Here is a 72089-nt window from a genome sequence, read left to right on the forward strand (position 1 = left end):
CACACAAGCTGGCACGGACACCCTCGGTTTAAAAAAAAAAAAATGTTGGTGGTGTAGTATTTAGCGATCCTTCAGTGATTAGTACATTGAACAATTCAGATAGAGGCATAAGTTGGAGCAACTTTCTTTTGTCTCACTTATGGACGTGGAGGTCCTTTGGTTGGAAAGATCCCTTGAGGAAACCTGGGTTTTGAAGGTGGTGAAAACTGTAACTAGTGATAAGGCACTAGGTCTGGATGCTTACTCCTTGGATTTATTTTTTTCAAGTATATTGTGATGGGGTGAAAGAAGCTATCAAGAGTATTTTCCACGAGTTTCATACGAAGGCAAATTTGTAAGAAGCCTTATTGCATTTGTTGCCCTTATTCTTAAGAAGCCAAGGTGGTGGTGGTTGACATCAAGGACTTTCAATCTATTAGCCTTGTGGGTGGTGTTCATATGATCATTGCGAAAGTCCTCACAATTCATTAAATTTGGTTTTCGAAATAATGTTTTAAATTATGTTCCATTCTGGTTGGAATTTGCAGTATTGGCATAGTAACCGGTACACTTTACCTCCACATTATTTTGCTTTAAATTTCAGTCCATTGCAGTCATTCCAGTATGTTCTGGTCATTTTGGATGGAATTCGTGTTCCTGCCTGAAATGTGATGAAATTTGATTGAATTCTGGTGACTGGTAATTTTGCTTCACCGCTATTACTAATATTAAAAAAAAAATGCTTCAGGGCTCTTTATTATGTTATTTGTGATCTTGTGTTTGTTTTGTAATTTCAATTCAAACCTTTTCAGATTTTATTTTACTGCCCCCATTGATCTTTCATCTCAAATATGCTACTTTACTCCGTTAGCCTCTTCCTTTCAAATATAAGAAAATGTTTCTTTATTTTGAATTGCCTTTCTTTTGTTTTCAATGCATGTTAGGTCTGTTTTGAGTCTCTAATACTTTTTTTTTTTTGGTAAGTCTCTGGTATACTTGAACTCTGACAATTTTTAATTTCTTCTCCAATCTTGGATCATTTTTTAATTTCTTTCTTTCTTAACCCCTAGGGGTTGGCTCAACGAGTGGTAAAGGCCTTAGGCTTGGGGGTATGCTCCCCCTAGGTCAAAGTTTAAAATCCCCTTGGGTGCAAAAAATCTCTAGGGGCCATCGGACTGTGGAATTTTTTCCTTGAATTACCCGAGGTGCACTTGCGGGAAACTCCTTGCCGAGGGCCTGTGTACCCCCTGGATTAGTCGAGATGTTGTTCCTGACACCCGGTGCCAATCAGAAATTTTTTTTTTATTTCTTTCTTCTTATTGATTTATATAGTTATATGCTTGAATCCCAAAATTGGAAGGGCCATTTTTTGTCAATCTCTCTCTTGTTGCGTAAGAATTATGTGCATATCCTGCTTTAAAAAATATCACAAGGGGTAATCGGTCTACTTTCAAGAGTCTTTGAGATCGCATTTAGTTGTACAAGAGAAGAATTGATTCATCTCTCAAGTATTTTTAACAAGAATTTTCCTTTGTTCCTTAGTTGCTGAAGGTCTCCCTGTCTGCTTGGGTTGTGGCTTTGTGCTTATCAATAAAGAGTTCTTACTTTTAAAAAAAAAAAAAAAATTGCTGAAGCAGTTACGTTTGGATGTTGAGGTGATCTCAAATTATCTATGAATAGTAGTGAAAAAGTAATGAATAGTAGTAAAAAAGTAGTGAATAGTAGGGAGGTAGTCTCACTAACCAAACAGAGATTGATTTTTACTTACATGGCAGGAAGTAAATTCACTACCAGTTATATTTCAATTCATTGGACAATTTGATAACATAACACTAGTATATATGATTCATGGTACTTAAATTGTCTTTTTTCTATTGTGGTTTTTGTGTGCTTTCAGACAACGTTGATCTGGGAACTGCTTGTGGAAAGTATTTTCGTGTGTCGTGCCTTAGCATTGTTGATCCAGGTATCTCAGATTTGTGTTCTCAATTGTTCGAATGTATAATAGTCGTCGTCGTGACTGATTTCGAGCAACTTCCTTACAACTCTTGTACCCTTTCGCTACTCTCCTCAGGTGATTCAGATATTATCAAGTCGCTACCTGGAGATCACTGAGAGATGTTTTCAACTCGTTTACCCTTTTGGTAGAGTTCCCAACGTTTGCTGTTATTAAAATTCACCATTGCAACTTCTATTATTCAAAGCTGTTGTTGTGTTAACGAGCCTGCGGAGTTCCTCATATTTTTGTTGAGATTTACATTCTAGATTCTGTTCACGTTTAATTAATTATATTTCTCCTTCAGATTTTTTTTTTTCCCAAGAGGACTACGAGAATTAGAATCTACAACCTCACCTTTTATTAAAAAAGAAAAAAAGAAAAATGATAGTTGCAGTTTTGAGTACGTAAATGCAACGTAATTAATTTTAAAAAAAATGAATAAAAAGGGGATTCATGTAAAAAATAATAGTTTTTTAATAGTAGATTTTATTCTTTTTTAAAGCGATTACATGACGATTACGTACTCTATGATATTTGTATATAGTATTACTCGTATCATTTTTGAATAATTGACAGATTAGAAACGCTAGGCCTATAAATTTACTAAAATAAGCTTATAAATTGATGTCATTATGCTCTTTTTAATTTGAATAGAATTATTAAATAATTAGATCTAACCTATGACATTAAATTTTGTAAACATGATTTTGATTTAAAAATCTTTTCATTATTTATTATTTTATTATCAACCACATCAGAAACTTATATAGCTAATTAATTGTTAAAATGGCAATAATCATTTTCAAAATCTTTAAGTGAATACCATATCATCTCATGATCTTATCCGTAATGTTGAATGATAAGATTGTTGCAAGTAATTAAGGCTTAGAATGCTGTATACGGTTCAATTACTCCAGATTTAAAGGAGTAATTTTAGAAATGGATAAAACTTAATAATTTGTGTCGTTTAAATTAATATTCACCCTATTCCTCAAAACTCCGCCAGATATAACTTATAAGTAATATTGCGTGATACAAAAACGAGACAGCGAAGAAGCTCGAAAACGACGACATTTTTGATTTTACACCCCTACGTACGACAATCTATCTACCTGTCAAAAAAGTAAAGAGAGAGGCGCTCTCTCTCTCTCTCTCTCTCTCTCGCTCGCTTAAATTTCGAGTTGTCCTCTTCTGTGTGTGTATATATATATATATATATCTTCCACTCACCCTCTCTTATAGTAACCAATGCACCAGATGACCAGAGACAGAGAAAGAACTAAGAAGCCCCCGGTAGAAGAGGATGATGATGATGATGATCCCATGCTTGTAAGTTTATCAATCTCTCCCTTATATATCTCTTCTTTTTGACTGATAAACATACATACGTTACCCGATTCCCACTTTGCGAGGATACTGAAAACCGAGATATATATATATCTATATATATATATATATATGTATCAGTGATCGTTTCAGATCGTTACTTTCGTATAGTGCTCGATGATCTACATTCTTTTTTTTCTTTTTTTTTTTCATGCATCTTAATTGAAACTAAAGGTGTTATTGTAGCTTTCATTGTTTTTGGTCATGGTATCTGTCTGTCTTTTCGTTCTGGGTTCCTTTCTCTTTTATAAAATCATCATCAGCTCGTAAATTATAATCAAACTTGTTAATGGAATTCATTGATCTTAATTTGTCTGTTTTGCGTTTCTGGATTCAGTTGATCATCGTGATCAGTATATATCGCTAGATCAGATTAAGAAGGAATGACTTTTTCAAGTTTCCATATATATATATATATATAATGACTTAATTTGTTGAAAAAAGAAAAGATGATGTTGTCTGTTATGTGTATTTCTGGCTTCCAGGTTTGCATGCCAGATCTACACTCTTCACTGCCAAGCGTTTTAGACGTGCACACGCCTCCTTTTTCCTATTTTTCTCTGTACTTTGTTAATATAGCTCTTAATATTATTCTTTCCGTCTAAATGCATGTTATACAAAAATACCGTAAATATATATATATTTATATATATAGTAACATAAGAAATTAATTATAAAAAAAAAAAAACTGAAGAAAATGTAGCGTTTTATTTGTATATATGGTGAATTAATTGTATTAAGAAATAAAACCTATAATATTTAAGTTATTACTAACCGGCCTGCATGCAGGACGTCCTTAAATATTGTGGACGTACGTAGAAGAATATACTACAGCAATTATATTTCCTTATTTACTTCCATGAAAATGATCATTAATTATTATATATCTTATATCATATCAGTGCTCATAATTAGAATTATATCATCATTAATCGGATAGTACGTAGACTTCATTATTTTTTAAAGGTAATATTTATACATAAAATTAATTATATATAACATTATTTTTAATTATATATGTAGGCATTATTCCTAACCATATGGTCTGCAATTTGTAACTGTTTAGGATTCATTGTATTGAATATTACCAACACGTGGTGCCATATATCAGCCCACGTGTACGGTTCCCAGACAACCAAAAACTGAACGTGCAAATTAACTTTACACTAAAGATTTGTAATACAACTATTCTCAAATTATTTTGTTATTATTTATAAACTATTCAATTATTTTACTGTTATTCTCAATACCATTTACAAATCATTCGAGATGCTATCCGAACATAGTATAAATATTATCACTGTAATAACTAAATGCTTGGTTTGGTGTGTGATCACTAATAAGACATGAAAATAGATTTTTTGTTTGGATTGTGCTACACATCAATCACGATTTATCACCACACTCTATATTTGATATTTTTTTTTTCATAAGATGAAGGTGTGAGATAGTAAATAGTAGTTGATGAGAAAAATTATTTTTTTAATTTTTATACACGGGATGCAAGACAATGATTGATGTGATATATTAAACTGATTTTTAATTAGAAAAATGTATTTACAAGCTTATTTATTATGGCATCAAATATACTTGAAAACTTATCATATCAACAAGATACTGTAATGGATTCTACAATAAGTAGCCGATTTGTAAATTGTAACTACGAAAACTCTATCATTCAAGTGGTTAACCTATAGTTACTTAAAACGTCTTTTGTTTATATGACTAAATTAATGATAAAATCAAAGATAAAGAATATATAGCGTTATTCAGCTAAAATAACTTAAGATTTCATAAAATTAATTAATAAGCTCATGATTTTAGTTATTTATTTATAACCATATACATGTAATTTTTATTTTTCTTGTGAATTTTACAGGTTAGTGTCAGAGAATAAATTCAGATTATTGATTGCACATAAACCCAATCTTGACAGTCCCAGTGATTAGCTGTCTCTGCTCTTATCTTTTCCTACCTTCAATGCGACCAACCCTCTCTCTCACTCTCTCTGGCTTTGATTTTGAAAGCTGAAACACCGTAATTACAGCCAGCCAGATAGACAGACTGCCAACACTGTTTCCACCCATGAACTTCTAGATATACACAAAAAACCATATATATCTTCCATCCATATATATAATATGCAGTCCCCCCAAGCATCCCTCACCCACAATTTGGAACTAGAAGTGGGTCGTCTCGACTACCTGAAACTCTCCCCTGAAGAACACCAACTCAGATATAGCCCTACTGCCTTTAACATGGTCGACCCTACAGAGGCGGCGTCCTCTGTAATTGGGGACTACATTGGCACCGAGAGCTGCCTTGATCTCGAACATAACGTCGATATGTTAATTGCGTTGAACAGTACAGGGGGTGAGTCGGAGAACAAGACTGCGTCTAACCATGATCGTCGGGACGCTAATAGAAAGTACAGCCGTGGCAACCGAGATTGGAGGCTGGCGAGGGAGAAGAAAGAGTTCCCACCGCCGATACCATTGCTGGCTCGTACGGGGAATCTGCATTCTCACATGCCGTGGGTGCTGAGGAGACACTACACCAGTGACGGACGGTTGATTCTCACCGAAGAGAAGGTGAGGCACCACGAGTACTTCCGGGCACACAGGGCTAATGGGCGTCTCACGTTGCAGCTTGTGCCCTTGGACGACGACGACGCTTGGCTTAATGATATTCATCCGTCTGCTGATGATGATCAGGAAGATCAGCCACAGAGCGATATTTCTGATCATGAGGAAGAAGAAAAGGCCATTCTTGATATTGACAACAACATTAACAATTATGGTGATATTGGTGGCGACGTGAGCCTTGGGGAGGCCGGGAATCATGAGTTTCATGAGAAGGAGATTGTTCTTCATCATCACGAGGATTGGAGGAGTAGTAGTGCTGTGATTAACAATGAACCGACGACGACAAATGGGAGTACTGGAATGGGTAGTAGTGTTAACGGGGTAGCAAAGTGCTTGAACTACAACATTAATATTGTGGGATCTGCAGGGACGTCGTCGTCGCCGTCATCGTCGTCATGTATATTCGGGGTGCCAGTGACTGCAATCAGTACGGTTCAGAGCTAGCGTCCATGCATATATATGCATGCACCAGTACTCTTTTTTTTTTTTTTTTTTTAAATCTTTACTAATTATGCGGCAGTAGGTGTGTCGATCTGTGTCTTTTTGTACGTAGCGAGTTTTAGGTAATTTTTGCTTTTTGCTTAATCTCATTGTCAAATCGTCGTTAATTTAGAGAGAGAGAGAGATCAGACTCATCAGAGAGAAAGAGAGAGAGTGTGCGTGTTCAAGGCTAGCTAGCATTAATGGATTTCAGTTGGCTTATATATGCTTTCTTAGGGATGACTAGTCCTACTAAGTTTCATTGATTTTGTTTGGAGCTATCTTTTCATTTTTTTAAGAAAAAGAAAGAAAAATTGGCTTATTACAAACTTTAAATTATACATGGTTTATCGTGGAAGCAAACGATGTTGAATGTTTGGTGTTGATCAATGGCACATTTTTTCAATGAAATAGAAACAATTATTTTTATAATTCTTACACCTTTTTTCAATGAAATATTTTTCCTTGTTGAATTTATTTAAATTTGATGGATTTGAATTCTAAAAATAACAATCAAGAGTCGTGTACGTAAAAGTTGTCAAATATTAATTATATAGCGGAATTATTGATATCCGTATATATATAGAATATATCCTACAATTGCGACACATAAGTAGTGACGGAGATAGAGTTGGATACTAATATCATAATAAATAATCGTAGTTATTATATATATATCTCTAAATGACATTCGTTTTTATTATTGATATAAAAATGATATTATTAACGCAATATCTAATACAAAAATACTAGCTGTTAACATATTTTTCAATTTAAGTATATTCTCTATAGTAAATTTTGTCATCCTTAATCACATTTACTAATATGTTTAGAAGAAAAGTTACTCGTTATCGATTGATTAGTAAAATGTGACAAATTACTTTTTAAAATAAATAATATATTTATAATGTGACAAAATGATTAATTCTGTAATGAAGAAGAAATAATTTTTTAATTATTGTTAAAATATTGTTAAAATATATTTTTTTAATATTATTTTTATTTTAGAATTTGAAAAAATTGAATTGTTTATTTTATTTTATATAAAAATTTTAAAAAATTATAATAATTAAATAAATTGAAATAAATTGAATTTTTTTTTAAAAACAAACGAGTAATCAATTTATTAATTCTCTCTCTCTTTAACTACATCAAATGATCAGCACTCTTGGCTTCTCTTAAAGGTTGGAAAATGCAGCCTGTCCATGATATATATATATATATATAAATGATTTATATGCAATAATTTTCACAATAATTTAAAAAATTATATATATTTTAAACGATAGATATTTTCATTAAATATTTTATAAAAATGTCCTCTGGTAAAATATATTTTAAAAATACGCGTTGTTACCACCATCAATATTGAAAGAGATCAACTCAATCAAGTCAACAGATCAATAATATTTAAATTAACTACTTCTCGGATGATCACCAATGTTCATGATTATGTCTCATCTATATCCAGGTGAAAAGAAAGCAGAGATATTTCCATGGTGGTGGGTGGAGGGTTGCATGCATGTACTGTGTGCATGGAGTACTACTCCAAAACCCTGAAGTTAACTTATCAGGAATGATGGATCGATGGATCCAGCATGTCTGCAGAAATTGCTCAGACAGGATTCCGACTGGACTGAAAATGGTTTTTCCATCGCGCGTTTAGCTAGGGAGAGTTCTGTCATCATCTTTGGCACTGCCGAAGTAAAACTACTATTATATATATATATATATATGAGGGACAATTTCCGAGGTGGTTTCTGGATTTGAACTTTGTTGTTGTTGTTGTTGGGAAGATCGAAGAGATGATGACGATCATGTAATGTACTGTATTACAGCTACCTCCCAATATCGACCAATTTTGTCAGATACTCATGATTGGGCTGCCTCTACTTTTAACCACTTCTCATGCACTTGTACCTACGTAATTCAATTCTTTTTTCCTCTCTACCCGACGGAGCAACACGTGTACCAACGCCCACCCCCGCTCTGCTCCCCTCCTCTCTCTTTTTGATTTTTTTTTCTGTAAAATGATATTTATAATAATGTGTAAAAAAAATTTTTAATAATAAATTTTACTTTTATTTTTAAATAATTATACAATTCTTCACATGATATGCACCCCACTTTTTTCAAATAAACAATGTAGAAAGTCTTATTCTAGAATCTAAAATTGCATGCACAAATAATTTTTCAAAGCGAAGTAACTTTTCAAATGTTTTTATTGCGTTAGGAGTTTAAATAAGTTGAGTTAAATTGAGAGTTAAAAGTTAAATAAAATATTATTTTTTAATATTATTATTATTTTAAGATTTAAAAAAGTTAAATTATTTATTATATTTTATATAAAAATTTAAAAAAATTATAATGATAAGTTGAGATGAATTTGAGATCCAAACTTACCTAATTATTTATACTCCACTCCGACTCAAAAATAATAATTTGCAATATTGCTGATCAATGTATTCTGTCCACTCCAAATATCCAAACAAATTAATAAAGCATGCATGCTTTCAAGATATTGTGTATTTTAGTGATGAAATTATCTATAGGGGATCGGAGCCATTAATTTAGTTCAATTTGGAGAAGTACAATGACATGAGTGTTACTGAAGTTTGTATTTTGTGTTAATCGGCCTGTGTATAACTAATTATGGCCGGCTTTATATATCTAAGTTATGCCTGATTTGGTTAGTGGAAAGATTTGTATATATTTGCTAAGGTTTTTTTTTTTGTTAAGAAATACTTGTTTTCTCTTCTTAATTATTTCATATGACTTAAGAGCGTGTTAAATTTGAAGATTTAAATGTGGGCATTCTGGCCACATGACGCGTGTAAGAGTGATCATGATCATGAAAATTTCTGAAATTTTATTTAACATGAGCTGCATGCATGCCTCCATGTAAGGCTTCTTCCATGATATTAATGATGCATGTGGTTCTCTCTCTCTCTCTCTCTCTCTCTCAATTATTATTGTTTCTATAGCTTTTGCATTGATGAAAGGGAAAGCATATATACTGGCATTAGTACTTGGCCGTACTTGGACTAAACTCAAAGTCGGGAGTTTATTCTTTCAAGTTTCTTAATTATGGGGCAATTTTTGGGTTTGGCTAGCTGGTCCAAGAAGTGTAGGGCGCGCGAGTGACAGCTCCATCATCAACGCCTATCACAATAAGACTTGCAAGAGGCAAGGAATGTCACTGAGCTTTAATGAGGAGAGCACGGGCGGGGCAGATTCCAGGCCTTTGATCTGATGATGAGTTGTCAATGCGCGCAGATTATTGCTAGACTTCCCTGGAATTTCCTATTTCAATGTGCGGTTGGTATATATCACAGTGGTCGATAGCAACTATCAAGGGCCCCAATCTTGAAGAGTAAAAAGTACTCTCGAGGCATGCTTTAGTTGATCTTTTGTCAAGAAAAAGGCGAAGGCTGCCTATGATTGATTCATGTTAAGATATAAATTAAATAATAAAATTTATATCTTCATCTTCTTATCAATTTAAGTTCATGGGATAAGTGATTTCACAAATATCAAAACAGAGGTCATAAATTCGAACGCGGTCAATGATGCCCAATGTTATATATGGAGATGAATCTAGGAAGCGTTTCTCTAGATATGAATGTGGTAAATATATGGCTGGTCAAAGTATTAGCATATGCTAAAGTTATATGGGTGCAGGAATCGTTGAATCAAATGCCATTTTGTGGTTGTGCTATTGGAGCTGTTGATGGATGACTCTATGAGGTTGGTGGATTCTCTAGATCTTTGACCTTGATATGTGTTTGGATCAGATACGATCCAATTCAAAATGGGTGGAGGGAAGTCACTTCCATGTCTAATGGTAGAGCTAGCTAATTAATATTGTAAGACTAGTCGATGGTGAATTAATAATTGAGTGTTGTGGTAGATGGTGAATTGTACGCATTTGATCCTTGATCTAGTTCCTTGGATTGTGGTAAAATCAAGGTATATGATCAAAGAGAAGATACTTGGAAAGTTGTCTTTGGAAAAGTCCCCATTTATGATTTTGCAGATTCAGACAAGGTTTGGTTAATGAGTTGAGAGTTGAGACAAAAGCCTTTCAACTCATCTCGTAAGGTGAAGGCATTCCATGCACTATCCAAATGCACAAAACACAATTTGATTAATCTCATCTGACTGAACTCAACCCATCTCAAGTAATAGTATTGTGCATAAAGCAAACGTTTGGTACACTAACAAAAGCAACATGGCCTGAAAGCAAGCCTCGTCCTGACATGAGCAGAACCCCAGGCCACTTTTTCATCTGCCACCCTCCTGAGGCTCCACCTCTCTTCATCCCATTGAATATATTTAAATATATTTATAAATAATACTCAATCGTCATTATAAATGCTATGCAATAATTAGTAGAACCCACAACTATCAAATCCCTCAAAAAGTTAAAACTATCTCATCTCACTTCTAAATCCAAACACACAAATTTTTAAAAACCAACTCATCTTATTTCAATCAGCAATCTCACTACTATTGATAATTTATCTCAACTTATTTCATCTCAACTCACTATCCAAACCTATCCCTCAGAGTCTCCACATGTACTTGCTGTTTTTCATAGAAAGCTCCATGCAGTCACCACAAAATTAGATGCTAATTGTCACATTGCAGTTCTGCAGGCTGATACGTGTTCATCTCCATCAAGCTTCACTTCACTTTTTTTTTTTTTTATTTGGCTGCTTGAATGAACATGCATTCTGCGTCAATGGCAGAATCTGAGGCTGTTATTTGGAAGGCCATTGCTACAAGAGATTTTGGGTCTGCTGATCAGCTAGTGGTCAGTTGTCATGTATTTAGAATTTAGCATAATATTAAGCTTTATGAGTGGTCTGGATGGTTAATTATGAAGTTAGTTAGGTACCACGACATTGACAAATTAAGTACTGTTCTATATATAATTAACATATATGTTCATCATTTGTAAGTCATGTATATATATATATATATATATATACACGATTTATATGAACTATCTGATAAGGCAGCTTGCAATATTGTTTTGCATCATTTAGGCCAAACATGCAGCGAACGAGTAATCAGACCTTCTACGTACCTCTTCAATTTGAGTGAAGTTAATTGAAATTTGTTAGATATATACTCTCAGCGTACAATAAGCTGATCAAGCCTATATATCATCATTGCTACGTACGTGCCAATTAAATATATATATATATATATATATAGCGGTCAAGTCATGTGTAAAAACTAGTTATTAATTATATCTGAACCCCATGCTCAACCTCAGCCAACAAGAAAATAGATCAAGGCAAAAAAAGACTGGGGGAGGGTGACATGATCATGATCTTATGATCAATCTTCTCAAGAGATCACAAATAGAATTATTATGTCTGTCAAAACTTTGATTTGCACTACATGAGCTGAACGAATTGCACCAATGAGGTGGAGAGATCAATAAATAAATTAATGCCAAGATGTAACAGAGATTTATATTTTTTTATGTCGGTATATATATATATATATATATAAAAAGTGACATGACATCCCGTACCAAGCTTGAAAATAGTACTTAGCATTGGTCATGTATAAGTTTCCCAACCCCTAATTTTTATATACACGATTCTTCTGTAAGAGTAGGTAGAAAAATCTTTGACCCGTTTTTAACTCTACTGGATTAGGATTTACTTGTATCTTGCATTATATCCTTATATCTTCGCCGTACTCTTTTTATATTAATCATCTGAAATAAAAGTTTTCGTAACTCGGTGCATATATAGACACATTGTCGAATTATATAAATCTTTGTATCGTATGCAAACAATATAATTCTGCTTTTCAATTTTCTCTTATCGATCCTAACATCATCATTGGTTTTTGTCTCTCTTCTTCAACCTCAACAAATTCAAGGCTTAGTTGATACTAGTATTACGATTGGAAATCTTATCCTAACTGAATCATCCATATCACTAGTTATTCAAATTTTCCCTTATTTATCTTGTAAATTGTTTTAGTTTTGAATTAATGTTTATCCATTCTGTTATATTATGTGTATATATTTCATATTTTTGTACACAAAATCAATATAGAAAATATTCTTCCATTTACAATTAAATGATTATTTAATTATTTTTCATATTGCTAACTTCTATTTTTTTATGATTTTATAGAGCAAATTATGAACTCTAACATAAATACCGATGATTGAGAGTCTGAGACAGACGCCCTTTTGAGAGTTGGGATGGAGTTGAGAGACTATGGACTATAGAGAACCCCTTTTCTTGATGAAAATCAAATTTTACTTTTATCGTGTTCAATTTTTTATTATCAATTTCTTTCTTTTATTAATTGCAACTTTCTATCTTCAATTCAGGTATGACCAATGGACCATTGAGATTTAAGTGAAATTCGTGTTTAATATTTATGTAGTTATCTTTAAAGACTAAGTCAATATTGTAATAAATGAGACTGTTATAACTTATGGTTACATGTAATTTAGTTTTTAAACTATTGTATTTAAGTTTTTTTTTCAGTAATTTTTTTAAAGGTTTGAAATTGGGTTTTGTTGAGCCCAAAAGTTGAAAAAGGGCATTCATTTAGCCCAATAAACAGTCAAAGCTCCGACCTCCGATCGAAGTTCGGAGTTCTGACTTACAATCGGAGTCGAAGTAAAAATTTTCCTCCAACTAGTCGGAGGTCGAAAACGTCAACTCCGACTTCATCGGAGTCGGAGCTCAGTCCTAATGTCCTTTACATACCTTATTTTTCTTTTAATCTCATCTCTGCCAGTAAACTTGGTTCCTTATTTAATTGTTGTCACATTTTTCTATTCAAATTCTACTTTATACAAGACCTTCTGACATGGAAGACGATTGGTTTGGGTGAACGGCAACAAGGTCTTTACCATCTCCTTCCATCTTCCATATCCTTGGTTGCTACTGTCTCTAGTACATCTGACACACTATAGCACCAACGTTTGGGTCACCTTTCATTTTCACGTTTATCTTCTTTAAATAAAGATATACTGAATGCTTCTAGTTTTACACAAACACATTGTAATGTATGCCCATTAGCAAAACAACATCGATTGCCAGTCTCTCTTAGTAAAATTTCATCATCTTCTCTATTTGAACTTATCCATTGTGACATATGGGGTCCTATGGCCACATCTTTAACTATTGGTCCAAAATATTTTCTTACTATTGTTGATGACTATACACGATACACATGGCTATACCTCATGCCTACCAAATTGCAAACTCGCCCACTTTTACAATCATTATTGAAACTCATTAACACTCAATTTAACACAAGTGTTAAGAAAATCTGCAGTGACAATGAGCCTGAATTTGACATGCCTGCATTATTTGTTGAAACAAGCATCATCTAACAACGTAGTTATGTTGCCACACCTCAACAAAATGGTGTCGTTGAACGTAAATACCAGCATCTTCTCAATGTAGCCCGTGCACTTCATTTCCAAGCACACTTACCTCTCTCCTTTTGGGGTGATTGTGTTCTCACAGCCACATGTATTATTAATCGTATTCCCACCCCTCGCCTTTCAGGAGTACATTCACTGTATGAAGTCCTTTTCAATGTCAAACCTTCATACTCACACATTTGAGTATTTGGTTGCCTATGCTATGCCTCCACCCTTGTATCTCAACGCCACAAATTTGATCCTCGTTCAAGAAAATGTGTCTTTCTCGGCTATCCCTTTGCCACAAAAGGTTACAAGCTCCTAGACCTACAAACTAATCAAACCTTCATCTCTCGGGACGTTGTTTTTTAGGAACAAATTTTTCCCTTTTCTCCTACAACCACATCCAACCTTCCACCGGCAACTCAATCCTAAGTTCTACCCCAACCTACCTTCACAGATGACATCAACCATACCACAACATCTCTTCCTCCTTCTTCTCCTGTGCCCATTAGCAAGTCCTCTCGCTCTTGACGTGCACCTCAGTCCCTTCAGAATTATCACAGCCGACTGACCAGTTGCCTTCATTCACTATTTTCTTCCATGTAGTCTGGATCCACACCTTCAGGTACCTCTCATGCACTTTCCTCTTATTTATGTTATGAAAACTTATCACCTCATCATCGTGCATTCTCTATTTCTTTTTCATCGCACCATGAACCCACATCATTTCGTGAGGCTATGAAATGCCAACATTGGCATGATGCCATGGCTGCTGAGGTACAAGCTTTGGAAGATAACCATATATGGACTATCACTTATCTTCCTCCCGATAAACGTGTTATTGGCTGCAAATGGATATATCACATTAAACATAAATCTGATGGTTCAATCGAACGTTACAAAGCACAATTGGTAGCAAAAGGGTACACCCAACAAGTTGGTTTGGATTATCATGAAACTTTCTCATCTGTTGCTAAACTTGTTACTGTCAGATGTTTACTTGTCATTGTAGCTGCACACAACTGACACCTCCGTCAATTGGGTGTCAACAACGCCTTTTTTCATGGCAATCTACATGAAGAAGTGTATATGACTCTTCCTCTTGGCTTCACTCGACAGGGGGAGCACACTGTTTGCCGCCTTAACAAATCACTATATGGCTTGAAACAAGCATCTCACCAATGGTTTGCAAAATTCTCCTCAGCATTACTTGCTTATGACTTTCACCCATCTCAAGCATATCATTCTCTCTTCACTATGCATACAAGTTCCTCTTTTATTGCATTACTCGTCTATGTTGACGAAATTGTTATAGCCAGTAAAAATTCTGCAACCATTGATAGATTAACCACTCACTTGAACACTATCTTCAAGCTCAAGGATCTCGGCAACTTAAAGTACTTTTTGGGTATTAAAGTTGCCCACTCCAAACGAGGTATCTCATTATGTCAACGTAAATACGCACTGGACATACTTCAAGATGCAGGATTTCTTGGCTCCCGTCCTCTAATTTTCTCATGGAGCAAAACCTTAAATTAAACAGCTCTGATGGAGATGCTCTTATCGATCCTACTATGTATCAACATCTCATTGGTCAATTGGTCTCTTTAACCCGTACAAGACCTAACCTTGCCTACTCGGACCTTAAGCCAGTTCATGGCAGTTCCTTGACAGCCTCATTTGGATGCAGCCCACCGTGTACTTCACTACATCAAACAGACACTTGGCCAAGGCATACTTTTTCCAACTGATAATTCCATGCACCTTCAAGCATTTTGTGACTCATATTGGGCCAGTTGCATGGACAATCGACAATCCGTAACTAGATATTGTATCTTCTTGGAAAATTCTCCTATCTCCTGGAAATCTAAGAAACAAAACATGGTCTCTAAATCATCATCAGAAGTCGGGTATCGCACAATGGCAACCACAGTATGTTAGATCAAATGGCTGATTTTTGTTTTAAGTGATCTAACTATTTCACACACTCAACCAGCAACACTTTACTGTGCTAACAAAGCTACACTCAATATAGATGCAAACCTATATTTAATGAACGTACAAAACACATCGACACTGACTGCCATATCGTTCGAGAACATCTTCAATCTAGTCTCATCAACACTTCTTAAGTACCATCATCCAACAATATCGAAGACCTATTCACCAAAGCACTCAACATCACACATCTGCAGAACTTACTTTCCAAGCTGGGTGTCTTGAACATCTATCACCCACTTGAGGGGGAAGTATTACAATAGGAAATCTTATCCTAACTGAATCATCTGCAACATATCACTTATTCAAAATTTCCCTTCATTTATCTTGTAGATTGTTTTAGTTTTGAATTAATATTTATTCATTCTGTTATTTTATGTGTATATATTTCACGTTTCTATACACAAAATCAATATAGAAAATATTCTTCCATTTACAATTTGTCAGATAGTATGATCGGTCATGCATGTCCTTTAGTTCAGTCTCCACAACCGCATACCTTCCCATTAGTTTCAACATGTCTCTTATTAGCCCATTGGTATCTTGAAAGATTTGGATAGTTTGGGGTTTACTGTTATAGTTATTGATCCAAATAAGAGTAAACGTTTATCAAAATATTGTCGTTGCAAGCGTTTGGCTCCTTTAATTCTCATCAATAAAACCATTATATTGTGTTTTCTCTCCCTTGTTTTATGGATGGCTAATGATTTTTCTTCACGACACTAAAGGCAATTGCAAATTTATATTAATGAAACTAGAAGATAACCTGAGTAGCCCCATTATATAGTGTTTTTTTTCCCTTGTTTTATGGATGACTAATGTTTTTTCTTCCCAACACTAAAGACATCTACAAAGTTTATATTAATGAAACTAGAAGATAACCTGAGTAGTACGACACAAAGAAAAATAAGAACAATATATAGGAGATAAACCAAGAGGGGATCGGAGCCACCTAAATCGGTGGTTTGAACTCAATTTGATATGTAAATTGTGAGACCACGGCTATAGGCCGTGAATGGTTGGGTGGTGTTATACTTCATTGTTTTCATTGTTCTCAACTTGTTCCTGAAGAGGTCCGCTTCCCTTTCCTCCTAATTTTTGGAAAAGGAGGCCAATGCTTAAAACCATAGATATAATTAGGAGTTTAGATCCATTGCATGTTTAGATCCATCGCATAAGGCTTCGGTCCAAAACATCCACTCCAATTCTTTAAGTGGTTTTGTTAGGTGTAATGAGATTGTAGGAGGGTGTCGAAAATTAGGATTTGATTGTGATAAATATCTAGTGTGTCTTTATTTCTATTGTTTAGGGTTATTTTCGTCCTTTATATTCAAGTAGTGGGCTGGGTTGCAGTTTAAATTAGATTGAGTCAAAGTAAGGAGTTATCAGAGTCTCGTGGGTCATGTTGGGCCACAATGGTTGTGCTAGGTGGAATCCATCCTTGTTGTTTCGTTGTTATTCCACTTGTATTTATTTCTTCCAGTATTTTCAATGCAATTCAATTTAGAAGTTCATACAATCTGAGTGTGTGGAGGGTCTGGCTCCTCAAATTGTCAGGATATTACATAATATGAATTTTAGTTACATTCCTATACATAATAGTGGTTTTAGAGCCGAGTCCCTGCGACATGGCTGAAGGGACACACTTTGCTCAGTTGGCAGAGGCTATTTCGACTTTGAAAGGAGCATATGTCCAGTTGAAGGATGAGCAGGGGAGATAGAAGTAAATGTTGGAGGCAATCATGCAGCAACTTAACAATCTGGCAGCCAATTACGATCAGTTGGTGGTCACAACTGGAAATAAGAACATGACCGAAAATTAATGGGGGAATTCAAGAGAGAACTCTTCGATTGGAATTTCCTAGGTTTGACGTATCTGAACTAGTAGAATGGATTCTTAACAATAGTTCTTTGCTTATTGCAACACTCCATATGACCAAAAATTACTAATTGCTTTTTTTCATACATAGAGTAAGATCCTTTCATGCTATAGTTGGTTAATGGATTCTAGTCCAGTTAAATCTTGGGAGGAATTATAGTAGCCTTAAAAATTCATTTTGGGCCATCAAGCTATGATGAGCCAGATGGAGTTTTTACAAAACTCTAATAAATGAGTACGGTGGAGGAGTATCAATCTCAGTTTGAGATTTTATCTAATTGAATCAATGGCCTAACAGAAGAATTTCGTATCAGCACCTTTATTAGTGGCATTAGAGAATACCTTAGAATCACTATATCTATGCTTAAACCTAATACTTTATTTGCTGCCTTTGGGTTGTCCAGGTTATAAGAAGAAGTGATGAGAATGAGTCAGGGACTAGGACCTCAAGATTTTTCACCTAACCAACCTTCACAGCACCAAATCAACAAATTACCAGCACCCACGCCCATCGGGCTACGTTTAGGTAGTGAGAATACCTGAGAAGTGTTGAGAATGTTTATGAATAGTTATGAGTAGAGATTGAAGTGAGTTTGTGGGTCCCATTGAGAGTATTTTGAGTTGTTTAGATGTATGAAGTATGTTGAGTTATTGACTTTTGGATAGATAATTAAAAAATATGTGGGTCCCATCAATGATTGATTTTTTTTTAATGGTGATTTTATTTATATATAATAGTGATAAATATTATAGTGATTTTATTTTTTATTTATATATAATAGTAATAAATATTGTAGAATGTTTATGAATAGTTATGAGTAGAGATTGAAGTGGATTTGTGGGTCCCATTGATAGTATTTTGAGTTGTTTGGATGTATGAAGTATGTTGATTTGTTGACTTTTGGATAGATAATTGAAAAAGGTGTGGGTCTCATCAATGATTGATTTTTTTAGTGATGATTTTATTTATATATAATAGTGATAAATATTACAGTGGAAAGACTTTGGAGAGACCTTGGTACGAAGATGGTTCATTGTGTTTGGCATGTGGAGTATTTTTATCGGTACGAAAATACTTGAAAAGTGTTGAGATATCTTCGCTACCCAAACGTAGCCGTACTTCCACCTCCAACCAAAAAACCTGACTAAAGACCCCAAACAATAACCCCAGATTTCCAAATGTAAACCGAAAATCAACCTTACTCATTAGGAGAATTTTCCCTACACAGATGCAAGAAAGAAGAGAACATGGATTATGTTATTATTGTGATGAAAAATTTCATCCAAGCCATAGGTGTAACCAACCCAAACTATTTTTTATTGGAGTGAATGTGGGAGGAAGAAGAGAGAGACGAGGATATTGGAGGAACATTGGCAATTATACAACTAGTAGAAGAGTAGAATGAGGAAGAGGAAGTGGCTGAGTTGATAGGTATTTCTTTACATGTTATGATAGGTTCAGTGGCACCTAAAACAATGAGGTTAAAATGGGTCTTTAATCACCATTATGTGTTAGTACTCATAGACATGAGAAGTACACATAGTTTTATTGATCCAAATGTGGCAAGGAAAGCAAGACTGCCAGTGGAAGAAAGCTACCAACTGTCAGTCAAGGTGGCTAATGGGGCTAGCCTTCCTTGTCTTGGTTTATGTAGGGCTGCCCCACTCTAGTTGCAAATTTTACACACTAAACCTGACATCTACTTGTTGGTTCTTGAGGGTTGTGATGTAGTTTTGGGGATGGATTGGTTAAAGGGACTCAAATCTGTTTTATGAAATTTTACAGATTTAACTATGAAATTTAGTTCTGATGGTGTTGCTATTACATTAAAGGGAATATAACTGCCAATCCAAGTAATATAATAGGTAGATTATGTATAGAGATTAAAGAAGAATTTGACAAAGTGGATTTGGTTGCAGATTTTGGAGGAAGCTGAAATATCTTCCAAAGGTTCGGTTCCAACTGATGTCTAGTGAGTACTGGAGGAGTTTAAAGGTATCTTTGATGAACCAAGTGGTTTGCCTTCACCTTGGAGTCATGACCATAAAATACAGTTACAACTAGGTTCTAAACCTACTTGTGTGAGGCCTTACAGGTATCCATCCATACTATAAAAAAAAAAAAAAAAAGATTGAAAGGCTAGTGGCAGAAATGCTTAAAAGTGATATCGTAAGAGGTAGTCAAAGCCCATATTCATATCTAATCCTACTGGTGAGAAAAGCTTATGGAGGATGGCGCATGTGTGTGGATTATCGTGCTCTTAATAAGGACACGGTGAAGGATAAGTACCTCATACCCAATATTGACGAATTACTTGATGAACTCTATCGGGCTCTAATTTTCTCTTAGCTAGATTTGTGTTCAGGGTACCATCAAATAAGGATGAACCACAAGGATATTCTGAAGATTACTTTTAGGATTCATGAGGGTTGCTATGAGTTTTTGGTAATGCCATTCGGCTTACCAATGCTCCATCAACCTTTCAAGGGTTGATGAATGAGGTGTTTCATCCCTATCTAAGGAGGTTCGTGTTGGTTTTCTTTGATTTACAGCAAGTCTTTGTAGACATTTACAGCACTTATGCACTGTTTTAGAGATTTTGCAATCTCATAAACTCTTTGTGAAGGCCTCAAATTGCATTTTTGGCAGCAATGAAGTGGAGTATTTACGACATCTCATATCAAAGAAGGGAGTTAAAGTTGACCCACAAAAAATCACTGTAATGCAAAATTGGACAGTGCCTAAGGATCTTAAAGCCCTAAGGGGATTCTTGGGACTCATTGGCTACTATCGGAAGTTTGTACAAGACTATGGGAACATTGCATCACCACTCACAGCCTTAGTAAAAAAGGATTCTTTTTGCTGGACAGAGAAGGCACAGCAGGCTTTTACTAAGCTTAAGGAGGCCATTAGTTGTCAATATGAAAAGTTTTTCAATCTATACCAACATCTCACTCTTACCCCACTATAACTAAGTGGCATTATCCTTTAACCTTTGAATTTCTTTTGTTAAAACTATAAGAGATATTGATCAAAATGTGATGGAAACTATCACGTTTATAAGATGAGATAAAATTATTATAATAATATGGTATGTAACATTACTCTTTTAATATTATGTACTATATTTGGTGCAATCATGAATATGGATTTCAAAGTGATAAAAGATAAAATACATACAATTGAATTTGAAAGCAATGCTTGAGATTTGATAAAATCTAACTGGTAGATTACTCTAAAAACTCTCAATCCAAGATTTTATCATCTTAGCAATGATAATTCTAAAATATGTTAAAATTGTAAGTATTTTAATTACAAATTCTGGTTTGGTAGAAGTAATTACGTTGATTTAAAAAAATATATTTTTATTTGAAAAAAATGACCGTTATGAAGTAAGAATTTATCTATATGGTAAAACATATTTGAGGGTACTTGTAGAGTTCCTTGTACATTAAGCATAGAAAATCATGTAAAAACGTGTTATCTCTTTATAAAGAAAACTATCAAAAAAGGATTCAATTGTCATTAATTATAAGCATTAATTTAAAAGTGACAACTTAAAACTTATAAAACTAATCATTTAAAAAGAATTGAAGTCTTTCAAGGGACATATAAGAGATAGAGCTAGCTAGCTTGTGTCAAAGGGGGCAACTTTTCCTCATTAATTGATTGAGAAAAGCAGAAGCATCAAACATGTTTGAAATTCTTAATGTAAAGAACGTTTCAATGATACAAACATAGCACTTATCCCCAAGAAAAAAAAATCTATGTGCAAGTGTCAAATTTCAAAATTATAAGTCTGTGTAATGTATTTTATAACATTATTGCAAAAGTAAAGTGCTAACAGGCCTAAGCTTATTCTCCTTGAGATTATTTTTCCAATCCAACCAAACTGCTTTTGTCCTTGGTAGATTGATCTCGAACAACATCATTATCACCTATGAAACTAACCACACAATGCACAACAGAATGAGGAGGAATAAATTTGGATTTATGGCTTTAAAACTCAATATGAGCAGGACTTATGACGTAATGGAATGATATTCTTTTAAAGCAGTGATGCAAAAGCTAGGTCTTGATGGAAAATGCATTGATCTTATTATGAGATGTATCTGCATATTGGTACACCCCAATAACTATTCAAATCTCTAAGAGGAATTAGACAAGGTGATCCTTTATCACCTATGTCTTTATTATCTCCTCAGAAGCCCTTAGCTCCATGCTTAACAATGTAGAATCTCAAAGCCACGTTATGGGAATTCCATATTAATCTTTTTTTTTTTTTTTATGCAAATGATAGTTTACTATTTTGCAAGGTAAATTCTTTGGAGTGGAACATACTAATGAGATTCTTGGATATCTAAGAGAAAGCTTCAATCCAAAAGCTCAACAAGGAAAAAACCTCCATATTCTTCAACATTAATAAAAAGCAAGAAGTCAAAGATATTATCCTTGAACTAGCTAGCATACGATCCTCACTATCCTATGAAAATTATCTGGGCTTGCATACTATTGTTGGTAAGTCTAGATCAAATAATTTCAAGAGCATTCTGGTTAATGTTAGAAAAAAGATTAGCAATTGGAAAGTGAAATTCCTCTATCAAATTTGTCATACAAGCTCTTGCAACTTACAACATGGGTCTTTTCAAGCTTGCAAAGAACCTACTGAGGGAGATTAACATAATACTGTAGTAATTTTGGAGAGGCCAAAGAGAGGAGAAACACAAGATACATTGGTTAAATTGAAGGCAAATGGGGAAGGCAAAGAATGTAGGTGGTCTTGGATTCAGAGATCTAAAAAACTTCAACCTTGCTATGTTAGCAAAGCAAGGATGGAGTCTACTACCCCAATGGAAAACTTCAACCTTGCTATGATTGTAAATGTACTGTAGAATCTACAGTCATTGGTAGCCAAGATGTTTAAAATAAAATACTACCCCAATGGAAATTTTCTTGTAGAAAAAATGGGGTGTAATCCTTATTTTATATGGCGAAGTTTTCTAGCAGCAAAACCCTTTATTGAAGAATTTTTGTTTTGGAGAATTAGAAATGGAGAATCAGTACAAATATGGAAAGATAAGTGAATTACTCGACTAGTATCTTTCAAAATCCAATCCTTTGTAAGGGTACTTCATGAAGATGCAAAAGTTAATACCTTGATAGATAGTGACACAAAACATGAATGTTCCTTTGGTGAACTCAATTCTCAACCTCTGAGTTTGAGAAAAGTTTCAAAATTTCAATCAATACTTGTAATAGTCCTGATAAACTATTGTGAAGATGTACTAGTGTGAAGATGTACTGCAAATGGGAAATCCTCAATAAGAAGTGTGTATCATTCACAGGGAGAACTATCAGACATAGTTAAGGGACAATCATCAAGTAGTCTCAATAAGAATTTGATTTGGTCAAAGATTTGGAAACACATGATTGCAAATGCAGGAGAAATTTTTCTGAGGAGAGCTTGTTTTGAAGCTATTCCAACATAGGTGGATCTATAGAAGAAGAAGGTAGTTGACAACCCAACTATTCTATTTGTGTTAATAGTTCAAAATCTGTTCAAACATGCTCTATGGAGTTGTAGCTCTGCTCAAGATGTCTAGAGACAATGTTCTAGGAGAAGACAAAAGATCAGAATTGAAAAGAGTTCTTTTATGGAGGTGCTAGACAGTTTTTTCAATTGCATGACAGTAAAGGAAGCTAAAGTGGTTGCAGTGGTAGCTTAATTGGAAGCTTTGGCAAAGAAGGAATGCCTATATTTTTTGTGAAGATCTCTTGCATCATAGCACTCTAGTGATTCAATCAAGAAAGACACTAGATGATTTCAAAGATTTGCTTCACAAGAGCCCAACCCCAGCAGCCAAGACAACAAATCCCAACCAGAACAGGATTGCACCTCTAAAGGATACTAAAATTAAACTGGAATGCAGCTGAAACAAACTCGCCGCGAATTTGGCATTAGAGTTGTGGTTCGTGATTGGAAGGGACATGTGTTAACAACTTCAACAGATAATCAAAACTGAGAAAATAAGAGATTTGTCCAAAACACAGATAAAATTCTGAATAATATTGATTAATAGTAAGATTTAAAAATGATTTTATGAATCCCACAAGTTAGACTTAAAAAGCTGTAAAATTTAACAATATAATAATTTTTTCAAAAATGAAAAAATCTAAATTATTGTATGAAAATTAAATTTATAAATAAACAAGAATCTTGCAAGAAATTTGGCTAAAATCGAAATCAGAATTACTTCAAAAGCTTGAAACTAAATATTTACTAATAAGACAAGAATGAACATAAATATATAATTTGGGAGAAAATAACTGATATTATTCTAAAGTGATTTGGGGGAAAATAACTGATACCCGATATCAATTTGGGTTTGCACCAACATTTTCCAAGGGAACCAACCACAAAAGCCCATGAATTAGCAAATAAGATATTACTGATTTTGATGATTATCTAGTTTGTATTCATTCCCTTTTAAGGGTAGTGCTTTCTAATAAAATTTTTTATTTCTATTTGAAAAAATAAAAATAAAAAACCCTTATAAGTAATCTCATTAACAAAAAAGAAAAAAATACAATTAAAAAAATCTGTTTTTTAAGAAAAATGAGATTAAAATAAAAAAAATTATTATCATTGTTTAAATAATAAATAATCTTAAAAACAAATATAGACCAAAAAGGGTCTTCAAGAGCTAGCCGGACCGCCCTGGCATGATTTGGGTCACCCTTATTTGGGTCACTTCCTGGTGGCCGCACTGCATTTTTTCTTGTCATGCCGGGAAACTCTTGGAGCAAAGTGCCAATATTTTTGTTTTCTCTTTAATGGGTTTTCCAAATTTCCAAGCATCATTATAGCACAAAACTAGGGGTCCCTATGAACTAAAATATAACTCAATACCACAAACTGTCAACTCGTTGTCACATATCTTCTAGAAGTTACAACTCTTAGTGATCAGGATTGCTTAATTTGTGAAGCTTTTGGTACTTCTCATTACTCAAGCAAATTAAAGTTAAATGAAGATATAAATATATATATATATATATATATATATATATATACACTTCTAATCAAATCACTACTTAATTAAAACTATAGGCGTTTAAATTTTCTCAGGAAATTTATTTTTCTCAACATATACATGCTTTTATAATTAATTAGTAGCCAATTGTTGATAATTGTAATTAAGAGTAATACAACACATTTCACAACATATTTCACAACATATTTTATAAAATAACTTTTCTAAAAACAAATGAGTATAAGGGGATCGATAAAACTTTTTCCTGAAGACATCATGAACTATATTAACTGTAGAAATTGTAATTAATATAATTAGTTAACATTAGAGGAGTTAGTAGCTAGTTAGTTATTTTTTGTATTTCTTACTTTCCCGCCTCTATTCAAAGTGTGTATAAAAACAGAGTCTCGTGTATTAAGTTTAGCATAACAATACATACATAAAGCTTTTTCCTCCATGTTCTTGAGTTTTTCTTTTATCATGGTATCAGATTAACCTTTAAATGGCAGATTCTTTCTCTCATTTCACCACTACTTCTCCTGCCCCCGCTCTCCACACAGAGGACATTTCCAGTCCTTATTTTCTTCACCACGGTGATAATCTCGGTTCCATCCTCGTTACGCAACCTCTTACAGGAGAAAATTATCATATCTGGAGTCGCTCAATGATGATGGTGTTAACAGCTAAGAACAAGGTTGTATTTGTCAATGGTACTATTTCTCCACCCTCTGATTCTGTTGATCCTTTATTCACTGCTTGAAATCGTTGCAATAGCATGATTCTTTCTTGGATCTTGAACTCCATCTCCAAAGAAACTGCTTCTAGTGTAATCTATGCCAGTTCTGCGTTTGAGATGTGGCATGACTTGAAAGAACGTTTCAGTAAATGTAATGGCCCACGGATTTTTCATCTACAACATGCTATTTATTCCCTATGTCAAGATAGCTTGTCTGTGAGTGTTTATTACACTCGTCTAAAGGCACTTTGGGATGAACTCCAAAATTATTGTCCATTTCCTAATTGTACTTGTGTTGCTTTAAGCACTTTGATTTCATATCAACTGCAGCAATGTGTCCTTCAATTCTTGATGGGATTAAATGATAGTTTCTCACATGTCAGTGGCCAAATTCTGTTAATTGATCCACTACCACCTATCAACAAAGTTTTTTCTCTTGTGCTGCAAGAAGAAAGTCAAAGAACAATAGGATCTTCAAATTTCTCTTCTGCTGGACCCACGACTCTCCTAGCAAATGTTGATCCACCTCGTTTTACTAAGCCATATGTAAAGAAGGACAGGCCTCTTTGTTCTCACTGTGGAATTCTTGGCCATGTCGTTGGCAGATGCTATAAACTCCATGGCTATCCTCCTAGTTTTCGCACCAAACAGAAAGTTGTAGTTGTCAACCATGTCTTATCTTCCAATGTTGATCTAGCACCATATGAACCAATGCCTCAGTTGCCATTTACATCAGAACAATGTACTCAGCTCCTTGCTCTTCTTAACTCAAAATCAAATTCTAATTCACTTACTTCTACATCTCAAACACCTCAAGTTGCTACTGTAATTTCTAATTCTTCTTCTTCTCAACATATGTCAGGTAACATTATAATATTCTATCTGTTTCAATTCTGCCTTTCAATTCTAGTTCCTGGATTCTTGATACTGGGGCTACAGATCATATTGTTTCATCCACTTCATATTTTACTTCCATGGTTTCAGTCACCAACACTTATATTCATTTGCCAAATGGCATGAATGTTTTGGTTTCACACAAGGGCACTATAAATCTCACTCAATCCCTTGTTCTTCATGATATCCTTTGTGTCCCAAATTTCAACTTCAATCTTATTTTCGTGAGCAAGCTCACTTCCACACTTTCTTGTATATTTATTTTTTCATCTAATTTCTACTATATCCAGGACCCCATTTGCTGGAAGACGATTGGCACAGCTAAGAAACAAGATGGCCTCTATATCTTACAATAAGTCATTGCAAGACCAGAATATTTTCATAGAACATATGCTACAGCTTTTCCTGTAATAAATTCATCTCTTCATTTTCCTGTTATCAATAATAATGTTGAATTGTGCCATTTTCGTTTAGGCCATCCTGCTTTCCAGAATTTAACTTTCTTACAGAATGTTCAAGTTGTACCAACTATCACTTCTACATGTAATACAAATCATCCTTGTATAGTATGTCCTCTTGCCAAGCAAAAACGTTTACCATTTCCACACAGTTCCAATGTTTCAGAATTTCCCTTTCAAATGGTTCATTCAGACATTTGGAGACCTTTTTCATCTCCAACTATTGAAGGTTATAGATATTTTCTGACCTTTGTTGATGACTTCTCACAGGCTTGTTGGATATTTCTTATGAAATCTAAATCCCACACTCGTCTCTTAATTCAGTCTTTTTTTAATATGGTAGAAACTCAATTCAGTACAAAAATTAAAATATTCCGTACTAATAATGGTCTTGAGTTTGCCATGACTGAGTTTTATGCATCAAAGGGTGTTATTCATCAAACCAGTTGTGTCGAAATACCCCAACAAAATTCTGTTGTGGAACGTAAACATCAACACTTGCTTAATATTGCTTGTGCTCTCAAATTTTTGTCCAATCTACCTTTATCTTATTGGGGAGACTATGTTTTAACAGCTACCTATCTCATTAACAAGTTACCTTCCCCTGTATTGAATCATAAAACCCCTCATGAACTTCTCTTCAACCAAACACCTTCTTACAATCATTTACGTGTATTTGGTTGTCATTGTTTTGCATCCACATTGGCTTCTCATCGTTCAAAGTTTGATCTTCGAGCTAGACGTTGTGTGTTCATTGGTTATCCTTTCAGTATTAAAGGCTATAAACTTCTTGACTTAATACACATTTGACCTCTTTATATCCTGTGATGTTCATTTTTCATGAACACATTTTTCCTTTTCATTCATTTTCAGATCATAAATCTTCTTACTCTAATCAATCTCCCAATGTTGTCTTACCTCACAATATTTCTGATCATAATTGTCATGATTCATCTTTTGTCGAACCCTTTAATCCTTAAACACAAACCTCTTCTGTTGATATTCCACCATCCAATAATTTGCAGCCTTCCATTGATCATTTACCTACTTTCAAAAAATCATCTCGACCCAGAAAAATTCCTGGATACTTGCATAACTATCATTGTCATATGGTCTGTTCTTCCATGCATATGCCTAATTAGTCTTCTCATAGCAAAGGTTCAGGTAAGCCATATGATATCTCTCATCATCTCTCTTATTCTAAACTGTCAGCATCCCATAAAAGTTTTGTTTTATCCATTTCTACTCATTCTGAACCCAAATTCTTCCACCAAGCCATTAAAATTCCTCAATGGCGTGAGGCTATGGATGCTGAAATATTAGCATTGGAGAAAAATAATACTTGGGTGTTAACTTATCTGCTGCTGGTAAGACTGTCATAGGATGTAAGTGGGTTTATTGTATCAAATTTAAATCTGATGAGACTATTGAAAGATACAAAGCTAGACTAGTTGCAAAAAGGTATACACAACAAGAAGACAGGTACGTTTGGGTAGTGAGAAGTGTTGAGAAGTGTTGAGAATGTTTGTGAATAGTAGTGAAAAAGTAATGAAAAAGTAATAATAAAATATTGAATAGTAGTAAAAAGTAGGTAAAAAGTAATGAATAGTAGAAAAGTAGGTAAAAAGTAATAATAAAGTAAAGAATAGTAGTGAGAGTACCTCAAGTACTCTCACTTGCCAAACACACCAGACTACTTAGAAACGTCCTCACCAGTTATTAAAATGGTAATTGTTAGATGCTTACTTTCATTGGCTGCTATGAATGGTTGGTGTCTAATTCAATTGGATGTTAATAACGTTTTTTTACGTGGAGAACTCAATGAAGAAGTATACATGTCTTTACCACCTGGATTTGGCTCTAGGGGGAGTCTCGGGTATGCAAATTGCAAAAGTCCCTCTATGGCTTGAAACAAGTCTCTCGACAATTGTTTTCTAAATTTTCTTCTTGTCTTCTCAAACATGGTTTTGTTTAGTCAAAATTTGACTATTCTCTCTTTACAAGACTACAAGGAGATTCTTTCATTGCATTATTAGTGTATGTCGATAACATATTAATTGCCAGCAACAATGAAGAATCTGTTTCTGGTTTCAAAACATTGCTGCACAATGAGTTTTAGCTCAAAGATCTTGGACATTTAAAATTTTTTCTTGGATTAGAGGTGACTCGTTCAGCCAAGGAAATTTCCTTATGACAAAGGAAATATGCATTGGATATTTTGGAAGATACTGGTTTCTTGGATGCTAAGTCTGTTTCTTCACCTATGGAACAACACCTAAAACTTAGTAAATCTGAAGGTTCTTTGCTTCCTGATCCATCTGTATATAGAAGATTAATTGGAAGACTGTTGTATTTGACACTCACACGTCCAGATATCACATTTTTTGTGCATGCTCTTACTTAGTATTTGGCAGCTCCTCGTGAACCTCATCTTCATGCAGCTTATCGAGTCCTTCAGTATATCAAAGCCTCTCCTGGACAGGGTTTGTTCTTTCCTGCAACATCTACTCCTCATCTCAAGGCTTTTGCTGATGCCGATTGGGCTTCGTGTCCTAATACTAGAAGATCCATTACTGAATTTTGTGTTTTCTTGGAGAATCTCTTATCTACTGGAAGTCCAAGAAACAATAAACCATATCAATATCTTCTACAGAAGCCGAGTATTGTTCCATGGCTGCTACTGTTTGTGAGTTAACATGGATTAAAAACTTGCTTCAAGATCTTTGTACTCCACATTCAAAACGTGCATTGCTCTTCTGTGACAATAAAGTTACAGTCTATATTACAGCAAATCCTATGTTTTATGAACATATAAAGCATATTGAACTAGATTGCCACATTTTTCTTGATCAACTACAAGATGTGCTCATTCGCACTCTACATGTTCCATCTACTCATCAACTTGCATATTTGCTCACTAAGCCTTTAGCTTTTAGTTCATTTTCAGTTCTGTTGTCCAAGATGGGTATCATTGATATTCACTCTCCATCCTGAGGAGGAATATTAACTGTAGAAATTATAATTAATATAATTAGTTAATAGTAGAGGAGTTAGTTAGCTAGTTAGTTATTTTTTGTATTTCTTATTTTCCTGCCTCTGTTCAAAGTGTGTATAAAAACAGAATCTCATGTATTAAGTTTAGCATAACAATACCTACAGAAAGCTTTTTTTTTCATGTTCTTGAGTTTTTCTTTTATCAAACTACGTACAAGAAGAAGTTTACTACTATTAAAAAATAAAATTACAAGAAGTTTAGAAATTAAAAAATTAAGCTCGATCGTAATTAATACATGATGATCTGCGACCCTTGATCTTGATCACAAAATGCTGGATAATGCTAATTTAGACAATACAAGTACCCTCATGCAGCTATCAACCTTTACTATCCCAAGTCTCCATGGCTTCTTTCTCAGCAAAAGCCACTGCCCGAGAATTGCTGGGATGGACTTTCTTATACACCCAGAAGAAACATCCGCTGGATTTTTCCCCCTTGATCATGACCTGATCATTTGCATCCTGCATTTTTGCTGATATTTCTTCCCCAGCTTGGATCGTCTTCATTTTCTCCTTGTGCAGATTTCTCAACACGTGGATTTCAGCGAGACAGTATCCCGCTGCCATTGTTGCCAAGCTTGTGGTATTTCGATGCGTAGCTCTGGCCTCGAGAGAGGGTGATTTATACAGGGGGATTGGGGTGGGGAGCAAGCAAGCAGTACTCATCCATGAATAATGCACGAGTGAAAGGCCTTGCGCGTTGGAATCTTTCTTCTATTATAATATATAATTAGTTGAATGTTTCATGGCGGATTGGATGTTCTGCAGACGAAGACAGAATTGGTGGGGTCCATGCAAGGAATTGCTTGGGCAGCTTTTGGATGGAACTTGGCGACCAAGGCATCAACCGGGTCTACAAACTACAAACTACAAACACGTTGACGGTCAAGTAGCGTACCACGTGTGAGATTTAGAGAAAATTATTATTTTTTATCTCAAAAGATTCTCACTTCTCCCTTTATTATTACCGTTAATATACACTATATTTTAAGTAATTATCTATTTAAAAGATAAAAATCATATAAGAAAGTCTTACACCACGTGTTTTTATTTAATCAACATATAAGTTATCATTTTTATCATTTTATTTAAATATACATATATTTAAATATTAAAATTGAATAATAAAAATAACAAATTATATATTGATTTGGTATAAAAGTATATGATGTAAGACTTTTATATAGAATTTCACTTTAAGGCTTCGTTTGGTTGATTAAGGCTGCGTTTGGTTGATTAAACTAATCTCAACTCATCATTACAACTTTTTTAAATTCCAATACAAAATATAATAAACAATTTAATTTTTTCAAATCTCAAAATAATAATAATATTAAAAAATAATATTCTAACAATATTTTATCATCTCAACTCAACTCAACTCAACTCACTTCAACATCCAAACATAACCTAAAAGATTGAAATATATATGAAGCCATTTAACATATTTTTTAAAAGAGAATGATGGTAATGTAGATAGTAGTGCTAAGAAAAATTCTCGGAGCAATCCATATTCACGCATCATTCAAAACACACCTTATATGTCAAAGTAAATTGACAAATTTATCCCTAAACAAATTCACAAAATCCCACGAAGTCTCCCCCCCCAAGCGGGGAATTTGAAAAGTTAAAACACACCTTACATGTTAAAGTAAATTGATAAATTTATCCCTAAACAAATTCACAAAGTCCCACGAAGTTCCCACCCTCCCAAATTCGAAAAGTTGAAAACACTACATTGCTACTGGGGGCTGATCTAAGCTACGATGGAGAGGGAGGAGGGAGTTGTTGTGATTGGGGTTCGACGGTGGGGTTGCTGCGAGGTCGTGAGGCTTAGTGGTGGTGGCTGGGCTGGTGTACGGTGGCGGCGAGAGAGGGGGAGACTCATTTCAGGTTATAGGCTGATCTAAGCTGCGATGGGGGGTTGCCGTGACTTGGGTTTGGCAGTGGGGGTTGCTGGAAGGTCGTGCGGCTCGGTGGTGGTGGCTGGGTTGGCCTACGGCTGCAGGCGGCGACATTTCGGGACTAAATTAGTGTGAGACCCATTTTGAGAGTGGAGAGGACGCTGCGCGTGGAGGCTTGAAGGTGGCTGGAGGGTTGCCGGTGATGAGGTGGTTGGTAGCGTTGCTGGGTGGCAGACAGCGATGAAGAGAGGCCGAACGCGATTTGGTTGCTTAGCGAGGAAGGCGTACGCGGCGCGGCGAATGAAGAGTACATGAGCATCAGCGGTACTGACAATGGGGTTGGAGGCTGACGATGGTGGTGGCCGGTAACTGCAGGTGGAGCACTACGGGGTTGGGTGGGCTGAGAGAGGGAATCGGGTGGGGGTAAGGATTGGGTGGGGTGAGAGAGGGTCGGTTTTGGATTTTTTTTTTTTTTTTAAAAAAAACGTCAACTCTTAGTGATAAATAGAAAGAAGACCTTAACGATACATTAAAAAAAGAGAAATCATATGTTTAGGCAGTTGAAAAAGAGATTATTAAAAAAAAAAAAAAACTTTCCCCATATCCCATTACACCATAATTGACTAAACTGTTAGCTAATACATTATCTTTCCTATAAACATGACAATTGATACGAATGTATGACATTGATAAGATGCAGGACGGACAGTATTACTAGTATACCGATTACATCATTTTATCACTAATTTTTATAATTGTGCTAAATAGAAAGTAATTATATAAATTTTAAATTTTAAAATAACATTTTTAAGGAAATAATTATGTCAGGTTGATTAATTTATTGTTTTGCATCAATATAATTATATCAATATTCAAATCAAATGAAAACAATTTGGAAACGATATGTCAGCAATGAGGTGATCAGATCTTATTTTGTTGCCACGTACATGGGTATTTTATTTTATATTTGATTTGATGAGTGGATGGCTGTGTGTACTAGATCAATACAAATTAAGAACCAAACAAAAGAGCTTGAGCTAATTCATGTATAAATTGTACCTGCACTAATTAAGAGCCTTGGTTATCACACCGACTTAAAAAGCATGTTTCGATTCTTAGAAAATCTCATAATTTTGTAAATAATAATAAAATAATTTCAATAATAATATTTTATTAAGTTTTAAAAAATAAGAAAAAAAATTATTATAAAATTAAAATTTATAGGTCAAGTTTGGGAATTAAATTATGAAATTTTTTAAAATTCTGAAAATTCTTGTAGTGTTCAAATATACCCTAAAAGTAGTTATATATGTTAGTTAGTCACATGAAGTTTTTTGTATTCGAAGCAGGCTATAGCCCGTTGGGTTCATAAGGATGAATTCAAACCCTTCAAGTTCTCGATGCTTGAGGATGTGACTTTTACACTAATTACAAAAAAATTAAAAATTAATTTATTTTTTCAATATGATGAATTAATAATGTAGCGGGTGTGTCTTCCATGTCGAATTGTAACTAGAATCTTTGTAAATAATAATAATAAAAAACAAACAAACAAATAAACAAACAAACAAAAACAAAACAAAACAAACAACAGCTTAGAAATAAAGCATGAAAAGAAATGTATAGATGACAGACAAGGGAAACCAAACCATTTCCATTAAAATCTCAGGCGATGTGTCTTTATAAAATGCTTCCAGAGTATTTGTGTGCTACAACATCGATACCACTTCCAGAGTATTTCCATTAAAATCTTAGCTTGCTAGGTTTGGATATAAAAATGGTTTTAACTCATCTTAATTTATCTCGTCTAATTATTATAATTATTATAAACAATTTAACTTTTTTCAAATTTCAAAATAATAATAATATTGAAAAATAATTTTTTAACAATATTTCATTTAATTTTTAACTTTCATCTTGACTCATCTCATCTCAACTCACTATCTATAAATCACCTTAAAAAAAAAAGACCGGACTAAGAGCACTGGCATTGGACTAGCCAAATGTTAGCCAAGTCCAAATTTTATTAGCGAGTTACTGTTTACTAATAAAAAGAATATTTTATTAAAAAATATTCACACTTTTTTCACTCACTCCCATGTCTCCTTTCTCCCTTCCTTCACTTTCTCTTCCTTTCTTTTTCCTTTGCTTGGATAGTGAAAATTAAGTTATCGTGTTAAATAATTTGTTTAGACAATAAAAATTAAATTATTAACTAATATATAAAATATATTTGTAAAATATATAAAAACAATTATTAAAATATATAATATTATATTTTCATTTTAATTTTAAAATAACTAATCCAATATAAATTAACATCTTCAAATATTTAGCCAAAACCTCAAGTTTTAATCAGGACTTGGTAACTAGGCCAATGGCAATGCTCTTATAGTATTGGCATTAGATTCATTAAATGAGTTCAATTTTTAAAATTTGATGAATTTATATTTAAAATTACTGCATTGGATTCATCAAATACTAAAATATAAAACTTTGAGTTACAGTATATTTCAATTCATATTTGAATTTGAAGACTCGTTATTCACACTTTATAACCATTATTTTATTTACTTAAATTATTATTTCTCAATTTTAAGTCACAATATATTTAAGTTGGGAAACAATAATTTAAGTATTAAATTAAATTATTAATTAACATATAGTTAGTGTAATTATAAAATATAAAAAAAATTAAAAATATTATTATTAAAAAATATTATTATATTATTATTTTGATGAATCCAATAATTAATTTAATGTGAGATTATAGATAGTGAGACTTTAAATTTATCAAAAATATGTATTTTTTATTAAATTTTAAAAATAAAAATGATGAATGAGTAATGCTAGAGAGAAATCATTATAGCAGTGCACACTTTGTACTCACTACATGACTACTTCTAGTTAATTGTTTCTAACACTCACTTAAAAAGATATATGATTTAGATAATGTCATATTATATGTATAAAATGGATACTTTAAATAATGACTTCTATCTATATTTATAATGTCGGTAAGAAGGGAGAAATAAGCTCATGTTGTTTACCATAAGCCTTTCCTCATCTTACTACTTCCTCCGAACAAGTTGAATCCCTCTCTCTCTCAAAACCCTAACCCTTTGTACCTTACAGATTCAGTGGCTATTCGATCAGGTCAGAGTCTACTCTCTCGATTTATACATATACGAGTGTTGATTGATTGTATGCTTGAATTCTCTCATTTTCAATTAGCGCTCAGCTGAATTTTCTACTCTCTCCTGCTGTGAAATTTGAAATTGTATCTCGTAAATGTGTGCGTATGTGAAGATATTGCGTGTATAATTTCACTTCAATGGAGAGAATAAGATTTAGGATGATTAATTTTGTTCTCATGTTATGGATTTCTTGATGTTTGTAAAGTTTTTAATGGTTGCTGAGGTCTGAGAGGCCTTGCTGGAAAAAATTAGATAACTGTTCTGAATTTTACCTTCTTTCTTTTTTGAGAAAAAAATTCGAACTTTGTATTTTTCGTCCAGGTGAAGAAATGGAAACCTGCACTTCATTGAAATAAAACATTGTGAATTCAGATATTCGTAATCTCGGTTTTGACAAGGAACAACTCTGGGAAACTTATTCATTTTAGCAAAAAAATAAATAAAATAAAAAGCTATCTCGTATTCACATGGTTGGAAATTGACAAAATAATAAAATACTTCCTCAACTATGAATAACCTTGCAATCCTCACAGCAGCTTGGGTAATGATGTTTTAAGAGTGTAGCATGTGGGGTTTCAGTATTGAAGAATGAAGCCTTTTTTGACAACTGTGTGGTCCTTGATTACTTCACTACTAAATCATGTGATGGGCTTACTTTGAAATGAGTGATCGTACTTGGGGATGGCTAAGGTGCTAATCACTGTTTGCCTTCCCCTCATATTTTTTGCAATGCTGCTCACTTAAGAATAGGAATGTTATGGTTTTTAAGTCCTATAATGATTTTTCTGCTTTTCCCCAGTTTTGCCAGACATCTACTTTTGCATTTAATTTATGCAACAGGATTCAAATACTGTTTTGTTGAAGATACAGTTATTCCATATTTACTTAAAATGCCTCTATTGTCTGTTTTCTAGGTCCCTGAAACTTCATCTCTTCAAATTTGTGACATGAATGTCACTTATTATCCTTGGTCTTTGGCAGGGTCATTTCTGATTGCATTAAGATTTTCTATTTCATGCTTTATAAGAATTTAAGCGTGATTAGATGCTTTTATCGATCCCGGGAGGCCATTAGTGTACTCATTTCTGTTCATAGGCTCCCTCATTCAGGAATCTTCAGCACTATGAGAGACATTGATATAAAAGGTGCTTCTAGTTTGTGTAGCGTTGTATCTGATGGAAAATCTGAAATCCCACAAATTGTATCTGTTGGTCAGAATACTGGAAAGTCACCCTTAAATGTACAGTCCACCCCTGAAATCGAAAAGAGGTTTGTGCATCATGTGTATGATGCTATTGCTCCCCATTTCAGTTCAACCCGGTTTGCGAAGTGGCCAAAAGTGGCCTCCTTTTTATCATCTTTGCCTTCAGGATCCCTTGTTCTCGATGCAGGATGTGGTAATGGTAAATACTTGGGTCTGAATCCTGATTGCTTTTTCATAGGAAATGATATAAGTGCTCCCCTTATCAAAATTTGTGCGGATAGAGGGCATGAGGTTCTGGTTGCAGATGCAGTAAATCTTCCATACAGAACTAATTTTGGTGATGCAGCAATCTCTATTGCTGTATTACATCATCTAAGTACAGAGACTAGGAGAAAAAAAGCAATTGAAGAATTAGTTAGAGTTGTCAAAAAGGGAGGCCTGGTTCTGATAACTGTTTGGGCTGCAGAACAAGAGGATAGATCATTGGTTGCCAAATGGACTCCACTTACAGAAAAGTATGCTGAAGAGTGGATAGGACCAGGTAGTCCTCATGCTCGTAGCCCTTCGTCCTTACTGTTACAAAGCATCCCTGAAAGTGAGGAGAATGGTTCAGGAGAGAATGTGAAAGATTCCAAGGACAGTTCAATGGAGAAGATGCATGAAATCATTCATCTTACATCTCAAAGTAACAATGATTCAGTTACCTTTAAACATGAAAAGAATACCAACAGTCAACAGGAGTATTTTGTTCCTTGGCACCTACCCTATCATCGTGCTGAAGTAAGTGGTGTTTCTGCTTCTGCTCTTGCAAATGGTCTGGCTAAGAAAGATGATAAGAAGGGTGCTGTAGTCTACAACAGATATTATCATGTTTTCAGTGAAGGCGAGCTTGAAAGGTGGGCTTATTACTTTCTTTTATCTGTTTTCATTTGGACTTGAACCTTTTTTTTTTTTTTTAACATTAGTCATTTTTCGTATAAATACTTGTTATGTGTGATTTTCTATCAATTGATTCTGAATCACTTAAAAAGGGATTTCTGGCCTATTGTCTCTCCTCTTGCTCGAATTGTCTCATATGTTGCCAGGTGGTATAGAATATGTGCCCGCTGGGACTTGATTTTGATGTATAATATAGATCCCTGATCACAATGTATTGTCTGCTCCATACTTACTGATTTAACATATCGCAAGAATATATTGGGATAACATCGACCTGCTTATGGAGAGTGAAGCACGCAAGATATGGGGAGCAACGTAAGAGGACATGTATAAAAGAGATTTTAGTGATGAATTCAGTTTTACTATGCTTAGTTAGTAATCATCAGCCGATTTTATGAACTGGTCTTTGCGTGTGGGAGATTAAGATGCATTTTATATGATTAGGAATGTGTGGCTGAAAGTCAGATTTCCCTTCCACGATCACATAACATGAATGCTTATGTCTATGCAACTTTGTTCCATTAAGACTATTTACTGCATAGGGAGGGGGCCAATTGTGCTAACTGAAAGTCCTAACATGAGAAGAGTCCCATTGATATCAGTGTTGAAGAAACTTTAAACAAATCCTAGGAAGTTCCAGTTAACATTTGGTGTTCTTAACTATTTTGAAGTGTGCAACTGGCCATAATTCTCCATTGTTTTCCCCGGCTTTTTTAGTGCTATTCTGAGATTTATGGATAGAATGTATTAACTATTTTGCTTTTATATGATTTTATAACCTCATTTTACTCTTCCCTCTGTTCATCGTTGCCTTGACATGCTTTTGTTTGCATGATTGATGATGTTTTCTTCCTTCTTGTTTGATGTTCCTTTCTGCAGGTTAGTAACTGGTATGGACTATGTAGTCATTGTTGATCGGTTTTATGACAAATCAAACTGGTGTATCATTCTTGAGAAAATTCTATGACAAATCAAACTTGATATCTTGCTGAGACAAATGGAATTATATATATGAGAGATGGTTGATCTTTTATGCAAAGGGATGGGCTGCAAGTGGTGAAGGCTTGGTCCCATTTTGGAGTTGGGGGAAACACTAAAGTCTTGCATATGTGATTTGTAGTTGAGGGTTTGTTTTTGTTTGTTGTTTCTATTTTTTCTTTTTGTTTTTGACAGAGGGAGCACCCTGGACTGGAGGTTTTTAAGCATTGGTATCCAAAGGGATGTATTTAACCATTACATGGGGAGTTTGGGTAATTCAATGTATTTTAACCATGCATTGTTTAAACTAGGGATGTTTTTAAAGGTGCTGCTATGAGGCCTAAAAAGAAAGAAAGAAATAGTAATAAGATGCTGCTATGTATGCATATGTAGTAGAAATCAACCACTGGATCAAATTTATCTTCTTCTGTCGAGACATCATCCATCGAATATCAATATGCTATTTCTTTTTTAGAAAAGATATTTGCAGCTATGAATTGTACAACTGTCGCGTAATCGTTTTGAAAAAAATGAATAAAACATGAGATTTACGGAAAAAAAATTAATTTTTTAATAGTAAATTTTTTTTTTTTTTTTAAACGATTATATGGGGTTTACTCCTCAAAATACCTCATTGCCCAACGGAACCAAACTCAACTGCTAAACCAACGTTGATGCTCTAAAGTTTGGTTGAGAGATTGGAATAATATTGAGGTTTTTAAAAGTGTATTTAAAAAAAAAAAAATGGAATTTTTAAGTTGTGAATGAAACTATGGACGAATCTCGACTTACAGCTTATTTGGGGATTCTTCGTTCATTGCATTCTAATTTCTCATACTGCGAATGATCTTCTTTTGTATTAATAATAACCAATTGATATGCCGAGGGAAAAAAAAAATAATAATAATAATTTTACATTCAATCGTGAAGTGCACAATGAGGTATTTTGAGATATTCTGTAAATAGTTATGAAATAGTAATAAAAAATAATGATAGAATATTGAATAGTAGTGAAAAGTAGGTACAAAATAATAATAAAATAATGAATAGTAATGAGATATTCTCAGAATACTTAAGAATAACTAAGTACCTTGGTTGATGTGTCATTTTTTTAGCTTTTAACTACCAATTTAAAACTTGAGTCCCACGTTAAATCGGTTATCTAAATCATTATAATAATAATATATTTACTTTTTTTTAATGCATATTATTTATATTTATTTTTTAAATACTTTCTTATTTTTAGCTTTATGATTTCCAACAACATATACACTAAGATACATAAAACACGTCCATCAACCTAAATTAACTTCATTTCCAAACACAACGCATCAAAATTAAGTATAAAATCAACTTCAAGCTTGGTGCAAAAGTATAAAGGCAACAATCAACTACTTCCAACCAAGCAAGAAACATGTTTTGTAAGACTTGTGCTGCTATTTTATCTTGAAGAAAAAAAGTTACAGCATATAAGGAAACTTCAAAACATGCAATTATAATAGGCCAACATTTTGTGCAATACCAATATCAACGCTGAAAACATCAAGTAAAAGATACGTTTATAAACTTGAAACGTGTACAATAATGTAGCTGTTTTCCTACAGAATTTCAGTTGGAAGTTGCAAATTACAAACTCAACTGTCTGTAGTTAGGCGAGGCAACATGAACAAGGACTCGTACGAACAATATGGTCTATGACATGTCTTTATCGTCGTAATTTAGCACTAGCAATTATGGAACAATCCAACTTCCAACCCATTACCCATCTCAAGTAATAACTACTCCATTATTTGCCGGTAAGCTCTAGAGTTTGGATGTGTCATGATGCTCTATCTAAGAATTCTGTTAGATATAATCATTTTTACATACTTTTTATAAATTTTACTGATGTGATCGATTAAAGTAGTTATTTTATATTAAAAAAAGTAATGCAATCAATCACATCAGTGAAATGCATAAAAAGTACGTAAAAGTAACTGCACATAAAATTTTTATTTGTAGAATTCATAGACCAAGATTCTATAAGTAGGGCTTAGTACATGTGGCGGAAAATATTGGAACACGTATTAGTAGATCTACTTTCTTAGAGTGATGGCAATGGTCTAGTCAAAGGCAACGAAAAAATTTGTCTAAAACCATATGATTCGTCTTTTACCTTTTGTCATTCAAAATATAACCTCACATTAGATTATTTATCTATTAGCTAAAGTAATAATAAAATAATAATTTTTTTAATAACAATAATATATTTTTATAAGTTTTTTTGTTCATATTTTGTAATTATACTAACTAGTTAATTAATAATTTAATTTTTATTAATAATTTATTGGGACTCGGGAGCAGATTTATGAGGGAAACGAAATTGGAGAAGACGAGCAATTGGTGGAATAAAATCATTATTTTTCTATGAACAGTGTAATGTCAAATATAACTTTCCCTTTGGATTTACTGTAACTCAATTGTTCAACGTCTTCCATTTAACTAGTCCAATGCATCAGTTTTAAGGGAAAATGAGGCATATTTTTGGATTGACTGGTATTTGGCTAAGTCAATGCTAGTGCTCTTAAAGTGGTAACTAATGTCGAGTGACGTGGAGTTTAGTCTAATTTTTGGCAGAGTAATAACACATATAAATCTCAAATGCAGAAATTTAACGACAATTTTTTTTAAAAAAAAAAAAATTAATCTTATCATAGAAAGTGTGATTTTTTTTTTTACTCAATAAAATTCATATTTTTACATCAATAAGGTGGTAACTCAGATAGTAAGAGTTACTATTTCATGATTTCGAGGTCAAGAGTTGAAGAGAATATAAGTTAAAACTATTTGTAGTAGTAAAGCCTGATTTTTGGGCCATGAGATAAGCTTTGGACCAGCTGGATACTTTAGGGGTACTGTGGTGACGGGCTCACCCTTGAGGCAGTAGCTATAACTCAAACTAGATATTTCATAGCAGAAAGAGACTCCTATAATCACACCTAAAAAAAACTATTACGTTGATCGCCCTCACCTTCCCCTTGAGCCTTGCAAAAATAAATCATAGTTTTACAAGAAATTTGTACATTTAAACCTTAAACCTACCATTTATTTGTTTCTTACGATTATTTAGTTAGAAAATGATAGGATTATTATCATTCCACTATCGATTTATTACTTTTTTTTATATATTTTTTAATTTCTTATTTTACTTAATTGTTATGGAATTGACTATTAATAAAATTTATATATTTTTTTAATTTTTTTTATTAATTAAGGATGTTAAAAAAATATTTATAAAAAAATTTTAAATTTTAAATATAGTATAAATAGTAAAGGTGTAGGAAACCGGTCGCAAGGTATCATTAACCTATTTAGTTTGTATGGTTGAGTGTGGGCGATGTTGATCATTTGACTGTGAAAAGGCCTTTTTGTCAGGAAGCTAGATGATGAATCTTAACCACGTGTGGTGGTGTGAAATTCAACTATGACAGACAATATATGATTTGGTCCGTGAAGTGTTTGATTTTATTTTATCTCGTTATAATAATTTTTTAAAATTTTTATATAAAATATAATAAAAGAATTCAAATTTTCATATTTTAAAATAAAAATAATATTTTATTCAATTTTTAACTTTCATTTCAACTTATCTCATTTCAACTCAACTCACTATCTAAATTGCAGCTTAAGCAATGATTGGATTACAAGATCACTTTATTCTATTTCAAATTAGCCCTTGCTTGATTATACAAATTATATGAGATGAGATAAAATAAAAATTTAAAATTGAATAAAATATTATTAGAATATAATTTTTAATATAATTTTTATTTTAAGATTTGAAAAAATTAAATTTTTTATTATATTTTGTGTATGAGTTTAGAAAAGTTATAATGATTATATGAGATGAGATAAGGTAACCAAACTAAACCTTAATTTATTTATGGTATTCACTATTTTTTAATTTTTTATAAAAAGTTAGATCTTTCTCAACATATTTCATACATTCAAATACATATCTTAACTTATTTAGACAATATTTGGGTAGTCACTACTATTCATAAATAGTTCACTACTATTTACAAACTATTCACTACTATTTATTATGAGATCGCCTCAATATTCAAACGTAGCCTTACATTTAAATACATCTTAATAGGATCCACAAGATACTATTATTAATAGATCAACTCAGATCATCTAAGATCACCTCAACATCCAAGCACAGTCTAAAGAGATAAAATACTCTTAACATGCATGCGATCTATTTTACCAATTTTTTATAAGAGAAATGATTTGTATAAGCTCAAGCTCTAAATAGACAAGTCTCATACAAATCCTTTAAAAAAAGTGAACCCCACATTAAAAAATGTGTAAAAAAAAAAAACTATTCTTTATTAATAGAACTTACTTTTTTACAAATGACTTCTATAGGGCTTGTACCTAAGATTACTCTTAAAATATAATTGTATAAATAATTATAAAAATAATTGTATGTATGTCATTTTCTAAAAATTATTTACAGATTCTAAAAAAAGGAATTATGAAATCAAGCAATATTGAAGAACTAGAGGGGTTGGCCAGAGGTGTCTTTTACAACACCAATTAAGTAGCACTAACTAGTTGGGGATTGCGTTCAAATGTTATATATATAGCTAATGTATTTTTCAAATACACTTCAAAAAACTTTTGATTTTGTTCCATATTGAGAAAAACAATTCCAAAAATAGAAAATTTGAAACAATTGGAATTTTATTAGATTGGATGATCTAGTATTTACAGAATCAATCATTTCTTCTCCTCTTTTCTTTCATGTGAATGTTTAAAAACACAAGGCAATAAATTAAGTAATCACACAATTCTATTGCAACAGAAAAAAAAAAAAAAAGATGTTCAAAAATAGGTAGATTTGGTACGAAGTGAAATTGAATTATTTAATTATATTCTAACAGTAACAGAAGATCCTATCTTGAAGAAGAAGCTCCCCAAATAAAAGAGGTAGGTGAGAGTTGGTCTTGAAGAGTTCGTTAAATGAAAATAACATCATCTTTATCATGAGGATGATCTGTGTTCGAAGAATATGACTACTATCTTTATGATTTGGAAATTTAACCCCCAACCAAAAGTCTAGGCCCTTAATTATATGCAATAGTCGGTTGGTGTCTCATCATCTATTAGGAATTTTTATTTGTTATGATCTTGCAATAAGAGAATGTTCCAAGTATATCTTCTAAGGAAAAAAGATCACAAAACGATAATAGTCATGAACATGCTAGCATCTTGCATTTTGGATTATCTTGCAAGAAGAGACTTAGGCCTCATTAGGACTCATCATCATTTAGACAGCGAGATGAGATGAAATGATTTATAATAGTGAAATAGTTTGAGTTAAGATGTTTATGGAATTTTGGAAAATAAGAGAGAAAAAATTGAATAACAATATATCATAAAGTTAAAATATTGTTAGAATATAATTTTTTAATATAATTTTTATTTTGAGATTTGAAAAAGTTAAATTATTTTTTATGTTTTGTTTGGAAGTTTAGGGAAGTTGTAATGATTAGATAATGATTATATGAAAAAATTAAAGATTTAAAATTGAAAAATGTTTATATTTATAGTGTTTAGATATTAAGATGAGATGAGAATATCTTGCCATCCAAACCAGGCCTAGTGGAGTGAAATCGTAGGCATTTGTTGAAATGGGCTTTAATTACATCCGATTCAAATCTCACCAAATATTCAGTTATACTTATTAATACGAGACGTTTTAAGTGATTTTCTATATTCATCATTTAAAAAGATAATCACTTAAAATATGCCAAATCAACACGTGTGATAAGGATGAAAAAACTTATATTGAAAAGCAATACTTCTTATTTCAACAAGTGTTTTCCATGAACTCATTGTTCCATTTCATATCTCGAAGTAACTAAACTTTGCAATGATTAATTAGTATGGGTTAACACAAAATTGGTTCATTTGGTTTGTTTCAAAGTCAAATTGCTCCTTATTTTTCTTTAATTGAACTTTTGACTTCCTATGGTTTTAAGAACGACCAAATCTCTTCTTCTATCATAAATCCATTCGCAAATCATTAGATCCACTACAAGAAATTGGGTATTTTTCAGCAATTTTTAGATCGTCGCAAAAAAAATTGCTGCAATAGTCCTTATTCGCGATGATTTATTAATTTTTTGCAACGACTATAATTCGCCGAAAAAAGTTTTTCCAGCGATTTAATGGGCAAACCGAATGGGTATTTGCAGCATTTTATTTGGATTAGCGGCGAAAAAAAATCTCCGAAAAAAGTAACATTTTAGCAGCGATTTTTAGTTTCTGTTGGATTAGATCAGAAGTGGAGCGATAATACCGGCGAACATGCAGCGATTTATAAATCACTAAAAAAAGTCAATGACTGCGATTTATAAGACTTTTTCCAACAAAAATAATCGCTAGAAAAAGTCACTTCCCTTATAGTGAGAATTAGTTCTTTATCGACATGACCAATCATTCTTTGGCACGTCCTTTAACTCGCCATGTGTGCACCACGTTTTAGTCATAAAAATAGAATAGAAAGGTAAAAAAATAATCACAAAAATGAAAAAAAAAACTAAGAAATGCAAATAAATATAGAAACAAAAATAAAACCTAAAAATAAAATTTAGAAAACATTAAAGTTAAAATTTCCATTAAAACTTTAATTTTGAGAAAAAATTATCAATTTTTTATTTTAGCGTTTATATTTTGAAACTTGGCTTTTTTTTTTTGGCATAGCCTTCTTCAATTAATATTTGTAATGAATTAGATATAGAAGAAAGAAGATGATATATATATATATATATATATATATATATGATAAAGGAAGGAACGCAAATATTCTAGACATTTTAACTCTAAATTGTCTAATATTTATTTTCAAATCCATTCAAATTATTTTTTAAGCACAAGTAACCGAATTTATTAGCATTTAACTCATTAATGGTGTATGTGACTCATCAACAAGAGCAAAACTCATATTTTAAAAATTATATATATACTAAGACCCACGATGCGGTCATTGTTCTCTAAAGAGTTTGTCCACGACATTGTCTAAAGATCAGAGACCTATGGCGCAGCTGTGGGTTCAGTTATGAAGATTGAGACCTACGACATAGTTGTAGGTCTCAACATTGAAAGACCCCATGCATATAGTTGTTGGTGGTCTCTATGCATCATCTTCAAAGTGGTTTATTTGTGATTGAAGTTATTGTGTTTAGTTGAACAGGAGGGGGACCCCAACGGTTGGTTGGGCAAGGATTCAAATCATCACCCATTTAGGGTTGATAGCAAGCCTAACTGTGTGTTCCATTTAATATAAAGTTCAATCGATTTCTTGTAAATTCAACTGTTTTATGAAATGGGACATAACATTCTTCTACACCCACCAGGTGGTCCATCTAATGATTTTGTACATAACCCACCCTTGTTTCCTCTGTTCACAAGTCTCACTTAAATGGCGAAGTGTTATGGATAAAGGTTCATCGTAGCCAAGTGCCAAAATAAAGAAAGAATGGCTGGAAAACCATTGCCACAAAAAGCCCAGTTCTTGTTTGGACTTCTGAGAGGGCCACTGAATCGGGTCTTTCCCCAGTTAAAATATCATTCGTACACCTCTCCTGTCCTTAGAGCAGAGGATCTTTCAAACAAAACATTGGTTTTTGACTCAGAGGGTACGCTGCTGAGATCATCTTCGTTTTTTCCGTACTTCATGCTGGTGGCCTTTGAAGCTGGAGGACTCTTGAGAGCTATCGTTTTCTTTCTTTTGTACCCTCTGGTTTGTTTGTTTGGTGAAGAGCTGGGGCTGAAGATTAAGGTTTTCTTGTGCTTCCTTGGGATCAGAAAAGAGAGCTTCAGAATCGGAACGTCTGTTTTGCCCAAGTTCTTCTTAGAAGATGTTGGTTGTGAAGGCTTTGAAATGGTGATGAGTTTTGGGAGAAAGGTTGCAGTGAGTAACTTACCTACAGTCATGGTTGAAGGGTTTTTGAAAGACTATATAGGGGTTGACGCTGTTGTGGGAAGAGAGTTAAAGGTGGTTTGTGGGTATTTTGTAGGGTTAATGGAAGACAAGAGGGCAGATGGGACTCTTTTAAATGAGATTCTTGGTGAGGAGAAAACATGTTCCGGTATTATTGCTAGTGTTTGCCACAGAAAGGTTCTTGATCAGGATCCCTTTACTCATTGCAAGGTACTCTCTATCACGTTGAGCCATCTCAATTTAGAAATCTCTTATAGTCCTAGTAGATACTTGTGTTCTTAACAATCATGTGCATGTGTTTAACCAGGAGGTTTACTTGGTGAGTAGAGCTGAGAAGAGGAACTGTCATAGCCTTCCAAGGGTGAAATATCCAAAGCCATTGATCTTCCATGATGGAAGATTGGCATTCAGGCCAACCCAACTGGACACCTTAGCTATGTTGATGTGGATTCCTTTTGGGATTTTCATTTTCCTCATCAGATTAAACTCTGGCAGATCATTACCAAACTGTATGTTGAATCCAATACTGGCCTTCACTGGGATAAGAACCACCGTTTCAAGACCCAATTCCCCTACTCCTTCAGCCAATATTAATGAAAAAACACCCAATGGCGTACTCTATGCCTGCAACCACAGAACTCTGCTCGATCCACTTTTTCTTGATCTTGTTTTGAATAATTCACCCTCTGCGGTCACATACAGCATAAGCAAGTTTTATGCAGCAATTTCTCCAATCAAGAACGTCAACTTAACAAGAGACCGGGAAAAAGATAGAGCTGCAATGCAAAAGTTGCTAAGCCAAGGTGACCTTGTGGTTTGCCCTGAAGGAACCACTTGCAGGGAACCTTATTTACTAAGGTTTAGCCCTTTATTTGCAGAGCTGACAGATGACATAGTTCCTGTAGCCATTGATTCGCAGGTAAGTATGTTTTATGGAACAACAGCCAGTGGGTTTAAATTCTTAGACCCTGTGTTTTACCTGATGAATCCATTTTCTTCCTACACTTTGAGAATTCTTGAGAAGTTGCCGGGCTCACACACGTGTAAGGTTGGTGGGATATCCAAGTTTGATGTAGCCAATCACGTGCAAAAGGAGATAGCCAGAGCTTCAGGGTTCGAATGCACCAGTCTTACTAGAAAAGACAAGTATATGATCTTAGCAGGTAATGAAGGAATAGTTCAGGATCGTAAAGGACTATGAACAGAAGTTGCAAAAACATGCTTTGTTTTTTCTTTATTTGCTGTAAAAATTATTTATATGGGCGCAATAATCGCATCCAGCAGGGAAAGATGCAGTAAAAGAAAATGGGTAACCTCTTATATTGTATGGAACTGTATGAAATAAGAGTACAGCCACTGCGGCCAGATTTGCGCTCTCTCTCTCTCTCTCTCTCTCTCTCTCTCTCAATTTCACTTTTTATTTTCTCGAGCAAAAGCAAGCGTATTAGAATGCTAAACTTTTGACAGCTCTATTGTTCAAAGCATCATTTGGAAGTGCAGATAGACCCAATGGTTTTTTTTTTTTTAAACGACTTAGCCGATACTCTATTGATTATCGGCCTCACTTTTGGTGGAGAAAACCATTATCTACAACCTGTCAAAGAACAAATAATGCCCAAAGAACCTGTTAAAAAAAACATGCTGCACTACCGTAACCCACTGTCAACAACGTAACACCGGCATCCTCAATTTATCCATTCTCAGCAACCCTTTCACCTGCAGAGGAAGAGAATCTCTCAAACCAGGTCATAGACGTCCCTGCTGCACCCATCTTGGAGAGTCTATCAGCTACCGAATTCCCTTCGCGGAAAACATGCTGCACCGAGAAAGAAATATTAGAAAGAATCTGCTGAATCTCCTCCCAAAATTCTTATCAGTGCCATAGCCCACATTTCTTCTTCTTTAGCCAATTAACAATGATCAGTGAGTCCAGTTCCACTTCCAACCTTACAATTCCCATCGCCTTGCATCTCCGAAGTCCATGTAACAGAGCATATAACTCAAGCCGAATTATTAGTTCCATCAGGAATTTTCTCTGCAAACGCCACCACTACTTTCCCCACGATCATTCCGAACAACCCCCACCCGCACCCGAGACACCTGGATTCCCCAAACAGCAGCCATTTGTGTTCAGCTTGTAACATCCTCTCTGTTAGGAATTTGGACTTCCCAAATTCACTCCTAGAATCTATTTTCTGGTAAAATATGAAAAAAAACAGAGAAATAATAACAACACAAATTTATGTAGAAACTCCAAAAAATAGGAAAAAAAATCACTAGACCCAGATGAGAAAATACACTATGTAAAAAATTATTACAGTCACACAATTTTTCTCTTCATCCCAAATGACACCCACAAAACTTCTCCACTAGCAAAACTTTAACTCTCAACTCTTTCCCTTTTACAAGAAAAGGCTAATAAATGAATTTTCTTAGAGTCATAAGTTACTAATTAAACTTATGATTTTGTGTAATTAACTAAGAGGCTAAGCCTCCTTTTTATTGGCCATGGGGCCTCCTTCTTATTTTTCTCCCACCGATGTGGGATTCACACAAAGGAGCAAAACCCAACAATCTCCACCTTGCAACTTTAGTTGATCCCATAGCCACGTTCCACCGCAATAAAGATCTTTATAGCTTCTGCTATCATGCTCCACCATAAAAGCATACCCACTCAGAATAAATCAATTCCAAACATTTCAATTTCGGCCCATGTCGAAAATAACCTTGCTGAAAAATTATGGTGTAACTTCCAAGCTTGGTTTTCCTGGAAGTTCATCAGCCATCGACATAAATTTCCACCACACACCCTGCATTAATGTCAAACCAATGCCTGTGTGCAAACTTGTGGACCTGCTAACATTAACACATCCTCTATCATAGCAACTTTGGGAATTACCAGCATGCCATGAGGATGTACATGTCCCTTTAACAGACATCGTTTTCCATGGAGAGGGACACAACGTTAGTTTTATTACCAGTATCTCCATTTACTGAGTTGGAGCCACTTGCCCAACCTGCTCCTGCTCTTGGAAAATTTTTCTTGACGTGCCCAGATTGTCCACACCCCCAGCAAACTACTTTCATCTTTATGGAGTTCTTCTTCTTCCCATTACCAGCTATTACCAATGCTAAGTTCCTAGGTGGACCATTTCTTTCACCACCTAGTCTTCTCTCTTCAGAAAAGAGTTTATTGGTAACCTTTGAAAAAATTATTTTATCATTCCCATGTATCAAAATAGGCTTCATATACTCATAAGAAGATGGAAGAGACCAGATGAGCCTCAAGGCTTGATCCTCATCATCAATTTAACTCCAATAGATTCTAGCTCAGAGACAATGCCATTGAGAACACTTAAATGATTTGAAATAGTCGTACCTTCACTCATCTGCAGTGTATGAAACTGCTCCTTCAGGTACACCTGATTTGAGACGCCCTTTGTCTGATATAACTCTTCTAACTTTTCCCAGAGTCCCTTTATCGTAGATATTCCATGTACATTTGCAAGAACATTCTTGGCCAAGCACAGACGTATCGCACTTGCTGCTCTCAAATCTATATCCTCCCAATCTTTATCGCTCATTACAGATCTACTCTTTGTTTCATCAATCATGCTAGTATCACTGCTGACTTCAGGGATTGGTCTGCCCTTCAACGCCTTGTGTAATCCTGATTGAATCAAAACATCCTTGACTTGAACTTGCCACAAGCCAAAATTGATTCTCCCGTCAAATTTTTCCACCTCATATTTGATAGAATTTGAAGCCTTACTTCCTGACATTGCTTCGATGGATTTTACCATAGAAATGAATATTATTCACTAAGTAAGTTCTCAGGAAAGATTATTCTTTCCTAGACAGAACTTCAAGGTTCCTAGGAAAAATCAGAGGGTCACACTAGATCACTTAAATACCAATCTCCTAGATAGAACCTCCTTAGACTGTACGTATCTATACTACCACACCAAAACTCCACACACCAAAAGGAACCTAGTGGCTCTGATACCACTTGTTAGGAATTTGGATCTCCCAAATTCATTCCTAGTATCCACTTTTTAGTGAAATATGAAGAAAAACAAAGAAATAATAACAACACAATAATTTACGTGAAAACTTCCAAAAATAGGAGAAAAAACCACCAGACCCAGAGAAGAAAATACATTACGTGAAAAAGTATTATAATCACACAATTTTTCTGCTCACCCCAAATGACACCTACAAAGCTTCTCCACTAGCAAAACTTTAACTCTTACTTCTTTCCCTTTTATAAGAAAAGGCTAATAGAGAAATTTTCTTAGAATCACAAGTTACTAATTAAGCTTATGATTTGGTATAATTAAGTAAGAGGCTAAGCCTCCTTTTTATAGGTCATGGGGCCTCCTCCTTATTTTTCTCCCACCGATATAGGATTCAAACAAAGGAGCAAAACCCAACACTCTTGACGGGTAATTCCACTACACCACTCGAGCTTTGCTTGGTTTTCTCGGTTTCACAGGCACATTCAATTCTTTCAAAATAAATTCATCAGCTTTAGAAAAGCTATTGGTACTCTTTAGCTTCAAAGCTACCCAAGCAGTCCAGTATTTTACTCTCCGCCACACAATTTCCTACGGCTCCACCTTGCCCTCCATTCTCGCCGAGCACCCAATGGTCATAGTGTAAGAAACTGTTCGTAAGAAAAAAAAAAAAAAATTATGATCACTCCATATTACCATCCTATATACTCTCAAATACATCTTAAAACGGAGTACTTCATAATAAGGCATGCATTTAATGTCTTCAAAGAAAGCAATTACTTCCTCATGTGATTTGTGAAAGGAAGACAAGCCACTCAGATTAACACTAGCAGTACAAAATCCCAGTTGTAAGGCTGATCCAAAACCTTGAACTGAGAATTGGAAAATGTTTCAGTACAGTACCTCAACCTCATTCTTGCCTAAATCTGCAGTATACCTTAGCATTGATTCAGCTAACAGTAATTTAATAACAAAATTCACAACTTATCAAGACCAACCTTAGGATGATATAACAGGTTAATTGCATTTGTGCCATTCTGAGGACAGGGCTCTATACTTAGAGAAAGTATGTGCAGGTGTGTATGCATATGCTGCTAAGAGGTAATTTCAGACCATGGCTTGAAAGATAGTCTTTTCTTATTCTCTGTGTAGACTTTAACACTTCTCTAATATGTTTAGAGATTAGTATATAGAATTAAAGCAAAAAGTTCTCGAGCGCATGTATTTTTGCACGCTATTCAAAGACTAATCACAAATTCAATGCAACCTTGACATTCAGATCAAGACAATTCCACCATTTCTCAAAAATCAACAGGCAGCTACCTCCAACTTTTCCTCAATGTTCCCCGGAGAATAGCATCGTAGTGCAGGCCCAAATCATGTAATACAAACAAGTGGAAAGGTTATAAGAGGCTCCGGATAAGGAAGAACCAACTGATACGTGCAAAAGAATAAAAATGGCCACATGAAGAAATCAAACCTCCCTATCAAGAAACTAAACTCTAACCAAACAAAGAGGCCCCGGAACTTCTTTCCAACTCTTTCCTTAACAAAACACACCTAAAATTTTCAACATAATCATATAACATGGAAACAAGATCCTCTATGTTTTCACCCCTTTATATTCTGCACTACATACACTTGACATAAGCATAATTTACTTTTCCTACTCTGCTGGTAGTAGGGGTGTAAATTGGTCCCGTTTGGTCCGGGGGATTGTGGACCCTTCATTTTTTCAGACTGGTAGCTATCGGTCCAGTCCGGTTAGTTCGGCCTAGTTATTTTGTTTAATCTTTTTTTTTTACAAATAAATTAATAAAGAATTATTTAAATTACTAGAATTAAAATTAAGTGAATTATTAATGTAGATTATGTAACTAACTCATAAAAAAAATTACTATAATTATATTTATGATGTTGATAGTTACTACTTACTAACTTAGATTTTACTCTTTAGTATGCATAATTATTAATAATGTCCTACATTTTATACACGGTTAATGAATATCAAATAATTTCAGTATACAGTATACATAGATTATTCATGCTTACTTGCAACTTAAGTATTTAAAAAAAAAAACCTAATTAGTATTAACTTAATTAAGTGTAAATAGTAAAGTATGTAGGAATGTATCTATATATAATGACATAAATTATCATATAATTTTTTATATATTATTAATTGCTAGCATATATTATTTAACATTTTATATGGTCAATGACAATAGATTATATGAAAATCACATAATTAACTAATACAATTATTATATAAAAATATATTATATATATATAAATATATTTTTAAAAAATAAAATATAGTTCGATTGGTTTCAGTCTGGTCCAGTCACAAATTACAGACTCCTAGACCAGACCGAAACTCATTCGGTCCACCATTAATGGGATCGAAACCAACCACGTACAGTTTCAATCCGGTCCGATTAGTTTTTCCGATCTGGACCTAAACTTCTTCCCCCCTAGCTGGTAGGAGAGGTGCATAGCATCAACAAGAGAACAACATTACTCTAAAGGTTTCGTTTTGCATCATGTCTCGAGCTATGGCTCATTGGCTTGGTCAATATACATAGAAAAATATTAAACTAATGAGAAAATGTAGATTTAGTATATTATATTATTAACACTCTCATTCACATGTAGGTCTAAATTCTCCTCAGTAAATGGGCTCAAAACGTGTAATATTTAACTAATGGGATATAAAGTAGAGTTCAAACTTAAAACTTCTACTTTTAGGGCTGTACAGAAACTGAAGCCACCGGCCACCACGACGCGAACCGACTGGCCGCGTCAGGAACCGGCCGGAACTGGTGGAGAACCGGTCGACGTGCGGTGGAAATTTAAAGAAACCGACGTTCAGCGGTTTGGTCCCGATTTGAAGCTGGACCGGACCGCTGAACCGACCGATATAATAAAACCTTTATTTTTTTTAATATAGCCTTATCGAAACGACGACAGTTTAAGTGAAACGGCGTCGTTTTAGTTAATAAGCATTACAACAAATAATCGAAACGACGTCGTTTGACATTAAACCAAACGGCGTCTTTTTATTAAGGACGTAAGAAAAAATAAATAAGTGTTTCGAGACGAGTCTTCTTCTTCCCCAGCTTCTTCTTCCCGAATCTCATCTCTGCAACTCACTCACTCACTCACTCACTCTCACTCTCTCTCTCTCTCTCTCTCTCTCTCTCTCTCTCTCTCTCTCTCTCTCTCTCAATAAAACTGCCAGAGAACCGACGCCGATCGAGAACTGCCTCAATCGGTGTCCTCTCCCCATCGACCGGCCACGGTCGGTGCCTCCTCCATTTTTTCATACGTTAGTCAGCGTCAGTTTTGCCCAAAAACCGCGCTGACGACATTGGTTTTCACCCCTACCTACTCTGATACCATGTGAGATTACTATTTATCCTAAAAACTTGAAATGTTGGACGAACGAGGGTTGGGCCTTTGTCGAATCTTACCTCCGACTCTGATTTGTTGAAACAGAGTCAGATTTTGGACTTTTCTTTCTTTTTTAACTTCATATTTGACCCTTTAAAAAAAAAAAAAAAACTATTTTGTGTGGGCCTTCAAATTTCAGTTTTTTCAAAAATTACAATCTAAACTAAATAATTTGCTTTTGACCATAAAAAAAAAAAATACAAGTAAATAAAAACAAGTGACATATTAACATGCTTCCAAAAACTAAAAAGAAAAATTAAAAAAAAAAATCATATTGTTACAGGTACTCCCATCATCCATTATCTGCACCCAACTAATCACTACAATAAATATCCACACCCACCATCCATCATCCACATCCAAAATCATCCACACCCATCATAATAATATTTACTTATCACCACTACAACAAACATTTTCTAAGTTCTCATTTTGACAACAAAATAAATCTAACATTTTCTAAGTGCCAACTAAATTAAATGTTCCTAACAATAACAAATTACAAACTTCGAAATGCACCAAAATAAATTAAATTACAAACTTTCAAATTACAAACTTCTAAATGCCCAACAAATGAACCAAAATAAGTTAAATGTTACAAACTTCCAAATGTTTCAACTTTCAAATTGTGCCTAAAAAAAATATGAAAAAATTAGTAAGGAAAACAACCCCAACTTTAATTTATAATCAAAGTTTAATCCTTCAAAACAATCACAACTTTTGTATCATATTAATAAGGAAAATTACGAAGTCAAAGGGTGACTAGATTAATCATTCAAAACAATCCCAAATTAGTAAGTTACATAGATTCATGACCAATTACAAACTTCATCATTTCATCATGTTAGTAAGTTGCACAAATTCATGACCAGATTTATTTCCACCAACAAATTCACCAACAAATTCACATTTTCCAAAGCCTCTACATATTACACATATTCATTTTTCAACACAGATTCATCATTCACCAAAATCTCTATCAATTAATTAAATTGTATGACAAAGAGTGACTATTTCAGTGAAGTTCAAACAAAATAGCACAACTCAATGAAAAAAATATAGTAGCATATATAATTTACACTAATAAATATAATAGTGTTATTACCAAGTAAGTAACTCAAACCTCAATTTGTCAATTATCTTCACGAAGTAAGCTCGCCATACTGGAGGTTAATTCTACATTAAAATGTTAAAGTATCGAAGGTTAGTATCACAAAATGACAAAATCAACATATATAACAACTAAAAAAAAAAATTTTAAATACATTACCTAAGTCTAACTTATAGCTCTCCGCATTATCAATAGTATACGAATAATTCTTACTCAAGTATATAGAAGTGAACTTCAACCAGTTTTGTGCACACACAAGAGTCTCTACAATTCTACAAGCCAAAAAACTCCTAAACGGATTCAGGAAATTGCCTCTTGTGCTAAATGCCGACTCAGATGCTACAATGGTTATCGCAATAACCAAGAAATCTCTTGACATTAGAATAAGAACCGAATATTTGGTGGAGTTGACCTTCCATCAAATTAAAATGTCGAAACTCTATGTAGGAATCTCAACATCCTCCAACAAATAGCGTTCTAGCTCCGACTTACAATACATCAAATATGTTGATTTTCATTCTTTATAGAAGTTTTTCAAAAAGGCCAAGGGATCAATTGTACAGGTACTCCCCATTGATGCACTACCTTCACTACGAGTGTGAGACGTAGTTGACTTAGATCCAATTATGCACCTACTACCAAACGTAATATATTGTTCATACAAATATTTCATATCCCTCTTGAGGAGTGCAACAAATTCCTCACCCCTCTCATTGCCCAATATTTAGTTGAACCAATATTCTTGAGTAACCAATTTTACCATGGATCATGAATGGCAGCAATAAATAACAATCGGTTTATCTTTTGAAAATCACCTCAATATTTATCATATTTTGTCTTTATTATAAAAGTCATTGAACTTAAGCATCAATTACTATTGTTACAAAAAGTATTCAGATTTGCATGCATGAGTATTAATAAGCTCTTGGAAAATTATGAGGGTGAGGTCGTGGGTGGGGGGATATAGAATTAGATGATATTTGATCAAAACGGTGTTACTTTCCTTGACAAAACGATGTCGTTTTGCTGGGGAAGAATAAAGCCTCATACAATCTAACCCAAACGGCACCGTTTTGGTTGAATTTGGGCTAGGTTCCGCCTTTTGGGCTGGCTGCTTTTATTTTATAAAGCACTAAATTTAATTTTGATCTTAATCTTTGTTTTAGGCTTTTAACCCTAAATTTTTTTATTTATGGTTGTTATAATTGTTAGTATTAATTATTATTATTATTAATTATATGTTATCAACTTATCATTCTATTTATGGTTTTTATAATTTTTTTATCACTCAATTTAATGAAAAAATCTTCTCTTCAGCCATTGTGCCAAACCCCACACCCCACAACCTATGTGTGAACCAGGTTCACTAACTAAAGTGAACCAGTTCTCTCAGTCCACCCCACAAGCACTTGCGGTTTTCCCCTCCCTTCAAAAATTCTTCTTTCGCTCTTCCCCCTCCCTTCTGAAAGCTCCCCAAACAAAAATAGAGGACACCGTGCTGAAAGAGGTAGGGGCAACATGGGTGGCTGAGTTGAGATCAATGGTGGCAAACACGGCGGCAAAGCACTGTGTGAGAGAGAGAGAGAGACAGAGACAGAGACAGAGAAGCCAATGGGTGTTAGCATACCGAGAAGCAAGGAGCAGAGGAAGAGATGTGAGTCGTCGTTGGCCTACCGAGAAAGGGAATGTCGTGCGACGGAACTGGAGTGGCAGGAAGCTCCTTATGGCAGTTTCTGTGGAGGTTTGCTGGTTCACAGCAACCGTGGGCGTGTTGGTTCGTCGCTGCTATGTGATAATGGTGTGATAATGGTTGTAGGTTTGCGTGAAGGAGCATCATGCAGTGGAGGAGAGAGGTTGTTGCCATGGAGAAGCAACAGACTGTTATGGAGGGTTGTGGCTTTCTGGTTTTTCATGCTTGGTGGAAGTGTCATGCTCTGTTTTTGTGGTGCAAGAATAGAGGTTGCATTGGTGTCTCGTGGGGCTGCTAGGCTTCATGTCGTGTGATACAACCATGATGGGCGGTGTAAGGGGTGGAGTGGCAGGGGAGGAAATCGTTTTTGGAGAAAGGTGTGGTGTTGCAGTGAGAGGTGCTTTTGTTTCAATAATGTGTTGCTAGTGACTAGCCGATTGTAACTTTCTTCTCGATTTGGACGTGGAGGATCATATAGTGGAGGTCTCTCTACACTGGGTAGTTTGAGAAGGATGGGAGGTTGAGCAACAACCTTTCAAATGGCTAGGTAGGTCTTCAAACCGTGTGTTTTGAGGAAAAAAATTCCACATTAGGCGTGGGGTATGGGAGTGTATAGTTGTTAATTTATAATAAATCTTCAATTTAAATGTTAGTATTGATTAATGAAAATTATTATTTAAATTGACTTGTACTATATTGACTAAAATTTAAATATAATTATTATATTAATGTTATTATACATTGGCATTACATGTAGACTATAAGTCTATAATGTTATTAAGATAATATGTAATATAAGTCTATAATGTTATTATACATTATTTATAAACAGTGCTGCTAGGGACAACCGAGAGGTAATATGCCTTATGTGGAATTAAAACAAAAACAACAAACAAAAAGCAAAAAAGCAAAAAGTAAAAATTAAAGGCAAGGACTTATGCCAGTGATGTCACTCCCTTTTCATCTTCTTCACCCTCCACTCGATCCTAGCAACTCAGGGCCTGTAGTTCCTCAACATCCCAACCAGGACCCATGCCAAAGCAAGAACAACACCACCAACGCCACCCTCCTCTAGCCTTTCTCTCTCAATCTCCCTTGCTCTCTCCTTTTCCTTCTCAAGTGTTCTTTTTTTTTTTTTTTAGCACAGAAACATAAAACATTTTGATTTATGGAAATTCAAAGAGGTCGCAATATTCCATAGTAACTAACTAAAAGGAGTCAAAATCCTTCAACCACATTTTTCTACCCTCAAGAAGAACTTCAAAAATAGAAATCAATTATATTCTTTCTCCCTTGCTTTATTGTTTTCAAGCTTCAACTTTCTTTTTCTACCAGAGACGATCTAGCACATTGTCACCATCTCCCTGAGCACGAACGAATCCACACAGATCATAGGTGGAGCAATAGCCGTTGTACACGCCATTCTCATCCAAATGCCCAACGTTGATCTAACTTTTCTTGGGAATGTAAAGCTCGGTTATAACCCCCTCTTCGTTCTGCATCTTGGCTTTTGTTTACTGCTTCTGTTTCTGACTTTTCTTTTTCTTTTTTTCTTGCTTCACTTTTCTGGGTTCTTTTGTTTGGTCTTTAAGCGTGTTTGTCTTTGGGGTTTACCTGTTTAAGTATGGGACACTGGAGAAAACAGCAAAGTGGAGTTCATCATAAAGGAGCGGAGAGAAGTAAGAGAACAACAACAGGGAACTATGCTCGATTCATGGGAAAGGGATTTCATATCTGAGTGCTTGGGAAGACAAAGAGATGACGAAGGGGCTGGATGTAGAGCTCTGTGGGTTCTGTGGTTTTGTGGAAATGGGGGCTTCTTGGGTCTAACAAGATGAAGAAGAAATCATGCGTTTTGACAAGTTGAATGAAACGTGGTCGTTTCATTTTTGCCACGTCCAACACAGTTTCCTGGCGGTTTCTCTAGCTGGTTACGAATAGCATTCTTCTATTATAAATGCACTGGTACTATAGGGTTTAAATACAATTATTAATATTTATACTTGTACTATAGTATTGATTATTGACAATTACATACTATTATACTATAGTATTACATGTTATAGTCTATAGACTTGTACTATAGTTTTATAAATATTGTCTAATTACATGTTATTAACTCATTATACTTTTACTATAACTAGTATCTAACTTATTCCTATTAATAGCTAAAGTATAATAACTAGTATTATATATTAGTATAATAGTATTACATGTTATTATAAATTTATAGATTAGTGATTGTACATTAATATTAAATATTATTATACATTAGTATTACAATTAGTCTTTATATATTAGCATTACAAGTTATTACATTAGTTCATTATACATTAGTATATGTTTACATATGTCATACACTATTATTAGTCAATTTAGTCTATTTATATTATAGTATAAGCATATTATTTAGGAACAATAATTAGATCATACTATTATTGAATTTAACTAACTATATAAGTTATAGTTATATAAAATATAAATTTATAAATTACAGTTATATAACTAGAGTATAATAACTAGTATTATATATTAGTATAATAGTATTACATGTCATTATAAATTAGTTAATATACATTAGTATTACAATTAGTCTTTATACATTAGTATTACAAGTTATTACATTAGTTTATTATACATTAGTAGATGTTTACATATGTCATACACTATTATTAGTCAATTTAATCTACTTATATTATAGTATAAGTATATTATTTAGGAACAATAATTAGCTCATACTATTATTGAATTTAAATAACTATATAAGTTATAGTTATATAAAAATATATATGATGAATGTATAAAAAAATACATATACTTTTTATAACACATGCACAATATTGGAGGCGAAAGCAGAGTCAGAGAGCAAAGTTAGAGTTTGAGTCAAAGTCGGAGTCAGAGTCGATCCGACTCCACCTTCAACTTTTTTGGAGAAAAAACTTCCGACTCAGGTCGGGATCGAAGTCAGATTTTTTAATTTTTGCAAAGCATGCCTTCGGTACAGTTATAAATATGAAAAATATTTTTTTCCCTCAACATTAGTTAGCATATTCATTCCCTCAAAGTTTTGTAAGAGATTTGACACAATCCTCGAATAAACCAAGGATACTTTTTCATATGTGAAATGGTCATTGTAATGGAACAAGTATTTCTATTGGAAGCGTTATTAGATTGGGCAAGTTGGTGTTGTTGCTTCTTTAATTACCAATGCGGCATTCGTCTTGGACGGTAAACAAGATTCCATTATGTAATCATTTTTTTTTTTTTTTTTGGTCTAAACGAAAATTTTATATTTATATTTATTATATAACTGAAGATAATTTTAATAAAAAATAGAATGGAGATTAGAATCGATGAATAAAAAGGATTGTTAAAAAAAATTATATATATATAAAAAAATAATAATAATAATAATAAAAAACCCTTCCTCTATAATGTAAAAGAAATTTTTATTTTTATTTTTTGTGCCTTTAAAATTAAATAAATTTACTTTTTTACTTTCAATTGTTAGAAGGCAATATCTTGACATGAAACTTAAACATGATTGGTCTGAGAGTCACTTAAAATTAGAATATTTGAAAAAAAAAAACCATGTCCAGGAGACCAATATCCTCGAATCACACTTCTAAAAGTTTTCAGAACTAAAACCTAATGATTAGGTACCCGAGTTTCAACCATCATAATTAATTTGCCCCTAAGAGCTATGTTGCATGCTTGAAATATGCACATAAACCCTGAATTTCCTCCTACTTCTTCCTCTTCTTCGGTGGCTGAAGAGCCTCTTCTTCCTCATCCTCTTCTGCTTCCACCTCTGGTTGATCCTCTTCCTCCACAACTTCTTCCTCTTCCTCATCCCCAGCTTCATCTTCCTCATTACCTTCATCTTCTTCATTATCTTCTTCTTCTTCTTCTTCTTCTTCTTCATCTCCATCATCATTATGGCCGTCATTGTCATTTTCCTCGTCCTCCCCATCTGCATTCTCGTTCCCAGCTCCACCAGCCTGGCCTTCATCATGCCCCTTATTAGACTTGTCGCTATTGCTGTTCGGATTATTTCCATTACCTCCTCCCTCTTCTGCAGGGAGTTCCTCTTCGTCTTCTCCTAAGTCACCATCTCTTTTGTCGCCATCATCATCACCATTGCCCTTGTTGTCTTCACCTCCATCTTCCCCGCCATCAACTTCTTCACTTTTGGATCTTGAAGTTGGTGACAACCCAGAAGGATCCTGAAATGATTCATAAACAAACTTGCAATAGGAACAAAAACATAACCAACCAAACATGCGTCATGGCATGTGCAAGTAGATTTATTGCAATATGCTTGAATGGTACAGAAACAAAGCTACTTGACCAAAGATGTTGGTACTTAGGGGAATTACCAAGGTATATAACCAAATCAAAACCATGAACAGTGTTGATAACCACGTCAATGACAATTAAGAAGAAATGGTATCATGGTAGTGAAATATCACAGACTCAGATATTTTAGGTGGTTTCGCAATGAAACTTGAGCGGATGTGATTCAATTCGCTTAAATAGGTGTCGATTTGCATTGTGATGGATCCAAATGCCTAGTACCTATGTTGCTAGAAAAAGTCTAGTTAAGAGTGCCATCACTGCCATGGTGAAGATCATGTGTGGGGGAATTGACACCCAAACCGGAACTGTGGCGAGAATTATTCAATGTTGCGGCAGAAATAAAACATGTTAGTATGAAATTAAGATGAGAAATATCAAAAGCATGTTAATATTTTTTCTAAACAAATACTATATTAATGTACATTTAATGAAATGGGTGAAATTCCTCGACAATTACTCCATTACCACTAGCAAAATACAAGAAAAAGTTTTTAAAAAAAAAAAAGGTTTTGAGAATTAATTGGCATCCACCCCACCCGCACAAATCTTGGTCAAATCAAGAGCCACATGAACGGTCTGTAAAACGGCTTAATTTATTTTTTCCAAACATATAAGACAATGAGCCCGCAGAAGGGGATACAGAAAGAAAATGTTGAGACAATCTACGATATCAACGATATTTCCACAGCATTCAAGATTTCTCTCAGATATAATAGCAAGGAATGGAGCAGAACCCTAGACAAAGAATGGATTGTGATATAAGGATTAGAGCATGCATGAGGCAGAAATGCGTACCACAATGTGAGGCAGTGTGCAGTTCGAAAGCATTTCCATGAGTCTTATTTATATGTAGAGAAATACTATTATGCCGCCTGAGTTTGCCCCTTCACTTTGACCTCTCATGTATTTTTTTTTTTTTTTAAAAAAATTACTTAATGATTAAGAAAGTGACTTTCAATGACAAATTTTTTTTATTTTTTAAAAATATTTAAATATGAAAAAAAATGATAAATTTGTGCTAGTACCACTCTTATATGTATGCTCATTGAAAGGTTTTCGGCCGTCAGTAGAGGCTACGTACGTACGGTGTATAATATATGTTGTTTTTCCTGATAAAATTTACTAGCAAAACTTTATATATACAACTATGTTATAACTAGATCTGTTTGAAATCAAAGCATTTTTTGTTAAATAAATATAGAGAAAGTTTCATTATTTAATATTTACAAAAAAAATTTACATTTAAAATAGAGAAGTTGACAAATTATAAAAATGATATATTTTTTCCAAAAATACTAGCATTCAACTATGTCACCTTCCAAAAATTCATTACACCATGGGTCGGCAGTACCACACGTACTCCACATATGTCGAAAGGCTCAAAAAGATTCACGCTTCGTTAACTACTCTCAACTCATCTCAACTCATCATTACAACTTTTTCAAATTCCAACACAAAATATAATAAACAATTCAACTTTTTCAAATCTCAAAATAATAACAATATTAAAAAATAATATTCTAACAATATTTTATCATCTCAATTCAACTCAACTCAACTCACTTCAACATCCAAATACAACCTCAGTCAGCGAGTTGAGTTGAGTTGAGTAAGATGAAAGTTAAAAATTAAATAAAATATTATTAAAATATTATTTATATTTTTAAATTTAAAAAAATTGAATCGTTTATTATATTTTAATTAAAAATTTGAAAAAATTATAATTATTAAATAAAATGAGTTAATGATTAGATAATAAAATAAGTTGAGATGATTACTAAATAAGGCCTCACTCACCGACCGTCCATCACAAAAATGGATGAGAAACATTTGATTCATAAAAGATTTTAAATAATTACAATTATAAATCAATATAATTTACTCTAATATATTAGATTCTAAAATTATTTAAGAAAAATTAACATATTATATCTAATCAGATTTTAATTTTATAAGATATCTTTATAAACCTCTACTGAAATTATAAATTATCCAATTTAATTGAATATTGCTAGTCACAGACAAATTAAAAAAAAAAAAAAAAAATCTACCTCCAAGAAAAAACCAAAACATGAGATTTTTTTTCACCAGCTTTGACTTTTCAATTGATATTAGTTCGATATTTCCTGGACGAGAGGGCCCACACAGAACCAACTATAACCAGTGACCAGTGACCAGTGAGATTTTAAATACTCGATCCGCTGGCTGCGTATGTTAGCAAGAGCCCCAAAACTATTATTTAGCTTTTTATTAAAAGAAAAAAGGAATTCAACTTCGAAATTCCGATGAGAATCAAGAAAATGTAGAATTTTTATTTACCAATTTATTTTTAACCTTCGTAATTATGGAGGAAAAATAAATAAATAAAAACAAAATAGTAGTAATTAATGAAAGTGAAACTCACTCGAGCTGAAGGAAGCTGAGGCACAGCGAAAAATATCCAGATAAGTAGAGGTGCTACAGTATCCCAAGCGCACGTTAGCAACAGGCCCTGGTTAACGGTAACCATAGCGTCAACAAAGCTGCTTTTGGTCTCCATTTGTACGGAACTCTCTCGTCCTGTCACGAACAAAACAAACATCATCCTCTAAACAATAGATCTGTTCTCTGTTCGGCCCCCACCGTTCGATCTCCCCCTTAAAAAGTTCAATTTCAAATACCAAAGCGACCCTCCCTTACCAAAAAAAAAATCTCATAAATGAGAAGACAAAGAATGAAGAAGGAGCATAATCATTAAAAAACTACCTGAGGAGTTTGAGGCGAAGCGTCTCCGGGAAAATGGAAGGAAACGAGCCAAGAAGCTGAGAATCAGTGGGAAAGCACCAAAAGGTGCAGAAAGAAAAAGAAAGTGAGAGGAGAAAGAAGCAACATGAGAGATGAAAGTTCAAGAAAAGGACGAAGGAGAAGAAAGGCGGAATCGAATTCTATTTAGAAAACGTCGTCGTACGAAGAAGGAGCGTACCTACCTTGATTCGAGAAGTGCTGTGACCTGAGAGAGACAGAGAGTGCCCGAAAAATATCGGTCAGTTTTAGGCCGAATAATGGACACTACAATGCTTCGGTTGCCCGATATAATGGTAGAGAGAGAGAGAGAGAGAGAGAGAGGGGTGTCTACAGTACAAGCAGAGCAGAAAGTAACATTACAAAATACAAAATCAAAATTGCTAAAAAAAAAAAAAACAATTGACTGCAGATGATAGAGGTCGCTTGGGGAGAAAAGGAGGATTCGATTCCAGATTATCGCCACTTTAATTAACCATCATTTGACCATTCTACCCCCAATTTTGGTTGGATACCTTTTATGTCTCGTTTCGTTATACGAGATAAAATATAATTTATTTATATTATTTTTATTTTAGAATTTAAAAAATTTGAATTATTTTTTATAATTTATTTAAAAATTTAAAATAATTATAATAATTAAATAAGATAAAATTTATGAAAATAAATCAGACCTTAGTCAAGGAAGAGATTACAGATCTATAAACTGACATCGTGGCTTATAAGATTATAAATATATTTTATTTTACTAAGCAATTGATATAGGTTAGTAATGATTAAAAAATTAAAAAAAAAAAAAAGAAAGAGAGTGCATAATCTCTAGTCTTGGTCAAACACAACATTAAGATAGGCAAATAAGTATATGATCAAACAAATTAGATGTCTTTTATTTTATCATAGCGAATCAGATGTTTCTCAGCAATTGAAACACGCAAAACCCTATCTATTTTAACTTTAATTTTGATTTGATGCATTTAAATTATTAAAAAATATTTTTTTATTAATAAGTTGTAAGTAAACGGTAGATAGGTTGTCATTGTATCATCTATATAGTATGTGTAATTCATTGTAGAGTCGTGCTGCATAAAAATTATACATTCTGAACATCACTTAAAAATATGTAATTTTATTTTTTATTCTCATATTTGAAAATATGAAGATAAAATAATAAAATCACATATTTTTAAATAATGTGCAGAAATGTAAAGCTTATGTTTAGAATATTTCTTCATCGTAATTCTAGGTGGTCATGAGATCCACTTGCTTCTTAAGTGCAACATGAAAAAAATTTCGTGTATCTATTACTTTTTGAGAAATAGTATTTGTAATTTTATAGTGTGTAAATTTCGTGTAGGTCTTTAAAAAAAGCGAGCAAATCTGTAATCTTAACACAAAAAAAAATATATTTTTTAATAATAGACTCCACTTTTTTAGAAAAGTACACAAATCTTGCACGCCCTAAAATTGTATTTAGTATTACTCTTTTCATTTGCAGGCTAAAAATCCCCTCCATTTTTTTCATTAATGCGGTTTAGGAAAGAATAATTCGATTCAATGCATTGCAGTATTTGTCATATTGACTCACTTTAATAAACTAGGGTGCCTTTACACTTTACAGATGAGAATAAAGGAATATTATTCACACTGGCTCCTAATAGGCGTGACAAAAAATAAAAAATAAAACTTGGTGAATGTATAGGAAGTGACAAAATTCACCAGCATTTGTTCCATAGTCACCTTTAATTTGCCATTCCATATTATGATTCTTCCTGAGGCTTCACCACCAACCCCAACAATATGTTCATCTCCTAATTTCCGACTTGACTTTGTGATTATCAAAGTTCATCCCCCAACTCTAAATTTAAATTCACTTTTAATTATCCTATGATTTTAGCCTTTTCAAAGTCAAAACTTCGGTTCGATGAATTGGAGTTTTTCGTAAGTGCACTTCCGATAATTCAAATAGAAATTATCTGATGGTTTCAAAAATATAAACATAATTCTCCGATGATTCCGAAAATATAAATACAGAATTTCAAACCCAGAACGTCTCGTATATAATGCTTGCCCCAGGATCACTAGGTCTCCATGTGGGACTTATTGCACAATTTGATTGATTGTATAAGTGACTGGGGATTACAATAATATTATTTGCTGGAAGAGAGAGAAAATAAATGTGGGATACATGTTTCATCACATTCTTCGGTAACTCATCCAAATTCATAATATTCAGAAGGATTGCCTATATTTCCCAGCTGCCTGAGTGCACATCATCAAAAGCCCAGAAGAGATGGAAAGTGTGGCTCCTGAGCTTTATTTGGAGAGACCATCGTTCTCTCAGCCATTCACCCAAACACTAAATCTGCATTGGATTGTTGGAGACTTGCAAGGAAACCATTCTCCAACAAATCGTCAAATCCACTTTTGATGTAAGATAAGGCAAGGGCCATCTATCTAGCCCATCCTTTTACTAAATTGGATTTGGAAAGCTCCACGAGCTGTACACTCAACAGCTAATTGTTAGCCCATCTATTCCAAAGTGGGTAGAGAAGTTTGATCCAATAACCTTTTTTGTCTTTATAATTATTAGATATAATAAATCAACTCATGCACTCGTGGATGAGAGGATGGATAACGAAAGAGAAATAATATTTACAGTCTTTTGATATGTGTCGGATATTTTTTAAAATATATATATATATATAAATATAGGATCCATATGAGAATATCCTTTTTTAATAATAGATCCTACTTCTTTTTAAAATAGATACACAAGACTTGTATATTTTAAAACTGTATCTATAATTACTCATAATGAAAATCATAATGAGTTTTTAAAAAAAATGTAATATAGAGCATCTTTTCGGACCGATGAGAGAAAATTCTTGTCAATGAAGTGTCGAGTATACTTGCAAGCGACTTATGAAACTCTTCACTTTAAGATAATATTATAGTGAGAATTATTTTATACAAAGTGCTTGTCTACATTGTATTTGATCAATGTAGGACTAATATTTCCTCCATACATTTCAAAATTTTGACTCCATAATCTTGGATTTGCTTTAAATGAATTCACCATATTCATCAAAGCACATGATACTACCCCACACACACACACATAGGAGAAAATAAATATACTATAATTTGAAATATCAAAAATAAATAATTTATTTTATTTAATTAATAAAATCTTAACATGTGAACCCCACATCACATGAGGATGATCAATGCAAGCGGCAATCTGACTTTTGTGGGCCGGGCTCAATCCCCAATCGAATAATTAAAGGGGAAGAGACAACCGACAAAAATGGCAAAACTGTGGTTTCCTTGATTTAAGTTATTTTCACAGGTAGAAGTGTAAATATTTTTTTTTATAATAGAAAATAATTTAAATTATTATTATTTTTTATTGAAAAATTATTTCATTCCCTTTGCAACGCTCCCTATCTGTTAAGTTCTTGTTTGAATGGTAAGATAAGATGAGATGAGATAATTTTTTATAAAATTTAAAAATTAAATAAAATATTATTTTTTAATATTATTATTATTTTAAAATTTAAAAAAATTGAATTATTTATTATATTTTATATAAAAATTTTAAAAAAATTATAATAATAAAATAAAATAAAATCGTTTTCGTATCTAAATGAGATTTAAAAATTACAGTGCAAACAAATTTATTTCATTTTACCTCTAAACTTCCTTGTTTGTCCAATTTTTTCCTACCCTTTTTTCTTTCATATTTATTCCTTGTTATAAATAATGAACAGGTTCTTTCAGCATCTCTACTTGGTTTTTAGAACACAATGACCACTCAAACACTGAGAATCCTTCTTCTTTTTGTGTTTTCTGTCTTTTTTTTTTTTGTGGACTTTGAGAATCCCCTTCGTCCTCTTGGCTTTAGAAAATTCCCTACGTGTGTTTGACTCCCCACTTGTTGGTATTACCACTTTTAAATTGCTTTAAGACTTTATGCCACACCACAAATGGTTCGTATGGTTTGTCCTCTCGGACAAGTACTAAAACTAGCATAGAATAGAGGAAAACGGGTACTACTATGATTATTCATATGACAACCAAGCATGATTGTTCATTTTTTCTGTATGTTTGTGCATTGGAGAATTTGTTAACCGCTTGTTCATAGGAAAATTATTCGTGCAAGTGATCCATGACATTCAAGTCTTTTGAAAAAAGACATCAAAAAGATTCATTTTTTTAATGATGGGTTTACTTTTTTTCAAAGAGTTTATATTGGATTTGTAAACTCTTTAACTCCTTTTCTATTAGGTTTTTAGATTTTCGGATAGTTGTCCTGCCATTTGGTATGTTGTGTACATATAAATGAGTAATTTTACATTTAACCGTGAAGTACGTAAACGCTGCGTAATCATTTTGAAAAATAACGAGATCTACTATTAAAAAATTAATTTTTTTCATATAAGTCATATGTTTTATTTATTTTTTTCAAAGAAATTACGCAGCGATTGTAAATATATTTTCTCATAATTTTTTTATAGAATGTGAATATATTTTTTATAGGATGTGAGATGTGAAGTCGTGAATATATAATAACTAATGAGAAGAATTATATATATATATATATATGTTGAAAACTAGGTAGTAAAAGCACATAAAACTTACCTTTTGTCATCCTCCTAATGTTTGTAGTGTCGGTAGGTACTCTTGGCTGTGGAATGCGTGGCATGCGCCCTTTCTTTTCATACTAGAGATAAGGTTCGAGTTCAACCAAAAACAAACATGAAATTTAGTGGTACGAGCACCAAAACTCAGGTAACAAATTTTGGATTATTTTTAATTTGAAAAATATTTTAGTCACAAATAGATTACACAAAAATAAATTCATAACTTGATGTGGCTTGATATAGTACGTTAGATTGTAATTTTTTATTATTATTATAAAATAGATATAACGGATTCTATGAAACCACATCAGTTTGTGAGTTTATTTTGTGTCAGGGCCGGCTCCATACGTTCCAGGACTTAAGGCTAAAATTCTGAGTGAGACTTTTTTTTTTCTTAAATTAAAATTAAATAAATTTATTTTTATTTTTATATTATATTTTTATTTGAAAATAATTCCCATCATTTTGTAAAGTAAAATTATTGATTAAGATTTTATATCACATTTTCAATTAATAACTGACTTTAATCTTTATTAGAAAATTTTTTATTTAGAGAGAATTTTATCAAATCTAGTTTTACAAGTACTTTAGACTCTTGGATGTATGAAGTATGTTGAGTTGTTGAGTTATTGACTTTTGGATAGATAATTTAAAAAAGTGTGGGTCCCATCAATGATTGATTTTTTTTTTTAATAATGATTTTATTTATATATAATAGTGATAAATATTATAGTGATTTTATTTTTTATTTATATATAATAGTGATAAAAATTATAGAATGCGTGTGAATAGTTATGAGTAGAGATTGAAGTGGGTTTGCGAGTCCCATTGAGAGTATTTTGAGTTATTTGGATGTATGAAGTATGTTGAGTTTTTGACTTTTGGATAGATAATTGAAAAAGGTGTGGGTCTCATCAATGATTGATTTTCTTTAATGATGATTTTATTTATATATAATAATAATAATAAATATTATAGTGGAGAGACTTTGGTATGAAAATGGTTCATTATGTTTGGCATGTGGAGTATTTTTATCGATACGAGAATACTTGAAAAGTGTTGAGATAATTTCGCTACCCAAATGTAGACACAATTATAATCATTATTGTCAATAAACTTCTATAAACAACTTACACATTTGAAAAAAAAAAAAATGGGTCATTGCCTCTTCAAAGGATTATACAAAAGTTTTTATGAATACTGGAAAGTTAAATTTTGCTATTTATAATTTTCACATTAATTATATATTAAACTAATAATGACAAAAGAGAAGTGTAATCTTAAAAGGAAAATAGGTAAAATAATTATAATGTGTGATACTTTTAAAAACTAATAATGATATAATATATATTTGATCTTATTTATATGCTCATTCTCATTGAGTTAATTAAAGTTTTTTATTGGATATATATATATATTTTTTAAAATCTACTTTATATATATGTGTATATATATATATATATATATATATATATATATTTGGGGTCTTCTTCCATTAGGAGCCTTAGGCAATTGCCTAATTTGCCTAATGGAAGAACCAGCCCTGTTTTGTGTAATCTTTATGTGTTTGTAGCAGTCATCTTTTAATTTTTTTTTTACATAATACTATAGGAACCCTTAGTCAAGAAACAAGTTTCACGGAGTATATGATCTCTTAGTCATGTTCTTTCTATAAGCAATTATCAGCACTAAAGTTACTTATTCTTATAGTTAAAAATCAAAATCACTTCAATTCATAAGTTGGTTTTGACATCGGACCTATTAAAAGTGACGAGGAAGTTGGTATACTAGGGTTTATGTTCTTGTTGGAAAAGAAAAGGGTCTCTCAATCAAATTATATAGTTTTAGCCAGTGACACGCAGCGACTGCGATTGTAAACATTCTCCATTATGCACTTACTTGTATGGGTAAAATATTCTCTCTTCTGAGATTCGTTGATCTACTAGTCCTTCTTTTTTCTTTCCTTGGTACACTTTGCATGTACTTTATGTCAATTATTTTCCAATACAAAAAGACATACTTCTTTTAATTAAACTAGAAATAAGAAATTAATAAAAAAATAAAAAAAGTGAGTAGGTTTGTCCAAACTTAATGCCTTTTTCTTTACCATTTTCATTTAAATGAGATTTTTTGGTCTATTTTCTTGGATTTGTTTGGCGAGCAATTAAGGATGATCACTTGGGACTCCTGAAGTGGCGGGAAGTGGGAACTTGGGGGAGTTAAAAAGAGGCGGCCATTAGCTTATCAGAGAGCAAAAGTCGAAAGAAGATCACAATATATCTTCCACCCATAACCACTAAAGCAAAAGCTAGCAAAACCTAATTTAGGTGGTTTGTTTTCTTACGGCAAGGCATATATATATATATACCACTCATACGCGCACATATGCATGCATGCGTCTTAGGTTCCGTTTAGATATAGAAATAGTTTCATCACATCTTATTATTACATTTTTCTTTTCGAATTTTGCTATTCATAAGCCTCATACACCACATACCACAATTTGTTTTTTGGTTTTATTCTTTTTAAAATAATTGAATTCTTCTACTCATCATCCATATATCACACATTTAGTAAGAGAAAAAAGTTAAAAATTTTTTTAAAAAAAAGGTGGTGTGTGAGGCTTATGAATATAATTTTTTTTTTCCATAAATTCCCTTATAAAATATAATAAATAATTTAACTTTTTTAAAAAATAATAATATTATTAAAAAATAATATTATAATAATATTTCATTCAATTTTTTTTTTAAAAACCTTTGTATCTCATCTCACTATCTAAACGGACCTTAAACCAATTATCTCAATTTCTGGCTGGATGAAATTGATGTTTACTCACTTTTTACTTTAGGAAAATGATTCTGTGCAGATCTAAAACGTACACGGCTTATACATGCCCTTTTTTAAAAAAAGTAGAAGACATTACTCTTTGAGTCTTTACTTAACAATGGTTAATTTCATGAACTCAAGATCATGCACAAGCTAGGTATCATCACTAGCTACTACTGATTTTAAATACTAATTACCTTCTTGATCATTAAGATTGTAATCAATTCGGAAAAACTCAATATCTGTTTCGTTTGTTACGTTGTTTGTGAATATGAAATTATAATTAAGTATTCAGAAAGTTAATTAAGAGAAAATCATGATTTAATTCTATTGGTGTTGTTTTAATCCTTATATAGATATAAATAATTGATATATGTATATATAAACTATAAAAAATATATATAAAATCTCAAAGTTTTCTTGTTAAAATTTGCAAATAAAGTGTATATGCAAATAATATGCAAATGGGATAAAATATCTCAAGTCTAATACGATCTACCGCGCCGATCAAAGACCATCCACCACCGCGGGCATGAAATAACTCTTTCTCCCTTCCCGGCCCCTCTTTGCTATTTTTTGACATTAACCCGTAAACAAGTCCGAATTCGCTCAAAAATATAAATGATTGGCTCATGAATATAAAATATAACTCACAATTATAAGTTCTAAATCAACTTGTGTTTGAATAAATAGTAAAAAATAAAACTTGATCACTTATAACAAATTCTGTTATATATAGTCACTTTTTCTTTACGTATTTTATTGATGTGATTGATCAAAATAATTATTTTATATTAAAAAAACTGACTCAATCAATCACATTAGTAGAATGTATAAAGAATACGTAAAAATGATTGTACATAAAAATTTTAAAAAAATATATATATGTACAAGAGTTAGAGAATTAACTAGTCCTCAAATATCCAAATTTAAAGTTTTAAGAGCCCCCAAGGGACGTTTTTTTATATTTTTATTTATTATTTTATTAAATCATAATTATTATTATTATTATTATTTATTATATATTAT

General features: G+C 33.2%; 4 protein-coding genes across 5 annotated transcripts in view; all 4 read left to right on the top strand.

The window, feature by feature from the left end:
* The window catches only part of LOC109012456 (60S ribosomal protein L30-like), a 3597-nt gene extending 1312 nt beyond the window's left edge, over window positions 1-2285 (top strand). The window contains exons 4-5 of the mRNA XM_018994094.2: window positions 1877-1945; window positions 2054-2285. Of these exons, the coding sequence (XP_018849639.1) occupies window positions 1877-1945; window positions 2054-2094 (110 nt within the window). The 3' untranslated portion in view covers window positions 2095-2285. The remainder of the gene's footprint in view (window positions 1-1876; window positions 1946-2053) is intronic.
* A 951-nt stretch (window positions 2286-3236) lies between these two features.
* Window positions 3237-6711, top strand: LOC109012520. Its single transcript, XM_018994222.1, has 2 exons — window positions 3237-3307; window positions 5244-6711. Exon 2 carries the CDS (start codon window positions 5506-5508, stop codon window positions 6451-6453), a length of 948 nt encoding a protein of 315 aa, XP_018849767.1. The 5' UTR covers window positions 3237-3307; window positions 5244-5505; the 3' UTR covers window positions 6454-6711.
* A 28164-nt stretch (window positions 6712-34875) lies between these two features.
* Window positions 34876-38585, top strand: LOC109012454 (tRNA (carboxymethyluridine(34)-5-O)-methyltransferase-like). Of its 2 annotated transcripts, none has more exons than XM_018994092.2 (3): window positions 34876-35020; window positions 35976-37161; window positions 38084-38585. In XM_018994092.2, the coding sequence occupies exons 2-3, from the start codon at window positions 36077-36079 to the stop codon at window positions 38169-38171; spliced, it is 1173 nt and encodes a 390-aa protein (XP_018849637.1). In that variant the 5' UTR covers window positions 34876-35020; window positions 35976-36076; the 3' UTR covers window positions 38172-38585. The 2 variants fall into 2 exon arrangements, with proteins under 2 accessions (XP_018849637.1, XP_018849638.1); XM_018994093.2 differs by having other exon boundaries at window positions 34912-35020; window positions 36043-37161.
* Window positions 38586-45713: 7128 nt separating this feature from the next.
* Window positions 45714-47540, top strand: LOC109012453 (probable glycerol-3-phosphate acyltransferase 2). The gene is made up of 2 exons (XM_018994091.2): window positions 45714-46388; window positions 46486-47540. Exons 1-2 carry the CDS (start codon window positions 45714-45716, stop codon window positions 47377-47379), a joined length of 1569 nt encoding a protein of 522 aa, XP_018849636.1. The 3' UTR covers window positions 47380-47540.
* The last annotated feature ends 24549 nt before the right edge of the window (window positions 47541-72089 follow it).

Source organism: Juglans regia, chromosome 16, assembly GCF_001411555.2.
Source record: "Juglans regia cultivar Chandler chromosome 16, Walnut 2.0, whole genome shotgun sequence".
Taxonomy (NCBI): Eukaryota; Viridiplantae; Streptophyta; class Magnoliopsida; order Fagales; family Juglandaceae; genus Juglans; species Juglans regia.

What these genes read in the sequence shown, in the direction of transcription:
- LOC109012520 (XM_018994222.1), top strand. Translation starts at nt 5,506, where the DNA reads ATGCAGTCCCCCCAAGCATCCCTCACCCACAATTTGGAACTAGAAGTG.
- LOC109012454 (XM_018994092.2), top strand. Translation starts at nt 36,077, where the DNA reads ATGCTTTATAAGAATTTAAGCGTGATTAGATGCTTTTATCGATCCCGG. An exon ending in AGTGAAGGCGAGCTTGAAAG is followed by an intron (nt 37,162 to 38,083) that starts GTGGGCTTATTA and finishes TCCTTTCTGCAG; the next exon opens with GTTAGTAACTGGTATGGACT.
- LOC109012453 (XM_018994091.2), top strand. Translation starts at nt 45,714, where the DNA reads ATGGCTGGAAAACCATTGCCACAAAAAGCCCAGTTCTTGTTTGGACTT. An exon ending in ATCCCTTTACTCATTGCAAG is followed by an intron (nt 46,389 to 46,485) that starts GTACTCTCTATC and finishes GTGTTTAACCAG; the next exon opens with GAGGTTTACTTGGTGAGTAG.